Here is a 72089-nt window from a genome sequence, read left to right on the forward strand (position 1 = left end):
CCCTCAACAGTCACAGACTTTATCCTTAACGGTGGCCAGCCATTTCATAAATTCATCCTGTTAGTCATTAGAAAGACAAGGCCAGAGAGTGTAGATAGCTTAAGACAAATTTATTATTGCTGGAAAACAGCTCAAAGCACATGACCTGCTGTTGGCAGGTTAAGAGTACCAGCTTCGAATATGAAGGTCAGCATTGTGATAATGATGTATCGATATTTAATTGAATGTGAAAGAAAATAACAGGTGTGCAGAATATTGATTTTAAGAGCTAATTTTATCAAATTTTACTTGTTGAGTCACCAAGAACATCTTTAAAAATTTTCTGGAAAATCTTTACTTATGGGATTTAAAAATGTTATTTCATTACAATATAGTAATTCACTACAAGGAAAAGTTTTTTTTATATATAAATAGGAGTACTTCCTAGCTTATGAGTCTTTAAGTAAAGGTTTCTGCTTTGGTTTTTGATTTTTATAAGATCATGGTAAAGTGAACAACATTGTCTGGGAAAAGTGGAGGTGCTGGGAGAGAGAGTTTTTGCAAGGTATAGTAAGAGATGAGATTCAGAAGATGGGGTAAATCAGAGAAAGGCTCTGAATGATGTTGTATGAAACTTGCATTTTTATCCTACAAACAATGGGGAACTTACTTCCATGTTTTCTATATGCTGCTTTCCTTCAAAGTGCTTGGCATAAAATGTTAGGTACCTACCATGTGCCAAGCTTTGTATGAGCTGCGACATAAAACTGAACCAGACACAACTTCTGATACCAAGAATCTCAAATTTTGATAAAGAAGACAGATAATTAAAACTCCTGGGTAGCTCCAAAGAAGAGGTAAAAAAAAAAAATTATTACCTATTTGTGTTATTGGTATATTCCTTCTATGAAGGATGTGGCTATTGTATTACTAATATTTACAGCGTGAATTACTATGGAAAGAGGCAGTTGTCAGGGACTGTTAACACAATTCGGGAAGGTGGGTTCTAGAATGTTAGGTGAGAGAGCTCCACATAGCTTTCCTAACTGGATGGTGGGTATTTTTTGTTGTTCATGAGGAGCACCTTACTGGTTGGGGGGTTAAAAATTTCCCCTAGGTTTTGGAAACACCAGCAAGTGAAGAGTTAATGCCTCAGATTTATCTCTAAGTCGGTTTATTTTACATTTATGGTATTTCTTCTGCTTGCATTACTTAAGCTTTCTTTATTCTTTAGTGAATTCTTGTTTGAATATTCTATGGCTTGGCTGTCCTACAGGTATTTAAGCAACATAATTTGTTCATAGTTGCCAAACTTTCCCCAAAGTCATTAAGACTGCTCTTAATGATAATCTCTAAGGGTGGTAATCAGCAAAAATGCTCTTAGGGGAAGAGGAATCTTAAGGTCAGTTCAGGACTGTGTGGTCTATTTAACCTCTCCAGTGGGTTATTTTCTGTCCAATGTTACTCTGTGGGGGAAATTGCCAGCTGTCCACCAAAACTGTTTACTCACAGTAATAGAGTCCCACTTAGGAAGTGACTGCCCAGCAATTTTTGCAGCTAGCTGTGGCATGTGACAATTCTTGACAATTGCCTGTGAACCAGAGCTCTGTGGGTCACTTCAAGACCACGGGCTTTAAGAAGGGATCAGATATCTGTACCTTCTCCAATGCCCTTCTGCTCGCTTGATGTAGGTAGCGGTCCTTTGGGGATCAAAAAGTCCCAGAATGGAAGGAAACAGGAACCATGAATCACTCATAGAGAAGAGTGGTCTTCTGATCTGAAATTCCTATCCTGGGCTGTTTCATGAGCAAAAAAATAGACTCCTATGGTTTTTGTGCTGGTACATTTTGGAGTCTATTTGTTACAACAGATAAGCTATCTTTTTAGAGATTCTGGGATCATGACAATGATACTGATCATGAGCATGATGGAAAGCAGCAATGCTTTAAAGACATTGCATAGCACATTACAAAATGCTTGTAGAGTAAAGGATACTTTTTCAGGTGATACTCCAGTTGGAATTTTGCATTTTCCCATGAAGATATCAATGAAGCTTCTCTACTACTACTTAAGATCACAAAACTCATAAAGCAGAATAAAGACACAAATCACTTCCAGGTGATTGCAAGCTGTAACAGACATTTTGCAGGGGGAACAAACCTTAAGTTTTAGCTCTTATAGAACTGTGGATTCTGAAGGAGAGTTAATAGAGAATCAAGTGTTCTCAGCAATTGTTACAAAACCCCTAACACATCATCCTGAAGCAGACAAGATAGGACAGGGAGTAGTGTGAAAATGGCAGATATACAAGTGTTAAAACTAGTATTAATAATAATAATTAATAATAATAATAATAGAAAAGAGGTAGACCAGAAAAGAGGTATTTCTATTTATCACATTTGGTTAAGGATGTAATCAACTTCCCTAATGGAAGGAAAATGATATAAGGGCCATGAGGTATATTTTATCATTTGTTCTATATGTCAATTAATGTCATATTAATAAGAGGCCTATGCTCATAATTAAAGCTAAGGTATGCAGAGAGGGTTTATTGATTAATTACCGATCATGAAACTAGGATGGAGGTTAGAAGCATAAGGCTTTGGAGATAGACAGGACTGGGTACAAATTTTAGCCTTGTTGCATATTAGCTTTATGACTCAATCTAGATTGTCTAATTTCTAGGGCCTCAATTTACTTATTTGTAAAAATGGGGGAAATTACCTCATACAGTGATTTCAAGGACAAAATAAAATATCTGTACATCAGTACAGATCTGATACAGATGGGTCATTAATAGTATCTCCTATTAATTAAGACTAAATATTCTGGAGTTTTTCCTTTATAAATTAGAAAATAGATTTCTTTAGAATTTAGAGCTTATTTCCTCTCATTTGCTTAGGTTTTCATTTTGAAAGTAAGCTTGGTGTAGTCTGAAAAGCAAAGCAAATTTGGCATGAGAAAGCATAATGTTTTGATTTTTAAAATTGTTCATTTACAAACTTTAAAACTTCTATCCTTTGGACTGGTATTATAAATACCTTGAAAAGATGTTTAAGACTCTATCAGCTTTACAGTATGTTTCACCCATTAAAAATCACCTACATTTTGCTAATCAATTCCCTATGATCTCAGCTCAAAAAAGAAAAAAAAGGTAAACTCCCTTCTTTGCTTTTAAAATGAATTAATGAAATTATGAAAATACCTTATCAATGAACTTAACTTTACCATCCAGCTATTTTGTCTGTGAATGCCCAAAAATCACTTTGATCAATTTTATAACCAAACTTAGTCTATGTTTAAAAAACAACAAAATATGCATATTGATCAATGAGTCATGAAACAATCTGCCCCTTATTTCAGTAGCTGCCCACTCTTGGAATAGCACCTTCATTTATGCACACCATACAGTTCTTAACATCTTATCAATAGTCAATTTCCATAGTTAACAGAATCTTGATATGGTCAAGGTCAACCTTTTGGAAAATTCAAATACAAAATCATTTGAAATGTCTTTTCATCATTTTGTTATTTTAGAGAAACAACTCATTATTCTTTTCCTCCTTCTCTAAAACTACTGCATTATTTGAAAATATAGTTTTAATTTTAATGCAAAACTTTATAGCACCAATGTAAACAGTCTAATTTCTTTTCTACTTCTGTAGCTTGTTAGCCACTCTCAGGAAATTATCAAAAAAGATTTACATTTTTATATATTATTTCATAACCATTTCCTTTAGAGCATACTTCAAGAGTAGGATAGCATGAATCCATGAATCCAATCATTCTCTTGAAGGCAGCAGTGAAAAAGTTAATTCACAGCCGCATTTATGAGTTTTATTTATACGTGACCTGTGATAAAAGATTTATCTGTCAATTACTAAACTATTTTTAAGTGTCAAGAATGCATAGTAGTATAAAATCAATTAATGCAGATATAAGAGTAGTTTTTTTTAAAGTAAAGTTTGAAATTAAAAATATGGCAGTACGTTAAAAATCTGAGTTAATACTTGAAACTCCCAGATGGAACAGAAAAGAAGGGGATTGGAAGGGGGGGGGGGGGAGAAATGAAGAGAAGAGAGAGGGAGGGGAGAAGTGAGGGAGAGAAGGATTGAGATTGATTTTGAGATCGGTCAAGCATCACATTTTTTTTTTTTAAACATTCTGGCATAAAAATATTTAAAAGATCCGGACAAAAACACTGATCCGTTTTTCCTTACTTTAAAGACATAAGTGATATGATTTTTTTTTTTTTTTTGAAGTCTCACTGGGTACACCAGGAAAATTATTCAAAAGCCATGCGGTAGGGTGCGAACTAAGAGCATTCTTCAAACAAACGCGACCTTTTCTGTTTCTTGTACTCCTTTTCTCAACCCAGCCAGAAAACCCAGACAAGTTTATTTACACACACACCCGCACACGCACACACACACACACGCAGAGAGAGAGAGAGAGAGAGAGTGGCGGAAACGCCCTCTCTCCATCCCTTCCAAACAATTATCTCTGAGAGCAAAAGAAAATAATCAACGGCCCTCTGTGCTGGGCGGCTGAGCAGGAGAGCCGGGCGCCGGGAGGGAGGGCGAACCGCAGGCGAGCAGGGAAACGTGGCTCCTCCGCCGAGGAGAGGATTTGTGAAGGGGAGCGCTGGCCCGCGTGCGCCTCTTGTTCCCCGTGTAATTTGCAGCCAATCATCAGTAGGTGTCCACGTCCCTGCGTCCTCCTCACCTCGGCGCCAATCACCCCCCCGCCCCCGCCCCCGCCCCCAGCCTCCACACCTCCTCCCTCGCCTTTCTCTCGCGCTCCCCTCCCCCAGCAACCACACACACGCACACACACACACAAACAGAGAGGGAAGGGGGGGGAGGGTGAGAGAGAGAGAGGAGAGGGGAGAGAGAGAGAGAGAGAGAGAGACTCCCCGGCTCCCTCCCTCCCTCGCACACAGCGACTGGAGACGGACGGAGAGCAACGCGCTGGGAGAGGAGAGACCACCGAGAACAGCCCCGCGCTCTCACACATACACTCACACTCGGCTCTTTCCTCTCCCCCCACCTCCTCCTCCTTCCACCCCCACCACTAACACCATCTCCTCCTCCTTCTCTCTGCAACAAGAAAAAAAAAGCCATTTACAGGTATTTTTTTTTTGATCCGCATATTTATTTATCCCCCCCCCCAACAGTTTGTTTACAAGTATTAAAGTTGTAATTGGGAGCTGCCAAGACACATCTGGATTTGTGTTTCTTTGTGTTAGGGGGTGATGTGCAACTAATTAAAGGCAGACTAGCAGCGTCTGCAAATTCTAAGGCTCCCCAAATAAAAAGAGACTGGTAAGTGATTGTTCTTTCTCTTTCTCTGGCTTTTTTTCTCTTAAATGTTTGCTGTCCGTTGGGATTGTAAAAGTAGATTATTAATGCTGGACTCCAGCAATAAAAGGCGTCGCTGTATTAATTTATTAATTAATCTGCACCCGCCCCTCCTCCTGAATGTTAAATATGACCTTTGATCTCTATGTCTCTGGTAGACCAGACATACAATATTAGGCATGTACAGTCACATTGTTTAAAGGCAAAACAGGATCATGAAGTATGGTTGTCTAATTTAGCTTTGGAATAGGACTATAGTTATTTGTGTGTGTTTTATTTTGTTTTTTAAAGAAAATCCAAACAATAGCTGTGGCTTAGGTACCTTTTTCATGCTCCAGAGATGCATTGATTAAACAATAATGACCTGGATACTGGGCACAATCATTTTCTACAGTTTCTGGTGGCATTAAACCTTGAGGGAGGAAGGGGGAGGTGATGGCAATAAGAAAAGCAAGGAAAGCCTCTGTTTGCAAACAGCACTCTAATACTCTGGAAAGGGGACATTAAATTATTTCTTTATTTGGAACAAGGTCAGAAGACTAAAATACTGATTTTTTTTTTCTCTCCACTCAATGTGATAGCTAATGCATGGTTGGCATAACTAGTTTTTACTGAGTAGCAGTTATTACGGTCTTGCAGTTACAATGTGATTCACAGAAACTGAAGCTATATGCATATTCTTGCTGTGTCTTCCCCTACCCCCTTCCAAGCATCAAGAATATTTAGCCAGGAGCATTTTGGGGGCACCCTTTGTATTGCCATCAGACCTCTGAAGGGAGCAGTTTTCCCTAATGCGAAACCACAGAGGTGGTTCCTGAGTGATTAGGGACTTGCTGTGATTGAAAGATGCCTGCTAGCTTCTAATCCAGCCTGGGGTGAGGTTCCTTATCTTGATTTACTTTGCCTAATAGGGATTTGTTTACATAAACCCCTCTTTTTAGGGCACCTCATCAGCAGGTCTTGAAGTTTTTGCACTTGGAGTTTGGGCATAAATGGTTCATTAATCTAATTATAAGCATAATTACTATAATTGATATCCATTTCGAACTGAATATTTGAGACTGAGACTACTGGGCCCCCATTTGGAATTCCCTGAACTCCACATTCCAGACCAACATGTGGGCTTCAAAAGATGTCACAGAAAGATATTCTGCCCCCCCCCAAAAAATCTGGAAACAAAGAAACTGTTTTTTTAGGTTAATATACACTTTATGTCTTTGCGTTACTTCTTAAAAGGCTGAGATGTACCTCTTCCTCTGTGATAAACAACTAAAATACCTCTTCCTAAAGCATAATAATGGCCTGTAAGCAAAGGTATGAATGCAAATACCCAGTTAACATTAAACTTTCCTCTTAAAAAGAGCAAAAGAAAGAAAATCTTTTTTATGGTTATTTCTTCAAGTAAACAACACCTTAAAGGATCTCCCTTCTTCCCCAACCCACCACCTTTTTACTCAATGTAAAAACCAGTGACTATGAGAGATCCTTAAAAAAAAAAAAAAAAAAAAAAAAAGTCCCATGCTTTCCTCTTGTCTTGGGAAGAGACAGGAGTCTCCATTAGGAATTATTGGGAATATTCTTAAAGAGGCTGCAGGCACTTGGTTTAAAACGGGTGACATTGTTTGTATTATTTTTAAAAATTTGTATCTGGTCGATCTTTCTTTTCTTTCTTTATTTCTTTTAAACAAGTAGAACACCACCCTCTTACCCCCACCAAGCCCCACCACCAAATGGCTTGTACAATTGAGACCTGTCCTTGGTCCATTGAATTAAGACCCTAACAGAGCCAGCTGTGCTGGGATTCAAACTAATGACCGCAGACACAGAAGGACACTGTGGCAGCTGGTAGTTCTTTTTTCCCTGCCTCTTTAGTTCAGATTGTATGTGGGCAGTCTCTTAGCTCTCAGTTGTATTGTGTTTGCTTACAGTTTATACTCGGATGTATTGTAGACTTTCTCAGTACTTCATTTGCTAATTTCCTGTTCATTTTCCTCATAGGGCCATTGCTGTTTTCTACTTTACAGCATTTGCATGCCCAGGCAGCACTTGTTCACACATTTCATAATGTTTAAATGCCCTCTGCTTATAGGTAGTATCGCCCTCCCACCCCTGATTTGCATGTCTTTAGCACTCCAATTGCCCTTTTCCCTCGGCATTTGTCACCCCCGTCTTTCCTCTTTCCCTGGGTATCCTGGCTATTAATACATTTTCTCTGGAGGGTTATGAGAATAGGGAGGAGGAGCTGTGGTGTGCTGTGGGGAGGGGGGAGTGGGTTGGGAGCGTGTGTGTGTGTGGGGGGGGGAGGTGGAATGGCGGGGTGGGGGGGTCACGTCTTGATGATTGTCATGCAAACGACCTGACGAAGAATGTGGGAGTTCTCTGTGTCTGCGGTGGGGTAGTGAGGGAGGCTGTTTATTTATTTTAATCTTTTTCCTCGTGCAGCTCGTTGGAATGACTTTCTTTATTTTAGTTGTAACAGTTGGAGGATAATGCTAAGGAAGACGCTGCCTGGGAATTCACCGTCTGTGGAAATGCGCCCCAGAGAGGAATAAAGCAGTCCTCACCTTGCTTTCCCCATCCGGACCTACTTTCCCCTCCCGCCTCGGCCCCCACCCCGACACCACCATCACCCCCTTCCCTCCCCCCCACCTTCCCCCCTTTCCCACCCAGGTGTCGGACCAGGCGGTCCCCACTTCCACCCTGCACCCCTTCTTCCCCCCCTGCACCATGAACACCAATGTCTGCGTGGAGCCCGGGCCGAGCCCGGAGGCCCCGGGCTTGCCCAAGGAAAGCCACCTGCCCGAGGGGGCCCTGAACAGCCTTGTGGATTACAACTCGGAGATGGAGCGCTACCGCTCCTTTGCCACCTCCTTCTACAAGACCAACGGGGGCGCCTTCCCGCAGGCGGCCAAGATCGCGCGCATCACCACCCCCATCTTCCCCAGCAGCGCCGCCGCCGCCGCGGCCGCCGCGCGCATCGGCATGTCCCCCTGGAACTGCGACAACGCGGCCACCGCCGCCGCCGCCACCGCCATGCTCTGGGGCAGCGGCGGGGGCGGGGGCGGCGGCGGGGGCGGCAGCGGCGGCGGGGGCGGCGGGGGCGGTGGCGGGGGCGGCGGGGGCGGCAGGAAATCCTCCTCCGCCGCCGCCTCCTCCTCCGCCTCCTCTTCGGCAATCCTCCCCGCCGGCGGTGGCGGCGGCGGCGGCGGCGGCGGCGGTGGCGGCGGCGGCGGCGGCGGCGGCGGCGGCAGCAGGACCAGCATGCACCACCGAAACGACTCCCAGAGGCTGGGGAAAGCTGGCTGCCCGCCAGAGCCGTCGTTGCAAATGGCAAATACTAATTTCCTCTCCACCTTATCCCCTGAACACTGCAGACCTTTGGCGGGGGAATGCATGAACAAGCTCAAATGCGGCGCTGCTGAAGCAGAGATAATGAATCTCCCCGAGCGCGTGGGGACTTTTTCCGCTATCCCGGCTTTAGGGGGCATCTCATTACCTCCAGGGGTCATCGTCATGACAGCCCTTCACTCCCCCGCAGCAGCCTCAGCAGCCGTCACAGACAGTGCGTTTCAAATTGCCAATCTGGCAGACTGCCCGCAGAATCATTCCTCCTCCTCCTCGTCCTCCTCAGGGGGAGCTAGCGGAGCCAACCCGGCCAAGAAGAAGAGGAAAAGGTGTGGGGTCTGCGTGCCCTGCAAGAGGCTCATCAACTGTGGCGTCTGCAGCAGTTGCAGGAACCGCAAAACGGGACACCAGATCTGCAAATTTAGAAAATGTGAAGAGCTAAAGAAAAAACCTGGCACTTCGCTAGAGGTCAGAGGAGATGATTTCTTGTTTCCCAGTCTCCCCCCCTCCCTCCTCACTCCCCTCTCTTCTCCCCTTCAGGGCTTCTTGTCTGGCTTGAAGATGCAGTACCCCTTTCCTGAAGCTTCATTCAGGCTGTAAGATACAGTTGCAGGTGGTTGTGAGGGCACGGCCTCTTCACCACCTTTCCCAGCTGCACTTCGCGTGGAACTGGCCTCCAAATGAGGGGGGGGGGTGCGCCCCGCCTTTTTTTTTTTTTTTTTTTTTAAATCTGCGGTGGTAAACTAATGTAATTGGTTTAAAAAAATCAAAAGTTTCACATTCAGTATGCTCAAAAATGCCCCTTGGCGGTTTAATATGCCCCCTCCCTGTTAGTATTAGTTTTAAAAGCATCTCTGCCCAAAGGATTGGACATACCACATTTTATATACTTTTATTGGCTAAGAGAGACTTATTAGGGGCCCAGTTATAACAGTGAGGACACCATTTGTGGCACACAAGCCTATGTTTGCATTAAGACACACACACAGAAGAATCTTGGAAGCTGAAATAACATGGATTCAAAAGGGTGTTCTATCCCCTTCCAGAATCGTTTTTCTTCACCATGATAAAAATGTTTCTGTTTCCCATTTTCTGCATAGCTGGTATTTTTTGAGAAAGCAGAAATAACATAGAAAGCTGAACACCACCTGCAATTTTTAAGGGGGTGTGTCTTAAAATCAAGGGACAGAATGAGTTTATTTCAGACAGGTGAGGATAATTCTATTTAAGAATTGTTTTACATAGTCTCACAAACAAATGATTACTAAAATTTGGTTACCAAAGAATGTTTCCTCTGGGCTCTGCATTTGACAAAGTAACCATTTTGTGGTCACAAAACTGTTCCATAAATGAAGCACAGTTTTGATTGATATGCTAGGTAGTCAACAATAGTTTTTGGGTTTTTTTTTTTTCCCATATGTCCTTAAATTAGACAATGTACCGACTGTCACTAAAGTAATTGTTAAATTAGGCTTTTAATTATGTTAAATACTAAGAGTGATGTGTTTGGTGGGAATTTCATATGGTAACATGATCAAAACGAAAAGGGAAAAAATGTACAATCATAGGTAAACGAAATGATTTTAGTGGCATGTTTAGCAAGATGTATGAACAAATAATCATATTTAGCCCCTTGATATCACTTACAGAGTAGGTGGCAGGATGTTCATATATACTTGAGAATTCAGGTGGTAGATTGAGCATTTGGGAATATTCCATGGTCTGGATTACAGAGTGAGATTGGCTCTCACAGGTTATCATCAGAGGGGCACTTGCACATTCTTTTTAAAAATTGTGAGCACTGCTTAAAGGAGTTTTTTCCATGAAGGACTGATCTTTAAAAGGATTTTTTAAAAAGGAAACTTAAAGAATTTTGTTGGAGGCTAGAACACAAATAAGGTATAGTTTTTTTCAAGTTTTATTAATATGCAAGGCAAATATCATTTTGAGATTCAAAAAACCCAGTATTATATTGATATCGTTATTGATTGTGATCAGTTCCATCAAAATGTTACATGTATTCCTCATTATAAGAAAACCCATCTCTTTGTCGAAAGTTTGACTTTACTCCAGGGTGGTTTATTACATTTCCTTTGGCAACACTGCTTAAACAAAGATAATAACAATTATAAAAATGCAGGTCCCTATATTTTGCTGGTGGCAAATATTCGTTTTTAATTTTTGAATTCCGTTTTCTGGACTAGTTTGTTATATCTTACCTCTAGGTCTCTAAGGCCCATGGAAGTTAAAATTCCGTTCATACTAAATTTCCTGTTAATGCCCAGTTGATAAGGACTAGATGTTTTTTATTTTTCCACTTGAATTGTATAGTATCTAGAATTACAGATTTCATGTTGCTAGTAGGCCACATCTTCAGCTATACCCATGGCACTGCCTTGTCCTGGTTTAGAGTATGCAGTGGGTAAGACCACTGGATAATTCTGATTTATTTAGTAAATAACTGCTTTGCAGGAGCTTAGTGTGGGTACTAATAGATTTTCTGCACAAGTTTCTATGCTGATGTATCAGTCTAGACAAACTTCATGAATTCCTTTTTTTAATTTTCCTCCTTTGGATAGTTTTCCCACAAACTGATTGTGATGCTTAAATTCTTTAGACATTTTGATCCCGTAGTATTACGTTTTCTTCCTCCTCCTCCTCCCTTCTCCTCTACTTCTCCTTCTTCTCTTTCTTCTTTAATCCAAGTACACAACAGTTCTGTTGATCTTCAGAAAATGGGGTGTGGGTGAGAAAGGAAACACATCCCTGTCTTTGTAGAGCTCTGTGAAGATGTTTTCCTAACTACATACCCTTTCCTACCAGAGAATGGGGTCATGGTTCAAGGTTAAGATCCTTAGCAGAGTGTTATTGGTAGAAAGAAAAAGTTTGGTGGGGAGGGGTTGTTTTGTTTCATTTTTTTAATTGGCTAAAATTCTCTCTAGGTTATTTTAAAAAGGCAATGGCAGACATAAGCATATGTGTAACCACGCAGTTATGGCTGTAGGGAAGCAGCTGGATGCATGTCAGAGTGATGGGGTTTACATGACTGAACCAAAGCTGGAACAGTGTTTGCTGGTTGGTGAGAAGTCCCCTGCTGACCTGCTTCCCTCTCTAATTTGGTTCCTGTAAGTTATCATCATCTGTGGAGATGTTTTAGAGATTGGTTAGACTCCCTAGTTGAGGACAGTGATTTGGGGATTCATTATGGATATCACCTGTGGACCTCAGGTTGAAGTTCAGTAACTTGTATTTGTTGGCTTTAAATTATGGACACCAATTAATAGTTGCACCATAATCATTAGTTAAATTATGATTTATCATTTCAAACCTCATGCGTCCTTCTTTCCTTTGACTTATTCTCATCCCAAAGGCTGGAGGCTTAATCAGATTTTCAGGGTGAGTAAACTGAAATTAAGACAGACACATGGAAGTGTTGGAAGTCTTGCCCACGTTTCTTTGAAGTCTCCCCTCTGGTATTCCTTTTAAAACAGGCTTACTTATTTTTGCATTTTCCTGCTTAGTCTCATGTTAAGAACATCTTACTGCCTTGGAAATATGTTTGTAAAATCACGTCCTTGATAATATTCCATAAGATAATAATACACATATAACAAATTCAGTTTTTCTGTGATACTGTGCACTGTATATTTGCATAGAACACTCTTCATTTAGTCAATTATTACATTAAAAAACTATCAGTAATTATTCAAAGCAGTTATTACAAATACCGTATGCCCCTTCTGCAACAAAACTTATCTTAAAAACTTGCATCCTAAATGATCAATACCAAGTTGTGAGATTTTAATAAACACGTGATTATGCATTATGATAATAAGTTACATAATAGCAATTTGTCCCTGCAAAAGTAACCAATCCTTCAGTTTTCATATTTGCAGCGGTTACATTTCTGATATGAAGATCTAACTTTTTAAAATATCTCCACTCCATATGGCTCAAGGGATAGGATTGTCCCATGGGCAACCCCAGCCTCTTAGTGCCTGAACATTGTTCAGGTGACATGATTGATCTCTGTGGGACAGCATTAGAGACCACACAGATCTGGTTTCTCTCCCATTAGTTGATTTATGGAATTACATTAGTAAGCAACACCTCAGGAGATTTCCCTGCCCCCACCCTTGGCTCTCAGCTGTAAGTTACACGCTGCCACCACAAGTTAGAGGAGGAACTTGAAATCATTACAGTAAAGAGACTATAGTGAAGAGAAAATGGAACTTCAAGAAAAAGGGACAATTTCAATCTTTTCTTTTAAAATCTTTCTCTCATTAAAACATATATCTACTGAATATTCAGGCCAACAAGTTAGGCTGAGCTACTAAGGCGTTTGGTGGAAAACACCCAAATATTGTCCCAAACTTGGTAACTTGATTTTTTAAAATTTTATTTTATTAAGATTTTAATTTATTATTTGACAGAGAGACACAGCGAGAGAGGGAACACAAGCAGAGGGAGTGGGAGAGGGAGAAGCAGGCTTCCCCCTGAGCAGGAAGTTTGATGCAGGGCTCCATCCCAGTACCCTGGGATCATGACCTGAGCTAAAGACAGATGCTTAATGACTGAGCCGTCCAGGCACCCTGATAACTTGATTTTTTAAAGGAGTATTTTAGGGGAAAAGGACACATTTCTTTATATATGCCATTAAGTTCCACCACACAAAAGGCAGTCATAAAATTCTGGACACAACATTGTCTACAAGGAAGATGGTACCTGCTTCCTAAAGAAATTTATTTATAGACCATCTGTAAAATTTGTGTGTCCTTCAAACTCAGAATATGTATAGTTAAATAATGAAAACAGCCAATAATTGAACATGTTGTAAGTTTTTGAAGTTTGGTGACTTTAAAAATGGTGACTAAAAAATGTAGAGGTAAACACACGTTTCCTATCTTAAATTGAAACATTCAATTCTTAAATTGAAACATTCATCAGTTTGTCATTTTATATCACAATTTAAAAATGAGTTCTCAATTTTTAGTTTCAAAACCCAAAAACGTACTAGTATAAAAATGTGAATTTTTGTTTTATTATCAAAATGCAAGTATGTAACTATCAAAGGGAAAGAGGAAAGTTGTCAATCAATTCAAACAAATGATAGTATATTAACACTAGAGTGTACTACAGAACTCAGGTATGAAAAAAGATCCTGAGTTTCATAAATGATAAGAAAAAGTTTCAGAAAAGTTTAGCTTTAACTAAAGACAAGTAGATTTGTAGTCAAGTCATCGAACTGTAATACAAGTTCAGTGAGATTTTCCTTTTATCACTACATTTAATACAAGGTAGTCAAAGTTTTTTTTTTTTAAAAGAACCATGCCTTTTTAATAATTCCTAAATGAAAATAATACCCCACCCATGCAAATATCATATAAATTCTAAGCAATCTTTTGCATGGCAATTAGGAATTGTAAAATAAAGGTATTTAAAATCTATATGTAAGGATGTGTGAAATTCAACTGTCATCAAACAAAATACAAATAAATAAGCAATCAGAAAGCCAATCAGAACAAGTCAACAATAACAACTTTTAGACTAATCAGATAAAAATATTATATCTATTAAATAAGAATGAAAAGGGTATCTAGTGATTAGGAACACAAGAGTTACTTGATTTTTAGACTTTTTGCTGAACTGATGACTGAAGTATTGCTACCTACTTTAGTAAATCCCTCATTTCCCTGGGTGAACAGTTAGGAGTTTTGACTTACAGGTTGGCAGATACAAAACAAATTAATAAACTAGTCTATAAGACTAAAATTGGAAAGGAGTAGTGAAAGAAGGGTGGGCATTTTATCCACATTGGCTCTAGTTTGCCAGGTTGGAGACTGAAGATCTGTGGGGAGGGTGATCCTGACAACTTGTGGAATATTCTTTCTGGATACATGAGTAAAACATGAAATTATTTGAGTCTGTAGAAATGTGTTTTTAAAAACTCTTTCGAAGTAGCTGGTGCTCAGAACTGTTTGAACTCAGCTAGTTACATTATCTGAATACATAGTTAATTTTTACCAGAAAGCAACTCACCTTTAATTTTGCTTTGAAAAAGTGTAACAATATGTCCCCCACTATCCAATAAGTTGCACAAGAGTGGATATGCTTCTGTTTTTTTTACATAGATTTTTCCTCACATTATACAAAATGTTAATCTAATGTATTCATTGCATAAAAATATCTAATCAAATTAATAGGTTAAATTCAACATTTGTTGAAGGAAAGGCCCATGTAAATATGTAAGTTGGATAAAGGACTACATCTTTCTTAGTTTTCTTTTATTTTAAAGTTAATTTTTAAAAAAACAAAAAAGAACCCAAAATAATGGTAAATTTTTTTTTGTTTTTATGTATGATTTCAGTCACCAACTAAAATGTAGTGTAGGATCCGTAGAACACTCTAGAAAATGCCATTTTTTACAAAAATTTGTTTTCAAGGATTTTTTATTATAGTAATTAGTGTAAAATTTGACGATTCTGCATAGGCATTAATTTTGTTCCTTGTGCTGCAGTGTTTCTGCTCATTCTTAACATAGTTTTTCATCTGGCATTATGCTATTATCCTTAAGAGTTTCAGAATACTTGGGGGAGGGGCACAGGGATGGTTTATTCTTCAGTCATATCTTGTTCCATCACATACAAACACCTGTCCTGATAGTGAATTATTCTGAACGGTAATAGGAAAGCCTTCCTCCATTCAGCATTGTATGTTTTCTGTTGTTTATTGAGTTATGTTGCACCATACTTCAGATGCGACAGCCATTTAATAATGTTGAAGACTTAGCTCTGCAGGGGCTAAAAGGATCCCAGCAGGCTTGTTAACTTCTACTCTAAAACATTATGAGAAATATTTTTTTTTTCCTCTGTGAAACTTCGGGGCTTTCTCTTAATTTATTTTAACAGCATAAGAATCCAAAACTAGGTATGAGAGTGAGCCTATTAAATTTGTCCTGTTTTTCTTTTTCTTAATATTTAAAGCATTGATTTCACATTACATTTCTTACTCAAAAGCAAACAGCAAAGCAAAAATTACTTTTTCAAAAAAGTATACTAAAGATGTAGTTCTTTGGCTGAAATAAACCAGATAGAAATTATATTAGGAAAGTATACTACTAGTTTCTTGGCCTTTTATTTCTTTTATAATTAAAAATTATATTTGAACCCTATAACCACATTTTGTTGATGGGTTATGAGAAGAGCTAGTAGTATCAGGTAACTACAGTTGAAATTAGCTACATCAGTATAACTTCTCTGAACTTTGTTTCCCCAAGTATAGAATCAGGACAATAGTATCCATTAGCTTACAACTTTCTGATACTGTATTTCAGTTAGTATACTTTGTATAATGAAAAATGCTATGCAATTTCTCATTCCTATGTTAAAGTCCTCCATGAAAAGTAGAAAATAAGACAATTATGTTTACAGATAATCCCATCCACCACAGGTTTCTTATAGTTTTCAGAAATTAAAGCTCAGGCAGACTACATTGTGGTTTGTGTTTTCTGAATTTTTGCTTTAATCATCAAGTTCACCAAATATCTGGCTTGAGTTCACTTGGAAAAAGATAAACCTGATAAACAAGTTTTCCTTGTTCTTGTACTTGCACTGTCAAATACCAGGAAAAGTGCACAAATTGCCTGGTCAAGTCAGTCAGTGTGGTGAGCCTTAAATAAATTAGTGCTCTTCCTCCTTCCTCACCAAAGGCACATCATTGCCATTAATTTCTGTAACACCTGAAACAAAGACACAGAGAGAGAGAGAGAGAGAGAGAGAGAGAGAGATTGACTTCAACACAGCACTTTTCTTTGGCTACTATTTTCTTTATTTGGATAGACAAGAGGAGTTAGTCTAAAGGGGAATTAGTTTAAGAAAATCATTGTAAGAAAGAAATGGTTAAATGCATATAAATTCTAGTTGGAAAACATTTAATAAATATTGGAAAATGTTAAGAGTTACTTTTATTTTGGAAGATAAGTGTATAGGAGATAAAATAGGTAGATACACATTTTGGGATAAAAAGTAAAGTGACTATGCAGTGCTTTCTTTTTTTAATAAGGAGAGGGTATTTATGAAATGAAGAAGGTTGGTGAGCAATAATAGAAAAGGCTAATGGCTTTTTGGGAGAAAACAGTGATAAGTCCTAAAAAATGTGGAATACTAATCCAGAAAGCACTAAAAATCCAGGAGAAAGGAATATTCAAGTCAGGACGCAATGCAGTATCTAGAAAGAACTTTGTCAAGACAGGATATGGATGTCTGCTTTCCTTCAGCAGTTATTGAAGTTTTGCAGAGAGTGGAAACTATAAAAAGAGGGAAGATAATATTTTTATGACTTCACTCAATATATTTGGTTTGGGAGTCAGAGCTAAAGCTCAAGTTCAGTGGAGTGGCAGCTGAATCAGAGACAGGGAAAACAGATTGTGTTATAGCTGATGTTATTATTTTTACTTATGTCTTTGAAACATTTGGTAGAATAATTCCAAAGTGTAACTAAAAGAGAATGCTTCCAAAATGGGTGGAAAATGGGATCCCACTTGGATCTCCTCTGCATCTAAATTCATAGTTTAGAGGACATTCTTGAAAATGTGAATTAAGTGGCAAACTGGAGAAAACTCTATTGAAAGTGTTGTTTCTTGCCCAAAGACTTGGTAGGGGCCGGGGGGGGGGGGGGGGGGGGCGGAGTCCTGGATGATTGATTAGAATCAAAAGGATAGAGATCTAGGAGGACCAGAGGGGAAGGGGGTATATGTTTGTAGATCACCAAGACTCATGGCCATTTCTGTGTATTTCAGCAAATCTGGTAAATTCCAGAGAAGATATATTTTCTCCAAAACCTTTCAGAGTGAAAGAGATAAAATACATATTAAAGGAAAGTCAGACTATTTAAATTTAATTGTGAGGAAATGATGATTACGGGTGCTGGTGAATCAGTGACAGGAATGTAACTGTGCTGGGGAAAGACTTGTCTATGGAAAGTGTTCTTGTGTGTAGCTTAAATGAGACCAGTGATGGTTTTAATGGAGTTAAGAATAAGGAAAGAGCTAAAATTCTCAGTTGTATGTAGATAGATGATAAGTGAGAAGGTGTGGAATCCTCTAGTAAACATTAAATACTTTGTGTGCTCTAATTTTCATCCATGAAAAACAAAATTGAGAACACTGGCCTTTCTGTCCCAAAGGAAATACAGATTGGATCTTTCAATATAAGGCTGCTCTATAGAGTTAAATTCATTGTGGAGTAGTTTTGGATTTTCCTCATGTGGTTCTCTTCACATGAGTATGTTATTTGTGTGGTGGGGAGCTGTGTTTTTCAAACTGCAGGTGACAGAACATTAGTGGTCCATGTGTTGGTTCACCACGAGGATTTTCAGAAACTAGGATAGAAGAGAGTGGAACATAAAATATATGAGTGCAGCACATATACTAAGAGTACATATTGTTAAACTTCTGTTTCAGTTTGTATGTATACATAAATGTATGTGTATGCATGTACTAGGCTGCTATGTAAAATGTATTTCTGAGTGTTGGTTGCAGTAAAAAAGTTTGAAAAACACTAGTTTAGTGACAGCAACAACACTATTGAATGAGACTGTAGTGAGGAAAGAAATTGCATTTGTAAATGGAACAATGTTAACAAGATAAAGAGTAAAATTTAAATGTATTTCTATAAATAGTGTGTCTTTACTTCTCATAGGCAGGCCTCTACCTATGCTGTATATTCATGAATACATGGTATGTTACTAAACATATAGTCAGCCCTTGATAGATTCAATTCAATTTGACAAATCTTTAGGTAGGAACTGCTATTTTTTATGATTTGTGGTAAGTGCTGTGGTTATATACATACAATTATGTTTACACACACACACACACACACACACATTTAAGGAACTTACACTTTCCTTTATTTCTGCCTTTTGCAATACCCATCTAAATGCCTAAATCTACATCTTAGTCCTTCCTCCAAGATACTTAGTTCCCTACTTACATTCTTAACTTTCAGTCCCAAGAAACGGACAAATGTAAAATGACATAATTGAATTAAAATGATATAATTTCTCAGGAAACAGTCTCATATCTACCTAAAGCCTTAGGATTCCTTGATGCGTCCTTGGTTTAGTTCTTCCCCAGACCTAAATAAGAAATACAGGTTGCCATTGAGGATCTCTACCTGGTTACCCCATGTGATTATGTGGTATTATATTACATTTGCTATTAGTAGAATTTTTCAAGATATAAAGAAAAAAAAAAAGAATACTTGCCTTGAACCTTTGAACATACTGAGAATCTACAGTATGACTTGTTATTTCAAGTATATTTTGCAGACCAGTGGAAATCCTTGTTTGCCTGCATAAGAAAGAAGGGCGGGAGGGAGGGGAGGAGGAAGGGCAGGCAGAATGTAGTGTCACAAACCCCAGAGAAAGGAGAAAGGTGCATACTGGTAGAAAAGTATTGTCATGCCCAAGGTCATCTTCTTGAGTTTGGTTTAAATAAGAAATTAATAGAAACAAAGTCTCAAAAATGTTGGCAAGATGCCATGAGTCTGGTTGGGCTTAGGCCCACTAGAACCCTTCAACACTGTTTCTTTTCATTTACCACAGCGGAATAAGGAGTTTCACTGAAACTAGTTTCCACCCCCAACCCCTTCTCATTTCTCTTAATGAGTAATTCACTCAGGTCTTCTGTTAGAAACATAGAAAAGCCAAAGTGAGAAAACTCATTCTCCAAATTAGCCGTGGTGTTTAGGGAGATAGAGGTCATCTTATCAACAATGAATTCTTCCAAATATATCTGTAATTTTTAAGTGTTATGTAGAAAATTTCCTGGAAAATACAGAATGCACATGTGAAAAAAACTCCAGAAAAAATGGAAGAAAGATGATTAATCACTACATCTTATAAATTCTATGCTTGAAAAAAGTTGGGCTTATCAATTGACTCTGCTAGTTAACTTTGGGAAGGTGGCTATGTTTGCACAAAGATGGGGTACAAGATGCTTATAAAACAGAAGGAGTATGTAGAAATTCTCTGAGGAGAAATTTGAATCTAAAGATTTGAGAACTTGCTTTAGCACAAGATATGCTGATATCATGGTAGTGTAGAATGCTTAAGAGTATATATCCCTTAATGAGGGAAATTAGCCAAAATGTATTTCTAAAGAGCTAGGTAACATGTAATAACTTGATAAAGTTAAATTATAATAATTGTTGATTGTATACCTTTTAATTTAATTATTTAAAAGGGAAAAAAATGAGAAAGACCAAAAAATCAGAGTGATTGAGAATTTGAGTATTTGGTGGATGGCAGTTATAATTTAATTACAATTGTTTAAAAAACACTTTTTTAAGGAAATACTACAAAAGCTACATGTTATTCTCAGAAGTACAGTTTTAACCAAATGCATTATTTTGATGATAACATCTTAATGACTGAAATATTTGGAATTTACTCTAAATTCCTCTAATTAATTCATGGACATAAAACATGCTTTGGTTTCTGGGCTAGGTCATTGAAGTGGTTGGAATTTTGTTATAGAGGATTCTAAACCAAATGAAGTCCAGTGACTACATCCAAGATGCTAAGGACTTAGCCTAAGGGGGAAAAAAATTATTAAAGTTATTTTCACTTTTTATATAATATAAAATTCTCAAATTCTCCTATCTATAATAATTCAAAGAGAAACACTATAATTTGAATTTCTTGTAAAAGTTTGGTGTAACTATTGTATTTAATTTTACTACACGTTAGAGACTGTCCAAATCATAGCTTTGATCATTTTAAAATTTCACCTCTTAATTTTTTTGTGACCTCCCATTTTCTCACATTTTACAAGAATATTTCTTCTTCTCTTCAGTTAAAAAAAAAAAAAGACAGTTCACTGTCTGCTTTAACCAGAATTTTCAAAATTGTCCAACAACTTTATCACAAAAAGAATGCTGATAGTTTTTCAATAGCTGATTAGCAGTGATCTCACCTAAAGGCATTGTTGCATTAAACAGGATTAGTGGAGTGACTTTGAGGGGAGGTAGAATTATCCTACTTTTGTCTCTGCCAGGTATATAAGTGATAGGTATGTAGGTAGATAGATTAAGATTCATTTATCACATAACCACATATATTTGTGTACATATTCATAAGTTAAATATAAACATATAGAATATATAAATAGAATTGACTGTACTAATCATTCTTGACAGTATTGATGTTATTAATCTAAATTTTGCTTTTTAATCTCAATTTTACTTTTAATTTCCTTTCACACTCCCTCTAAGAACATTTAGCATAGGGTTAAAAATACTGCATAAAATAATTTTTTCAAAAACACCTTTTTAATTGGTGAATCATTGACCAATTTTCCTCTTTTTGCTTACCCTGATATCATTCTATTATAGTTTACTTTTATATTTCCAAGAACATTTTAATTACTAAACAATTCATTTATCAGACAATAAATTTACTTATTTGTTAGAATGCTGTGATTTGAAGTGTTTTTACCAAAATCAGTTAAAATATAATCCTACTTTACTTAGCATTAATCACAAGACTTGCCTAAATTAAGTAGTTGCATTAGATACTGGAGCCAAAGGTGGGCACCTTTTCCGGTCACTTTTGGATGCATGTAAATCACGGTGGTAAACTATTACTTTCCTTCCTACCAACCCATTCCTACCCTTTAGACACACACATTCTCCTTTAGACAGTTGTTTTCCTACCTGGCTCTACCAGTACACTGATTAGCATCTGTACAATGTAATATATAAATTCATCTTTCCATCTGCAAAAGTTGGCTAGGTTTATCTTCTCAAGTCATGCTATCATCACCTAAAATCATGCCATCACAATGGTGATGGTGAGGGTGGTGGTGTTCATGCTGGGGGGGTAGGGGGGAAGAGGAGGAGCTGTCAGAATTTGCATAGTGGGAAGAGTAGCGGGAGCAACGGCCTACAGAGAGTGGATGCTAATGAAAAAGCCATTGCCAGTTCTCCACCCTTAATTAGAGAAATCCTGGCCCCATATATGTCAATTTGAAAACCAAAAAAGTAGAGTTCTCCTTATAATCATATTTAATGCCTGCCAAAAATTGGGTCATAAAAGTTATGTAATTACCTATTTGGTGCTTTCTCTCTTTTAGAGAGGGATCTAATATTCCAGTTAGTGATAATTTTGGTAGATACTTTTAGTTTACATCTGGATAATGGCCAAAATAAAATGTAAGTATACTACTACTTATACAGTCATATGATAAATTAATTTGAATTATGAGAAGAATTAATCTGATACATATTTCATATGTGACATATGTGCAATATATATCACATATGTGACATCTATCATACATATGATATATATTTCATAGTATAAATGACATATATTTTTAAAAGGACAGAAAAAGAAAGGTGAATCTAAAAAGTAGAAAGTGTTTATATTAATTTATATTATATTAACTGAGGTATTATTAAAATATAAAGTTGTTTTTTATTATAATAACAGTTATTGGACTGTAAGATTATCATATATCATAAATTAATTGTTCTCTCAATTTACTAGCCTATTCTATACTTGTGCTTGCTATTAATTCTAGTAAAGTTAGTGGATTACTGGTCTATGATTTTTAAAATATTAATTATAAATACAATATAGAAAATATTTCTGCTAAAGACATTTCGGGGTGTCTCTAACATTTCCTAAGTATCATTTTAGATCATAATTATTATTATCATAATTATAACAATATTATAATTATAATTATTAAATTTCCAAAGACTTGTATTAATGTGCATGTGTGTGTATTCACATTCACAATATTGTATACATAATATAATTTTCCACTTCTCCAAGTAGGTTTTGAAATTTTGTCAGTAAAAAAATTTGAGACTTCATATAACTTGATGTTTTAGCATTCTTTGTGAATCAAATCAGGAAAAAAAGTAATTTTTTTCATCATCAGGAATCTTTTGTTGTTGTTGTTTATGCAAAATACTACAAAGTTTTAATGTTTCATATGAAGCTAAAACAAAATATAATCAAATATTTAAAGGCAAACAATGGTACCTACTCTTACCTTTTGTAATATGTACTCTCTATTGTGAAATTTCAGTGCTTTGTTGAGGTTTTCAAGTTCTAGTGTGAAGAGGTCAATCAAATGCTGTGAGGAGCTCCAATTTCGAGGTCTTAGATGGTTGGAGCCTAAGAAACTTACAGGCAACTCCTCAGAGGAAAACACTGTTTCAGAAGAGTGGCAAACTACAGTTTGATATTGCTTTGGTTCTGATTGGAAAAAGCATACTTCACATCATTACAGGAGAATCAGAAAATGATTGGATGGCTTCTATTTCTTTAATAACAAATGGGAAAACAGGAAATTATTTTTTATTAGCTTAAGAGTAGTGGTGGCCAAAAGTACGGACTGCAGCTTGGAAATCATTGTATTCGAAGCATCCTATTTCACGGTAGAATTCTGAAGGCCTAGGGGAATCACCACGATTTTTGGATTAGAAAGTATAGAAGATATATTGAACTTTAGTTACAGAATTTTCTAATGTCATAATAATTACCTCCATTTACATAGCTTTATGCATTCTGAAGAAGATTTCGGCATTGAGTTGTCTTTAATTTGCCCTTTGAAAGTTCATGTTGGGTTTTATTAAAATGAGTTTTCTTTAGTGCCATGCTTTACATATTGTAGCTAAATATGAATAGCCAATCCCACCCACTTTCATATAGAAAGAAGAGTAGATATCCCTTTTACAGCTTCCAGGAGGTGAATTTTTATTCGACTCACCAAGTTCACACAAGAGTGTGTAGATGCTTGCACAGCCTGAAGATAGCCCCTGCTCTGCAGACACCAAAGAAGAAAAATTCTCAAATTCTTTGGGTGGCAGCTTTGCGGATTTTTATTTATTTTAGGGTGTTTAAATATTTCTTCATTGCTAATTTAACAAAAATTAAACTTAAATATACCTCTGCTGGAGACATATTGATAACTTCTGTTTTCATTTTTTTTAAAAGTCTGTGTTAACTGTACTTAGGCTTAGTCATTTAGGAAGGAAACAGAAGTCCTGTCTTTAAGCTCATTAGTTTAAGGTCTTCCGTATGTGGCTCTGGCTTTCTCTCGTGGTAGGAATGCTCTGGAACACGAGGCTTTACAGCACTACGGGAAGGAGAACGGAGGGCTGCGGGTTTCTGCACAGGCCTCCTGGGAGTAGCAGGCTGTTGTGTGTCAGCGTTCACACCTGCATGAGCAGTGAAGGCTGCCTTAAACAATGCTGATCAACTCCATTCTATTCTTTACCTCCCCGCCCCCTTCTCTTCCTGGGGAATCTGGCTTTCCTGTCACTCAGGATAACGATTTCCTGCAAGCATCACCAAGATCCAGAAAGTCACTGTAATCTCATCAAGAGTGTGATTTCCCAGCTGGGACTGTTGAATTTATATAACCCGAAGATATCTGGTCAGGGTGCTTAATCCTCCTGGCTGGTGTGCTGAGCTCCATTTGAAATAAAATTCCTGTAACAAAGATGACCTCATTAGTTGACAGAATTAGAGAAGATAGGTCCCCAGATTAGTGCAGACTTTATAAAAAACCTGTAATTTAACCAATATTTTATGTATGAAAGCAAACAATGTTGCTTTCCCCATCGTGACCAAAAAGAACTCAGTCCAGGTATAAAGTAAATTTCCAGGGAATTTTCATGAGCCCAGTGAAAACTGGGCAGGAGCTTGAGCATACATCTTCTGCTCTGTGTAGCCTATGGGACACTAAAGTTTTTGTGTTACTTTTTCAACCCTGAAATAAAATTTAGAGAATCCTCACTTCAAGCTTGTGGTGAATGCCTTGATAACTTGTTCTAATTACTGCACTAGTAGATTTCCTGTTTTCTCACACATTTTAAGTGATTTCCCAGCAAATCATTTTTAGGCTTCATGACCTCAAAAATCTTAATATAAGGGAGAAATATTTTTTTTAAAAGATGCTTCTCTGCTTATCTTCATCCTTCCCCCGCAGCAGTGGACTATATCTTTATATATGGAGATACATACTGGCCTCAATGTATGCATAATAAGATGCAAACATCACAGTGCTTTATTTTGTGACAGGTTGTATTAGTAAAGGAAGCCAGCTCTCTGCTTTTCTCATATTTGCATTATCTAATTAATTTTTGGTGCTAATAAGCACCGAAAACTGATTATCTTTCTCCTCACAACCATGACCTTTGATCTCAGGTGGCATTTTATGAAGCTTGCTTTCTCTAAATATTGCAAATAAAATTTAGTAATGAAAAGGGGCACAGGAAGAGCAAAGAGTTGGAAAAGAATTTTCAAAATGTATCCAAGACATAAGGAGTTCACCTCATTTAAAAAATGTACTCCATACATTTTTCTGTTTATCTTCATAAACATATATGTTTATCAAGATACAAGATTATCTAAGTATATATACTTACAGTCTTGTTTCCAGTTGGCATCTGAAAGTAAATTGGCATCTCTATGTCATATTCTATACATGTAAATGTGAATATATATGAATATATATGCACATGTTTATTTTTCATATGTGAATCTGTAATTGCATGGATATGTTTGGATCTAACTTATCTTGTTAAAAATGACTACATTTATATAAGTATGCATACTTATATAAAATTTATTCTTAGTTGGCATCAGGCAGCAAGCTTAGCATCTGGTATGAACGTCTAAGTTTTCATTTACTGCTTGTGTGTGTGTGTGTGTGTGTGTGTGTGTAAAGCATGAATATTAGAATGAATATGTTTCTTATTGCTTCATATACTTCCTTTAATAATGACTAAATAAATGTAATGAACACATACAGTTACATTTATCATTCAAAAGTTAGTTTTCAAAAGTGGTAAAGGGGTTTTTTTCATCAACCAAATCAAATGATGAGGATTCAGATACTCATAGTGAGCTGGAGAGAAGAAAACATTATACCATGAGGAGTAAAGAGTAAAATATTAATGAGTACTACTTATATGGGAATAATGGGCTTTCTTGCTTGCATTTTTAGAAAATACTTCACAAGTTAAATACTTTTGCATATACATTATACAAACTTGCGTTGCAATCATTAGTTTTGGGTGCCTGGCTGCCTCAGTTGGGAGAGCAGGAGATTCTGATCTTGGGGTCATGATTTTGAGACTCACATTGGGAGGAGAGTTTACTTTCAAAAAAATCATTAGTTTGTTCTTATACTTTCTTTGGAAATCTATTGTGTTGACTGTGAGGACAAATTTTTAAAAATTCTTTCTAGTGCAAATAGTGAGAAGTGGCTTTGCTTTCTAAACAGTTTTTTTTTTTTTTTCCATTTAAATTTCAGTGGACATCTTAACCAACTAATACACTTTTATTTTTAGATGACATTGTTACAGTAGCACTGTGTCAACCAGATAAGTCAAATGTGAGAGAGTAAATAAAAGCTAGCCTCAATTATTAAAGAGTACTTAGAGTTGAATTTTTCGTGTATTTTCTGAAATATGAAATTCAAGTGCTATTAACACAGTCTTAAGATGTGTTTTTGCTACTAACACAGTCTTAAGATGTGTTTTTAAGAGGTGTGCGTGTGTGTGCGTGCATGTGTGTGTGTGCATGTTCTGTACTTACCCAATAATATGGTAGCATTCAGTATACCAACTTATATGCTTACTTATTCTTGACAGCCATCTTGTATTCTGTGCAGGATTGTTGGACTGGTTTAAGGAATAAAATCAGCCCTCTTTCATTTGCTCCTACAGGAAAATTTAACTTATTGTTATGTACCTTCAATATGTTCTTATGTGCTTCTGTTTTTTAAAGAATACGAGTATAGTATAATGAATTACTGTAATATTAATATAGAGAGGAAAATTCAATACTTTACTGTTTTTCTGACAAAAAAACAAAACAAAACAAAACAAAACACACCACCATAACTTTAAGTATTTTGTTAAAATGATTGTTCATACTTTGGTGCTAACTTAGTACTCCTTTGGAAAACTACTCTTTTTATGGTGCAAGGATAGTTATGCTCCACTGAGTGTCATTGGTTAGTATAAGTTTGTTTCATACATATAACATTAATTTGTTGAAAATGCAGAATTTGTTGAAAATAGTGGCATATGTTGTCAGTATAGTTTTCATTAGATTATTTGTAGGAATGTTTAGCATTAGCAGTTGTTAAATGATAGAATTAATATCAATGTAATATTTCTTGATGTCTGTGGTAAACAGAATTCCCCGGAATAAAAAAAGTTACTTCACTGAATTCTCTAAATATCAACCTTACGTAGCATGCGTATGTATGCAGCAGATATAGACTTTCTGGCCGGACGTCCTACTATTGGCTAATAGTTTGAACCTCCCCCTTTATTCCGATGGTTATCTATGTTCTAGGCTGTGTTTCCTGTATTTTTTAGACTAATGTGTCTTTAATATTATATTCAGTAAATTAGCGTTAAAGTCAACATCCCAATTTTTGTAATGTTCCAAGACTGAACATTTTTTTTTATTAAATGTTGAAATATACAAGTCATTATGTTGTGTATTGCTGACTAAAAATATTGCTGAAGTGTAAAGGAGAAAAATCTAATTTTATATTGGCATAGAAAGAAAGCTTAACTTGTTTTCTTGCTCTTTTTTTATAGAGAACACCTGTTCCCAGCGCTGAAGCATTCCGATGGTTCTTTTAAAGCAGTAGTATATCTTATTTTCAAGGCATTTGGAAGTGAAGGGCAAACTAATGTCTTGTTTTAAGAAACTGCTTAGTCCACCACTGAAGAAAATATCCAGATATTATTTTCATTTTATGTATAGGGGTTTCTTCCAAAAAAAAAAAAAAGGAAAAGAAAAGAAAAAAGACATATAAAAATAATCTGGGAGCTTGGGGAATTGGCCAGTCTATTTACTTTCAATACACTGATTTTTGATGTAATTTAGCTATACTAGTGAAGTTGTTGTCTATTTTGAAAGTGGCTGTAAAAAACAAGTTTGGGTAAACCTCTGCTGTAAAATCATGTATCTTTGCAAAGTACATATCTATACTTCATTTTCAAATATATGTGTTTCAGTACTGTAAACTGTACAGATAGCAGCTTGTATTTTGTGTGTTTAGACACAAGGAGACAATCATGTCTGAGCATCTATGGAGATTAACAGTTTGTACACAACAGTATGGTTCTGCAAGTTAAATCTGGAGCAATAAATTTTAGCTTTAAATATTTTTTGCCAGTTGTTTCTAGAAGCAGCAACAGCAGTGGCATGTTTTGCCATGCATCTTTCCGTAGAGACTTGATGCCAAGTTTTACAAGACTAAAAGATTATGATGCATCCAGCAATTACCTTCAGTTGTGTTGTTATAAGAGGGGAAGATGTTATGAAAGTTTCAATTAATCTTTTGAGCACTATATTAGAGTAGTGGTTATGCACTTGCATTGCTTACAAACGAGCTGTACAGAAGGGTATACCTCCCAAATACTTAGTGTAGTTGACTTGTCTTGGGTTGCACTGTAAGGCGGAGTACTCAGAGTAGTTGGAACATGCAGAATCAGTTGTATAAATTTAAAAAGAAAAAAAAAAACAGTGTTTTCTAGGATACAGAGAAAAGTATCATATCTTAGGCAGAGAAATTCAGGATGGGCTTTTTTTTCCTCAACCCAACATGGGGTGTATGTATTTTTTTTTTGTTGTTGTTCATATTTTGTTCTTTTATTATTTTGTTTTGGTAGGAAAAAGAAACACTTAATAAAATGTACCCAAATGTTTTAATTCCATGTATGATATGAAATGGGTAGTTTGTTCTAAAATTTGAATACATAAAGACTTCTTGCACTGAGGCATGACTACATATATTTTTTAAGTTAAAAAAAATTGAACACATTTATAAAAGTGAGTCTTTTAAATTTCTTTTTATCTTCCTTTCCCATAGCCTCCCAGACGGACCAGTGGCCTTCCCCGAGGCCCTCAGTGGAATGTTCCATTACTCCCATTCCCATTTTTGTCACTTGATGCTTTCATTCCTGAGCAGTCAGGTCCACACTCTGTGGAATTTCATAGTGCAAACAGCCCCAAACACAAAGGAGCTAATGCTTCATAGGATCCGTGCTGCCCTTTCACATAGGATTTGGTGTTCTTATGGCCGTCAAGGTTCCTAAGGCTGTCCCCATAGGACAGATATTATTTGTGATGCCATGATATCTAGGAAGTTTATTTCATTTTCTTTTTCTTGCCAGATTATAAAGACAATTTTCATCTTGAGGAATAAAGTAGAATTTAGTAAAAATACATGGAGCGTCGAAGTGGCCATGTTACTGTAACTTTTGTTCTTTATCCACCAGCCAGCTATTTTAGCCTGGACAGCCACTACTAGTCTGCTGAAAAATGTTAGCAAGATGGATCATGCAAAGAAAAATAACTTGAGAAGAGAAAGGGTGAAAAAGGGCTGTAAAGTTTTAGAAAGACTAGCAGATTAATAATTTTGAAAGGCTAGTTGTAGTTGTGAATGGGAAATAATATGACAGGAGATTTTAAGAAAACCAGAAGAAAGTACTTCATCATCAGAGTCTGGGAGGGAGGGTGGAGAAGTTCCCTGCAAACACCAGTGTGAAAAGCAAGTGACTGAACCTGGCTAGAGGAGCATCGCAAGGCCTCCAGTTTCAGTCAAACGGGCTTTTTAAGGAAAATTTATTTCATGTTTTACACCTGTCCCTGTTTCAAGAAGATCATTAAATCATCGTAAGCTAAAATGTGCTGTATGTTAATTCTGACATAGCTTTCTGCTTGATGTATATTCCTTTGAGGGTTTCTAGTTAGAATTTCTGTTTCTGCTGTGGGACCAATGAGAACTATATGAGTTCTTTCTCATCCACTTTTATTTGATTTTACTCATATTTTTAAGCCAGTGTGCTAATTAATTACAAGTAAGTGAAAACTTACTTTTACACTTGAATGGTAAGTTTGCCTTGCTTTTTGGAAAATGGTGATTGTTATGACAGAATTGAAGCAAATGTCTGTTCAGGCTGCATTAGGCATAGAGTAACATGTAAAGATCTCATGACAATGTACTGAGAGTCTAAAATACATGCTAAGTATTGCATGTCTTGATGTGTTTTTATTTGTTTTCTTAAAAAACTAATGAATCTGTATATTGTAAAGTGTGTTGTTTTACATGTCAAATCAGTTTTTTAATGAAAGAAAATCTGTTGATTGAAATGGAAAAGTGCAGCTTTTCTTTAATTCTCTTACATGTTTTTATTCTTGATATTGTTCTTTTATACCACCCCTTTTTTATGTTTTTGGTAAAACTCTGTTTATATAATGTAGGGTACTTAAAAAGTTCTCGTTGGTGATGTTGAAAAAAGATGTTACTCTTCTGTTCTCCTTTTGGTTCTCTTCTCCTAAGTCCATATACTGAGAACTTGTAAAGCATATCATTATAACCCCGAGGGAGTGATTTAAAGGTTTACAATTTCCACAATTCTAAAATACCAATGAATGTAACTTTTCAAAATTGTTCACTGTACATTTCATATTCGGACCAAGAAAATTCAGAAGATAGCAATCAGAATATAGATTGTGGCGGACTGTACAATTTAAGAATTACGTATCAAAGAAGTCCAATTAAAAGCTTTGTAAGAGAGGTTCAAACATGCACAGGACTCTTACCTTCTCTAGGTGTAGGCAAGGAGATGCCACATTCTGTCAGCAGTTAGAGAGAGCTGGAAAGTATGCAGGGTGTTGGTATGAAGAGCAATGAACCATTTTACTTGTCAGCTGTCACTCAGCACCCAAACATTATAAGAACCTCATAATGCAAACCTCCCTCTTTCCAGGCCTTCAGACCAAAGTGGCTTTCTGATGGATTTTGCCCACCTGTATACAAGCAGAGACATTTTTGCAAGTGAGAAACATATCCATCCTTAGGAGAGAACACAGTGACACAGTGAAAGTCTTTCTCCAGTGTAAGAGTATATAAAAACATCTCTGGTTGCTTAATCCCCAACACCCAACTTCCGGCTTCTAAACATATTTATAGGGAGCAAGAGATGGCGGGCTTCCCATGAATTAGTGTGAAGCAATCACTGACAGAAAAGAATATTCCCTTCCTTTCATTTAGAACGCCTGGCACGTAAGTTGTACAATTAATGCTAAAGCATATAAAGTCTTTAAGCTGATAGTATCTGTAATCAAATAATGAAAAAAAGGCAAGCAGTTAAATGAGCACACTATTCAGGGTCAAATGTGTTCAGCAAAAAACTGTGGTGGGTCTTTGATCATGGTTAGATTCACAGTGATATCAAACAGTTGGTTCTCATGTAACAGCTAAATGTTTCAGATTTTGTTTTTATTAAATTTGGCAGTTTCACACTGAGATCTGTATTCCTAGTGAATAAAAGACAGCTACCATGTGAGGAGGGATTCCATTTTCAAAATGGCAAGGAAGTCAGATATTTCAGGAACATGGGACACAAAATGTACTCCTTTCACAGCGTTCTCCTATTCTGAACTGTGCAGTCATCTATTAAATTTTCTAATAGATATTTGTGTAAGGTGTATGTATGCTTGTGCAATTATTTAAAAAAACAGTTTTGGAAAACAGTGTATTTATTAAAGAAAATTACTTATGGGGCATGTACAAAACTGTAAAAAAAAAAAAAAAAAACCTTAAAAAAACCACATTCAATTTGCCCAGTAAAGTTGTTTTTGTGAAATTTCTGTGTTGTTGAATAAAGGACTTTAGTATTCAAAATATCTCTATTTTTCCATGAAGAAATTTTTATTTGTGGGAATTGCAGTAATGAACATATGATCCTGAAAATCTAATTTTGTTTATGATAAAAAAGTTTATAATTCTACACTTGCCCTTATGTCAGCAGAATGAATACTGTATATAAATCTTTCACAAAATATGCCAGTTTTGTTCATTTTGTTTTTCCTCATAGATTTTGTCTTTCTCATATATTTAAAGAAAAGGAAAAAAGAAGAACATGGTTCTTTTCACATTTCTAAAGGATATATTCTTTGTTGAAAGTTTTAAAAAGTCATCTAAATAGAGGAAGAAATGAATGTATCCAAACTTTTCTCCATTCTTCTCCATCCTAAGTGTGCCAGGAGAAAGCATCCCCCTGTGCCAATGAATGAAACGTCCGGTGGTAATGCTTGAAAGACTGGAAGTGCCTGAAGAAATGCGCAACACTGGAATTCTGTCTTCAGCCCCTCCCAGCACTACTCTGAGATTAAATTTTTATTGTGTTACTCTTTTTATTATGGAATACTGGGTTCCAACCATGCTGCTTATTATTTGGTGGTGAATGTGCTTAACACTTACTTACTTCACTGCTTCTCAGAGCAAGGCTCTTCTTTTTTTTTGATGCTTCATAATCTACAAAAAATGTAGAACACAATTTTGTATATTGGAAATCTTAAACATGATCGCAAACCTGGAACTCTTTCAAACAACTGAAAGAGTCCATGTCCACAGAAAAACATACCACATCAGAAGATTTTTATACATTTTAGAAATTTCAGGCTGTGTTCTCTTAGTAGAATATCACAAATGTGTCTTGGCCATGACAACAGAATTAGATTATATAGTCTGAGAAAGAAGAATTAGGTAACTTGAATTATGGGAGTTCCTGGATCCTCAGCAATTTTTTCAGGTGAGTTGCTGTGTTTCTTTATTATATTGTGGTATAAGCAACAATAGGGTAAAAATATAGAATTGGATTTTCATAGAAAATAGCTTCCTGTCTCTACTTGAAATCTTTAAGGATACCAGTACTTGGAGTTTCTTCTGTAACAATAAGAGAATAATTTGAAGTAGTTTGAACCAAGGAGGGAGAGGGGAGGAATTCTATACCTTATTTAGACTTTGAGCCTGATAATTTCATATAGTTTCTGCAAAAATCATGTATTTTTTCAACTTGCTTATTGGTAAAAGTTTTTATTTGCACGTTTTATACAGAAGTTCTTCTCCATTTTATTTCTACTCTTGTCTTTATTTTGTCTCTTTTTAGTGGTGAAAAAATGTTGTTTGAAGTAAACACAATGAACACAAATTTAAATTTATTTGCATACACTATATAAGTAGAATAGTTACCTAAGAAATTTATTCTTATTTGGAAATTTTATTTCTAATCCTCTAATATCTTGGCTTAAGATCTGTCTTGTATCCATCGCAATTCATTTTTTGGGCCAATTTTTGAGGCAATATTACTTATTTTTAAGGTTTATATATATTTAAATGTCAACCAAACTATCTTTTTAGTCTAAGTCAATGCTTTCTTTATGATGCATTACTTATGACAAAAATCATTCCAGTTAACAGGTGTTATAATTTCACAAATTAGAAGCAGTGTTCAGACCTCTTTCCAAGAAGAGTACTTTTTAAAAACTACTCTTAATCCTGTATAAATCCTGTATTTAAAACATTTTTAATTCAGGACAGAATTACATGAACTCTTCAGGAGTTAGATGGTAGGAGAATCTGATTGTTTGGTTTGAATTATGATCTTCTGCTTATGACTTTTCTAAAAAGTGATCTTCTATCTAAAATTCCATGGCTTCAGAAAAACACTTACTTACTTCACTGATTAGATTATATAGTCTGTGGAAGGGAGGGTAGAAAAGCATACATTTAAATGATACAGTTTTACTTTTGATACCATCATAAAACACATGTAGCTGAAAATTCAAACCCATTGTATCCTTCAAGAACTTTTCTCATGTTTGTATGAATTGCCTTAAGATTTTACTTATAACCTCTATTGATAAACATTTATAATTTATAATTTTATTTATTAATATTGAATTAACATGTGTGTATGAATGGAACTAGACCAGTCTGCATGTGTGTGTGTGTATGTATGTGTTTAGTCAGCAGAGTTTAAGTCATGTCCCATAATAAGTAAGAATCAGTGTGGGTTATTAAACATTTTTTATGGCTAATATTTGGTCACTGTTGTGCCATTGCAATTGAATTTGTTGACTGAGCATCTTATAATACTTAACCTGTTGTCAGGGAATCAGAGAATTTGGGGAGCCTACATGGACTCTTTTGGACTTTTTAGGTGTTCTTCCTTCAGTTCACTACATCCTACTTTCAGCCATTTAAGGGACTGTATTGAAAATTATGTATACAATTTGCTCCCCAAATACATTATTTATCTTTATAGAATTTTAATATTATAGTTATATTTATATACTATTCAGTTACTTATATGTATGTATATTTGAGTGCACATCCAACCGCTAATAGATGACTTAACCCATAGCTTATATATTTTGACCACATGGAAATGCCTTTATCCACCCCCAAATTCATGATGTCTACAGAGCAGCAGTAAGAAGAACATTGTGAATATTTTTTTTGTGTTGGCAAACCAGCAATTGATTTAATTCCTCATTTATTCAACAAGTATTATTGTGTATCATCAATGTGCCAGCTACTGGGAATATCAAGATGAATAAAACATGATTCCTGACACATTTACCATCACCATGGAACTGATCAAATGGTTGAAATAAATACACAAATAAATAAAAACAGTGGAAAATGTGAATGGAGCAACATCATGTGGAGGAATGGCAAGAAGAGATAGAGTGAGGCTCTTGAATTTCACATTCTTCCCTGTTGAAAAAAGAGGGCAAAGCTGGAGCACTCCTGGGATGTAAAACCTGAGGGTACAATGGTGAGCCAAAGAGATTGGAATTGCAGGAAAAATAGGACGAAATTCAAAAGACCTGAGAGATACTACCACCCTAGTCCAAGTTGCTGTCATTTCTCATGGGGATGGCAGGAATGCTTTGAAGATATTGTGGGTTTAGTTCCAGACCACCGTAAAGTAAATATTGCAATAAAGCAAGCCAAATGAATTTGGTTTCTCAGTGCATTTAAAAGATGTTTAGACTATGCCGTGGTCTATTAAGTGTGGGATAGCATTATGTCAAAAACAAAACAAAGCAAAACAAAACAATGTTCATTCCTTAATTAAAAATACTCTATTGCTGAAATACGCTAACCATCATCTGAGCTTTCAATGAGTTATAATCTTTTTGCTGGTGGAGAGTCTTGCCTTGATACTGATGGCTGCTGATTGATCAGGGTGGTGGTTGCCAAAGGATGGGTGGCTGTGGCAATTTCTTAAAATAAGATGATGACATTTGCTGAATTGATTGATTCTTCCTTTCATGAACGGTTTCTCTGTAGCAAACAACAGTGTTTAAAACATTTTACCTATAGCAGACTTCTTTCAAAATTGGAGACAGTTCTCTGAAATCCTGCTGCTGCTTTATCAGCAAGCTTTGCATACTATTCTAAATCCTTTGTTGTCATTTTAATAATCTTCAGAATCTTCTATTCTCAGGAATAGAGTCCATCTCAAGAGAACACTTTTTTTGTTCATACTTAAGAAGCAATTCATCCATTTTTATCGTGAGATTGCAGAAATTTACCATCTTCAGGCTCTCCTTCTAACCCTAGTTCTCTCGCTGTTGCCACCACATCTGCAGTTACTTCCTCTGCTCGAGTCTTGAACCCCTCAAAGTCATCAAACTGAGGCTAGAATAAACTTCTTCCAAACTCCTGTTTATGTTACTATTTAACCTCTTCCCATAAATTACAACTGTTCTTAATGGCATCTAGAATGCTGGATCCTTTCCAGAAGGCTTTCAGGTTGCTTTGCCCCATTCCATCAGAGAAATCACTACCTATCTATGCCCTTACAAACTGTATTTCTTCAATAAAAAGACTGGAAAGTTGAAATTACTCCTTGGTCCCTGGGGTTTAGGATGCATATTGTGTTAAAAGGCATGCAAACAACATGAATTTCATCATACAACTCCATCAGAACTTTTGGGTAACAAGGTACATTGGCACTGAGCAGCAATATTTTTAAAGGAAACTGTTTTTCCTCAGTAAGTGTGGGCTTAAAATAATGTTGTAAACAGATGTGCTTTCTCCAGGCTTTATTGTTCCATTTATAGAGCACAGATGGAGTAGATTTAGCATAATTTTTAAGGGCCCAAGGATTTGGGGGATGGTAAATGAGCATGGACGTCAACCTGTAGTAACCAGTCACATTAGACCCTAATAGGGAAGTTAATCTGTCCTTTGAAGTCAGGCATTGACTTCTCCTCTCTAGCTATGAAAGTCCTAGATGGCATCTTCTTCCAACAGAAGAAGATAGAAAATCTGTTGTTTAGTGTAGCCACTTCATTAATGATCTTCGCTAGATCTTCTGAATAACTTGCTGCAGCTTCTACATTAGCCCTTGTTGCTTTACTTAGCACTTTGATGTTATAGAGATGGCTTCTTTCTTTAAATCCCATGAACCAACCTGTGCTAGTTTCCAGGGTTTGTTCTGCAGCTTCCTCATGTCTTTCAGTCTTCATAGAATTGAAGAGAGTGAGAGCCTTGCTCTGGATTAGGCTTTGACTTAACGGAACATTGTAGCTGGTTTGATCTTCTGTCTACACCATCCAGACTTTCTCCACAACAATAATAAGGCTGTTTCACTTTCTTGGCATTCATGTGTTCAGTGGAATAGCACTTTTAATTTTCTTCAAGAATACTTCCTTTGGCTTTATTAACTGATTTGGTTGTTTGGTGCAAGAGGCCTAGCTTTCAGCCTGTCTCTGTTTTAGACAGACCGTCCTCACTAAAATTAATCATGTTTAGTTTTTGATTGAAAGTGAGAGACATGTGAATCTTCCTTTCAGTTGAACACTTAGAGGCCATTGTAGGGTTGACGACTGGCCTAATTTGGATACTGTTGTGTCTCAAGAAATAGGGGAAACCAAGGAGAGGGAGAGAGATGGGGGAATGGGTGGTAAATGGAGTGGTCAGAACACACTCAACATTCATCTATTAAGTTCACTGTCATATGTGGCTGTGGCTCATGGCGCCTAAAGCAATTGCACTAGTAACAACAAAGATCACTGACCACCAGAGCAAATATAATAATAATAGAAGAGTCTGAAATATTCTGGGAATTACCAGAATATGACACAGAAACATGGAGCGAGCAAATCACACACAGAGTTCATGTGATTCCATACTATTGTCACTGATTTCTCATTGCTCTTAGAATAAAAACCTGGATGTCATCTGTGAGGATCTTGTGATCTGGCTCTGCAATCTCTTGTTATCCTTTTTTCTCTTTACACTCCAGCTGCTTTGACTTTTTTTTAAAAACTTTATACTTGCAAGATGGGTTTTTTCTTCCCACCTCAGGACATTTTGTTCACATTGTTTTTAATATTTAGATTTTTTTTTCTTCTTTATTCTTCATTATTCAGATCTTAGCTAAAGCTTCACTTTTATAAAGGAAGTTCTTTCTAATTTTTGTGACTATGTCAAATTCACCTATTATAGGTGCTTAAGGTACCCTATACCTCTTCCTAGGAATTAATGAGTTAATTCAATAGATATATATTACATATTTACCATGTGCTCTTCACTCATTCAGATTAGAATATGTGCATACACAAATTAGACAAAAATCCATGTTTTCATAGAATTTATTTACATTCTAGTGCAAAGAAAGAGGTCAAAACAAAGAAGTGAACAAATATCAATGTCACATGGCAAAATGCACTATGGGTAGAATTAAGGAGTGGGAATGAGATTAGGAATGCAGTAGTGTGAGAGGATGAAGAAGAGTTGGAATTTTAAATGGATGATCAGAGAAAGCTGAACTGAGAAGGCAACATTCGAGGTAAAACCTGAAGGAGGCAAGTAAGTAAGTACATCATAGGGACCTCCTAGAAACAGTTTACCCAACAAAGGGAATGGGAAGTACAAAGATCTTGTGACAGGAATGGGACTAGAGCTTTCAAGGGCTACCATGAAATCCATTATGTCTTGAATGTAGTAGGTAAGAGAGAGAATAGTAGGAACTACGGTTAGAGAAGTAAGAGTGACAAGATTGTACGGAGTCAGGTTAAGGATTTTGACTATTACTCAGAAAGAGAAAGGAAATCTTTGGAGCACTGGATTGGAGGGGACATGATCCAACTTATATTATAAAAGGACTGCTTTGGCTACTGTGTTGACAGTAGACCATAGATCAAGGATGGAGGAAGGAAAACCAGTTTGGGGGGCAGGCATTGCTATAACCCAAGTGAAAGAAGATGGTAGCACTGGAGTGTTAGCAGTAGAGGTTGTCAAAAGCAGTTGAATTCAGCCTATAGTTTGAAATATAGGAAATAGGATTTATAAACATGTAGGATATGTAAGAGAAAAATTAATAATAATGCCAGGTTTTTTTATGTGAATAACTGGAAAAATGAAGTTGCAATTTACTGAGATGGAGAAGACTGAATTTTGGTTTTGGACATATTAAGCTTAAGCTGTTTCTCAGACATTCAAATAAAGATGTCAAACATATGACTGGTATGGGTTTGGAGTTCAAGGTAGAGTTATAGGATGGGCTTATGGATTGGTATATAAAAATAATGATTCTAGGGGCAACTGGGTGGCTCCATTGGCTAAGCATCTGACCCTTGATTTAGACTCAGGTCATGATCTCAGTGTCCTGGGATTGAGACCTCCTTCAGACTCTACACTCAGCAAGAAGCCTGCTGATTCTCTCCCTCTTCCTCTGCCCCTTCCTATGTGTGCATGCTCTCTCAAATAAATAAATTTTTATAAGAAAATAATGAAACTGAATGAGATTATCAAAGGTGTGACTACAGATAGATAAGGGACAGGAAGGATGAGGGCTGAGATCTTGGTCTCATTTATCACAGTTGTACTTCCACATTTACTATAATCATTATTGGATTGGTGTCAATATCCCACAATGACCAAGGTAGAGAAGAAATGGAATCCCAAGGAAAAATTCTGCAGGTGTGTCCTTCCATTTCTCCCTCTTCCCAGTGACCCATAATTTTTTAACCTTTAGTTAGCCCAATCTTTAGCCTTCATCCCCCTCAATTTATCCCAACAATTTTATTGTACTTGGTCTAACATAATTAATCTTTCTGTTCTTAAAATTTTGTTAACAATTCCATTAAAGGAGAAATTAGTGTCCCCTTCTTAACATCTCAGGGACCAAAACCTTTGAGCAGAAAGTTGATAGATGTTAAAACAACAAACCGAGAATTGAGATTGTTTGGTTGACTCATAGTCATGAGACAGAAATAAGATTTTTAAATTTGCCCAAAATTTCTTTGCAAGGGAAGAAGTTGGCTCATTAGTAAAAAAAAAAAAAAAAAAAAAAAAAAAAAAAAAAATATATATATATATATATATATATATATATATATTAGAATGGATATTTCAAATACTTACTGTTTTTGTTATTTATCATTGATTCTTCACAGAGTTAGTCATGCATATTTTCTTTAATAGCCTAAATGAATTGTAGGGAGAGTGGTTAAGAGAGAAGTGCATCTTTATATTTTTTTATGCAAGAGAAAGCATTTTGTACCAGAATATCCTTAGACTAGAGTTTTAGTTTCAAACCTGCCATTTGACAGAAATTTCAACATATCAGAAGTTTCCCATTGAATACTTTCCATCAGAGTTCTGAGGACTAAACAATGAGTAGCTCCAAATCTAAAAGAACTGAATGGTAATGATTTCAGTCCATTAGAGTCCTGAGGAACCTCAATATATGCAGAACCAGAAAAGAAATGAGCAATGACTACAACAAAAACTGAAGTTCTTGATTTCACAGTTTGGCTCTTATGCAATGTAATGAATTAAAAAAAATTTTTTTTTGAGTTGAAAATAATCCAGCAATACGACCACAATCTATACTTTCTTGAGGAGCTTGGATAACATCGTCACAGAGGATGTAGGATTTCTGAGATTTACCAACCGATTCCATCACTAAGAAAAACATCACATAAGGATTCACAGCACTCTATCTGTTGTATCAAGTATGGGCTAATTTACAGGCTGAGTTATTAAATGTATTCCCACACCATAACAAAACTGTGGACCTGAGAAGATGCAATGCTTCCCAGTTTGTAAAGTCTGTCAGAGACTGAGTTCTTAAATGGCCAATTTGAAGGAAGCTGGCACACAATTTAAAGATGTAATTTGAGTCATGGCTGATGATATACTTTTACTTGTTTAGCCTTTTATGCAGCTTGTTTGCATTACTTGAACAGATTTGCTGTTTCTATTCTAACTGCATTGTGTATGGCATGAGGAATGCTGATTAATTCTTGTCGGTAATCATCACACATGCTGCCAATGTTGTACACTTATATCCTCTATTACATAATCTATGTATGCATTCCTTATGTTATTAGTGGAAGTGGCATGTAATAAGTAAATAAACCTGCTCCTGATTTAGATTTAAAATGACTGTTGATCCTTTTCTGTCTTTAAGAGTTAGAAACTGCATCAAATGGAGGAATCTAGTATAGGCTTCATCTACTTCAACTAACTTTAATTAGAATTCCTTAATTGTCCCTACAGCTGCCACCAATAGTAAACTCTAGAATATCAATTGTAATTGAAAGATAAATTTGCATTTTATATAATGGCATGAAGTTACTGTGTCTAACTTGGTGAACTTTAAGGCAGGGAAGCTCTTTGGTGCCATTGGAGTGTCCCTGAATAGCCTTTTATTATCATTTTGATACTTGTATAGTAGGTGATTGTCTTATCGACTTACTTATAAAAAGAAAAGTAAGTAAAAAATGACTTCTATACTACTTATTGGTTTATTCAGAGACTAGTGAGTAGATAGGCTTTTAAATAATGGCTTATAGTTTAAGAAGACATTTCACTACTAGTCTGGAGGCATTAAGAGGAAGTAAACTCTGTTACTTCTTGCCCTACACTCACAGTCAACTTATAACTTAAGCAGATCTGTATAGGAAGAGAAGAGACAAATACACAGCAGATAACATAACAAAACTAATGTATGCATGTCTTCATAACCTTATGCCTAAATTTCTTAATCTCTTCTTGAGTTGCTAAGTTAGAACCACCAAATCAGTTGATTAAATTCAATGTAATTAGCCTTTCTGTTTTCTAGAAGGGTAAATGAAGTTCCATCTTCTGATAATGGTATTATTCATAATAATCTACTCCTTAAAGAAAGTAGAAAAGGTAACTACTCACAGTGGCTTAAATAATAAAGAAGGAATATATTATCTTACGGTCCTGAAAAGACTAGAGCAAGATCACACTAGTTTATCTTATCCTCTCTGCCTTTTTATTACTTTTGGTCAGCTTTCTTCTGAAGCCTCATCTGTTTTTGTGGTCTCTTCTACCTCTAAATGTTTATTTTTCATTGCTAGGAATTCTTTCATAGGGAAAACTTTTCTTTCCAGACAAGTCCAGGAAAAATCCCAAAATTAATTCTTGGCAGATCTAGGTGGCCTAAGTTAGATTATGAGTCCCACACTGAACAAGTCACTGTTAAACAGAGAAGTTTTGGTGAATTTTAAGCATATGCAACAGCAAGTTTTGCTTAACCATAGGCTATAACATCTGAATTGAATGGAGATAAGCTTTTTCCAAGTATATTTACTCAGAATAGGAGAATACTAGTTCTCCAGGGAAGATCAGAGTAAGACTATCATAAAAAGGTAAATTGATGTCTGACAAGGAAATAAAAAATGAATGAAAGAAGAGTAGCAAGGAAGGACTGAAGAAGGGGAAAGATAAGGAAGTGAAGGTAAGAGATAGAGAAGAAAGGAGAGGGAAAAGAAAAGGAAATGATGACTAGTGTCTGCTAAATGATGTTTTACCAAAGGGTTAATGGACAAGGAAGCAGCAGGAGGGAAGAGGCAGAGAAACCGAGATGTTCACTGGAATCCTAATAGGATAATTAATTTCTGTATAATTGTGTGATAACTCTATTTGGTTAACTTGAAAGATCCGTTTTTATTAATTAGTCATGTATATGCATAAACACACACATACAACACATAGGCACACACGACACCATTATGTCTGTGGGTCTACGTGAGTTACCCCATTACTTTACAGAAATGTGTACAAATATTGATTAGCTATAGGCTTATGTATGAGATTATTTGTTTCAGAGAAGCCAGACAAGATCACAAAATCTCAAAATACAGATCATTTTTAGCCACCAACTTTAACATGCGTTTCACAGATTCCTTAATTATTGCTGCCTCATCACTGAAACTACATCTCACTAGATTTGACCCAATGAGTATGATTAAAACCAAAGGTGTACTAGTTTCAGCACACTAAATGTTTTTCATCTTGGACTCAATTACTTTATGCTCATGAGAAAAGCCATATTTGCTGTTCCTAGGAACAGCAGAGTCACATTTCCCATTTTGAGCTGTTATTTTATCAAATAATAAAACCATGTGTCATAAAACACTTAAATGATTGTAACAACCCTGGTATGAAAATGAAGATGGCACATCCAAAGAAACTGTACCATGGGTGGTAGTGACAGGTTAATGTGTTTGTCTTTGTTGAAAAGGAAAGTGTAAATCCTGCATATAGGACTTTGGTTCCCACTTAGGAATACAGAGAACTAGGAAATGTATCACTCTAAATGTTACTGAGAGGAGAGGAGGATCCGTGTCAGAGGGAAAGTAGAGTCAAACCCACAAGATGAGGGAGTAAATGCAGGGCAGGTAAACAGAATAACCGTCCACTACATGGAGAAATGGAAACTTCCATTGCCTGCTCTTAAATCTCCTAGCTAGAGAAGGAAAAAGTACACAGTAAGTGGGGCCTATTATCTTATGAGAGAAACAGGCAGTATTCCTAAGTGTTCGAATTCATAGTCTTTGTTGCCAACGTGTGAGAAATCCTCCTCTCTTCTCTGTCCCTGCCATTCAGGTGGACCTACTTCACACTGGTAGCTTTGGGGGTGAGGGAGGAAGTACATGAGCCTGTCTGATTAATAAACATATGGACCAGTGATTCAAGGAGAGGTACATGATACATGTCTAGTTAAGCCAGGATTCTCTCTCAGCCTCTCTTTCTCTCTTTCAGAAACCACTGCAGAAAGTGAAACTTTTTTTTTTCTGCTAAGGTTGTCAAAATGGGATATGGTATGATGGGAACTGCTGGTGACCATGTCGCTTATTCCCAAGAGTGGGAATCTTCCTGAAAGTGAAGCTAAACAGATTCAAGCCTATATTGGAGACAGAGAAAAAGACATCTAACAAGATCTCCTAAACACACAAATTCAGCTATGCCTGTTACTGGGTTTTTACTTATAATCATTATAATATAATATTATATTATATAATATAATATTATATAATATAATATGTAATTATATTATATAATCATATACTCATTATTCATTAACAGGGAAACATGAAACATTCAACATGGAAAAAAAACTTCAAGTAATTAAATATATGTTTGCTTTATGTAGCCTATATTTCTTATATAAGTGTTTTTCTTCTTGCTCTTCAATTTGAAATAGAAGAAAAGAATTGTAAAATTTTAGATAATTTGGCCTTCTATGTTGATATAAACATGTAGGAATTAAAATATAGATGTGTAAATATCAAAAACCTAAAATAGGTAAAGTGAAAGAATATAATGAGAGAATAATTTATAAAACCCTGAGTATGAAAGAATATAATGAATAATTTATAAAATCCTGAATTAGGGCTTTCTTTATATTTCACTAGTAATAGATAATTTTTTAGACCCAAAACTTGATATTTATTTTGAAAAAAAATCTTTATTGAAAAGTTTGATCCAGGAATGCTGCTGTAAAATCTAAGTGTGATATCTAAATATGCTTGTAGGAAATTTAATTATGCTTTCTTTTATTTGACAATGAATGCTTTCAATCCAATTGGAACATCTTATTTAAAAGAAATGGTTAGGCTTAATAATGAGTCTATATCCATATTTATGAATTTTCAAATTATTTATTATTCTTGAGTCATTAGTAGAATACATACTCAGATATAAACACTGATTTTTTTTTAAGTGGTGGTATTCATCCTTAAAACAAGACATTTATATTTACAACATTGATAGCATTGGTAAGTTCACATATTTCAAAATCTAACTGATTAGTTGGCAGAAAGGATTCTTATGTCATTTGACAGGGGATAGTTCTAATATAACTACTACTATTTTTATCGTTCTGTAATATTTACCGAATGTTTATGTTCAGTCACTATTTGCATGTCTCTTCCTTAAGGTGAGAAAGTCAACTTCTCTGAGTGGATCCTCTGCTCAGTTTATTCGTAAAAAGATAACGCCTTAGAGTTAATGCCATCAATAGCTCCCAAATGTATGTAATTACATAAAATATTACATTTATCAAAAGCTTCCAACTGAAAAAAAGCATACAATTAAAGTAGGCTCCAAACAGGGGCGCCTGGGTGGCTCAGTGCGTCAGGTCATGATCCCAGGGTCCTGGGATTGAGCCCACATTGGGCTCTCTGCTCAGCGGGGAGCCTGCTTCTCCCTCTCTCTGCCTACTTGTGATCTCTCTCTCTCTCTCTCTCTGTCAAATAAATAAATAAATAAATAACCTTTAAAAAAATAAAGTAGGGTCCAAACAAACATACATTTTAATAAGCCTCACCTATATTAGATGCTGTCTCAGCATGACATTTATTTTAGTTCTCTTTGCTTTTTTTAAAGGAATGGCTGATATCCTTATAAATTATTTTCTATTTTCTAAGCAAGAAAGTATTTTAAAAAATGGAAAATACTGAGAACAAAATAAAACTAAGCAATTTTGAGCAACTTTTACAGAAGGCTACTCTGTTGAGGTCTCCCTCCTCTCCCACCTAAGTCCTGGAAGCAGTCTTTCATCTGGAGACAGAGTTCTTTTTAATGATAATGTATTGATTTTTTTTTTTTTATCAGATGTCAACATGTGTGTGATGATTCATTTCTAAATAAAATGCATTCATTTGTAAATATAGTAACCTTTCATATTTAATCAGGTAACACTTTCTTAAATGGACCTGTCCCATCTCTCTCTCTCTCTCTCTCTCTCTCTTTTTTTTTTTTTTGATCAATCTATTCAGATGAATTTAATGGCAGTTTAATCAAGGGTTCACCAAATCATCCCATCTCTTATTTTACCAGAGATCTGCTAAGGGTGAATGACAGAGCCTTTTAACCCAGGCTTTGGGTTTCTAGCATGGCTCCAAGGCAAAATGAAAAGGGGACCTATTGACCTCCTATTATTATCTTTCTTAGCCAAGCATTTTAATATAATTACCTCACCCACCCACACAAAGCATGGAGGCATTGCAACCTCACATTAAAAAAAAAAAAAAAGAAAGAAAGAAAGATTTTCAAATGTTTGATTCTTAATCTTTTTTTTTTCTTTTCTCACCTTAACTCCTGAATTATTATACTCATAGCGACCTTGGTTTATGTTAAATGCTCACTATAAATCTTCATCAGTTTTCTCACTATGACACTTCACCCGGGAATTAAGACATGATTTCTCAGCCAGGCTTTTTAGGTGCATGATCTGATCCAGACCTTAGTTTTCAATCTTGTTTTTTATTTTTGTTCATATGAAACCTATGGCTGTGTTTCCTTGTTGTGTTAGTCTGTAGGTTTATCCAGAAGCAGACAATACAACAGGATTAGAGGTGCAAGAAATTTATTATGGGGAAGGTGGGAGGACCTTTAGGACACAAAGGGTATGTGACACTTGTGTGAGACAGTGCAGCACTGAAGACTGGGTGGAATGAGTGTTGGATGGCTGCACAGTTCCAAGAACTACTTAGGCTGATCCACTCAAACAGTGAATTTGCCCGTTCCCTGAGGGCTTTTGTCAGATGCCAAATCTGGAGACAGGTAAGTCTGGAGAAAGCATCCCTTTCCCTAAGTCAATGAATTTTTCTTTATCCAGTCTTACATTCCGGCCCTCTTGATTAAACACTTTCTAAACACAACCCCAGGACTACTTTCCAGGCTCTTGAGGGTACGTGCTAGCTAATTCTTACAAATACATTCGAATACAGTCTTTTTCCTCCCTTATCGGGCAACATTCATATGGGTAATTCTGGGATTTAACTTCAGTCATGGTCCTAGAAGCCGGGAGAGGTGTTGACGGTAGGTTCTAGGAGACACCTGCTATCTTGCCGAATAGTGGCCTCTGCATCATCTTCTAACCATGGTGGGGGAGGGGGGAGCTGTAGGCCATCTCTGCAAGCTCTAAGGATTGATACAAAGCCAATCCTCAAGAACATCCAACTGCTTGTTCTCATCCCATAATTCAAGATCCCTGTTTTTCTCAGCCAGGACCCTGAATTTGGTATTACAGACCTGCATTTTCTGTGCATCCTAAGGTCTCTGGAACTCTGTAACACTATCAAATCTTTGATCTGCTCTTTATCTGTTCTGTTCTTCCATTCCGGGAGTCAAGAACTTTTTGTGGAGAGACCAAGAGTCTCTCTGGATTCATGCGAATTAACTACTTGTTCATTGTCCTTGGTGCCTCACCATTTGCAGGGTGTCAATGTCAATACAATTTTGCAGTAACCAGCCAACTCTACCATCTTTGAACCATTATACCTGAAAGACAAATCATCACCCAGTGAAATCTTTAGTAGTTGGGCCTAGTACCGGGGACTTTCTCTTACCTGCCTCCCATTCAGACTGAGTGGTTAAGATGAGCCATATCTAAATCCCCATCTTATCACTTGTTTTATCAGACCCTCTCAGTACGGTAGATCTGTACTTGCAAATAGTTGGCATCTGCAGAGAAGCAGATGTCAACAGAGGGAAAGAAGTACAAGAGATTTACTGGAGGAAGGAGCAGCAATCAGTAAGGTTAAGCGTCAGTTCAGGATATAGGTTTAACAGTGTGGTAGAAGAAAGTAAGAATCTCAGACTGCAGCACAGTTCTAATAAAGATTTGGTTAGGCCAGTGGTAGTCCTTGAACCAAAGTCCACATTGGAGGAGTCTTACATGTTACCTTGCCATGGTCAATCATTGGAAAAGAGCGACCAGCAGGTGTAACATTAGAGTGAATACAAAGGTAGACCTAGAGGAATGAAGTTGGGGCCATCAGTCAATCACATATCCTATAGCAGGAAATGTAAACAGTGCATTTTTCATGGGCATCACAGTTGCCATTTACTGAATAAATGGATGGCATGATTGGGAACATGGATTTGGGAATCAGATTGTATGAGTTCAGATACTGCTGGGCCACCTACTAACTATGGTAACTTGGCCAAGTTAATATATATAATTGCCCACTTGTTTATCTTTAAATTGGTAATAATGGTTTCACTCATAGAGCCACTGGAGGAATTAAAAGAGATCATTCACATGAAAGCTGCCATTATTATGATGATTATGTTCACAGTTCAGTCATCCCCCAAAATGCAACTTTCTTTTTCTGTAACTGAACTTGTTTTCACATCCATCCCTAATCCTAGCTGGTGTTAGAAACTAAATCTTAGGTAATTCTGTGTCTTTACATAGCATGATGATTATAAGCACCATTTAGAATCAGACTACTGGGATTCAAATACCAGACTACTGGGATTCAAATACCAACTCTGCCATTTCTAATTGAATGAATTTGGATAAATTACTTCAACTCTCTATGACCTAGTTGTGCCATCTGTAAAATGGTGATACTATAATGGTAAATCCCTCTTAAGCTGGTTATGACTCAAAATTTGGTAAGAATAATGCTTGGCCATATTAAGTGCTTGATTAAGGCTGGCTCTTATTGTTCCTATCCTTGGGTTTGATCATATCCAATCCTGTTTTTGGTATCTCAATTCTACATGTTTAATTATACCTTCCAAAGTTGGGGGGGGGGGCGGTGGGCACAGAGTACAGAACCTTTTCCAGGAACCTAATAGAATCTAGGGCCTAGCTTCTGTTTGGATTATCTTCCATTTTTGCACTCTGTGGAATCTTTTGTGTTGTCTGAGTGGGAAGGCCTGGTTCTTTATTCCTTATTTATGGCATAAACTTTATGCCTTAAAAGGTTCAGAGTTTAGTTTCTTTCACTGCAAAAAACCTTGTCTTTTGAGATTAAAATGTTTTTTTGTTGTTGCTGTTTTGTTTTGTTTTTGGTTTTAGATTTTTTTTAAATGAAAATGTTTTTCTTTGTATATTATGATATCCTCTCTCTCCCCTAATATGAGAAAAGGAATAGAGAAGGGGTCAAAGAATCAAAGGAAATACAATTCCAAGAGGCAAATCTTAGTTAACATCTCAAAATGTTATTTTTCTACAATGTTTCTGTTCAGGCTTTTCTTGATATTAATTGGAATTCTGTATATTCAAGTTGTAATTTAGATGCCTTCTCTTCTTGGAAGCACTCCTTATCACTTTAGTCCAAAGTGCTTTCTTCTAACTTTATTGAAGCCATTATTACAACATTCATTCTAAATGGTCTGATCCATACTCTATCTTTTCCCACTAGACCACGTGCTTCTTGTGAGCTGGCTATAAACCTTATTCTTTTTTGATACATATATTTTCTTCAGACTCTAACACAGAGTTTGACCCATAGAAGCACTTAAAAATGTTGAAATCACTGGAAGCTGATTATAACAAATGTTTATAATTCTGTCTAAATCTCTACTTACATTTTTTTAGTCTTCAACAAGCCTTATCTGTTGTTATGATCATTGATATTGATGTAGCTAAATACAGCATAGTAATCTTTATTTTGGTTAAAAAAATATTAAGTGCTCCATGTGCCATCCATTTCACCTGATTCAGGAGAAGCAAAATGGAATAAGGCTTGCCATCAAAGATAGAGATTCTTAAAACAAGCAATTTTAGATGATATGTATAACCAGCGCTGAGCCTGACACAAGGTAGCTGTGAGAAATGTTAGAGAAGCAATGAATAAAGAATTTTGATTAAGTTATGTATAGTTTACTTGCGAGCATGGAGCAGATGCCTTTTGTTTGTCCCAAGGACGTCTTAAAGGAGGCTGTGACCAAGCTGAGTCTTGGAGGATAAGCAGCAGTCAAACAAGGAAAGGAAACAGAGGGACAGGCTTGGCAGCATAAGTAAGTACATGGTGGTATAAAGCAACAGAATTATGTACTTTAGGTTTAAAAAAAATCAGAGTTGGGGTGCCTGGGTGGCTCAGTGGGTTAAGCCGCTGCCTTCGGCTCAGGTCATGATCTCAGGGTCCTGGGATCGAGTCCTGCATCGGGCTCTCTGCTCAGCAGGGAGCCTGCTTCCCCCTCTCTGCCTGCTTCTCCGTCTACTTGTGATTTCTCTCTGTCAAATAAATAAATAAAATCTTAAAAAAAATCAGAGTTGTTTATATTTTAGCCATGATAGATTTTCTGTGGAACACAGGATTGTGGTTTAGAGAATGGACTCGATATAGACAGTCTGGTATAAATCTTGTTCTATCACTTAGTAACTGGCTATGTGATCTTAGTCAAGGATTTCATCCTTTCTGTGCCTAGACACTCCACCTGTAAGCTTGAAAATCTCTTATTGTTGTTATGAACTTCAGAAGAAGCCATTTAGGGGCATCTGAGTGCCTCAGTCAGTTAAGCTTCTGACTCTTGGTTTAAGCTCAGGTCATGATCTCACAGGTCATGGGATCCAGCCCTACACTGGGCTCTGAGCTCAAAGTCAGGTCTGCTTGAAAGATTCTCTCCCTCTATACCTCCTCCTACTTGTTTGCTCTTTCTCTCTCAAATAAATAAGTAAATAATAAATCCTTAAAAAAAAAAAAAGAAAGAAGGCATACAGGTAAAGCATTCAAAAGTATCTAATAGAGGGAGGAAAAAAGTATTAACGGAGTAAGTACTCAAAAATTTTAGGTTAATGAAAACTAAATATCATTTTCTTTTTTTTACAACTTTTCATAGGAACTAGTTCGCATTGGACATCATTGAGATCTCTGTTTCCATCCAGAGACTCATAGCAGGAGACAAGAAGAAGAAGAGTTCACTCTCCTAGGAAACTCAGCAGAGTCACTTTGGGGATCTTTAAAAATCACCTATCCATTTGGCTCTCCTTCCATCCCCCAGTTTCAGAAGTACTGCCACTACTTTAGTGAATCACTGTAAGTGGGGGTAAATGTAGTGTGATATTTTATTCAGAGATGTTGGGAACAGAAAAACAACCTCAAATTTAACTTGACGAATGTTCTAGATACTGAAAGGGTACAGTTTAGTTCTAGACTGAGATAATGGACATATCTGACCTCACGTCTCTCATGTTTTACCAATTTTTATTGCAAAGGCTCGGAGAATACCAACATGGCACCTTTGTTCTGGGTAATCTATAGTGTCCATGACTTCTAGTAGGGACTCCATCATCAATCCATTCTTTTGTGTTTTTCCCAGTGAAAATAAGGTGTTATTTTTTAATTGTTCTTCTACAATGAATCAAGAGAGAATAGAAATGAACAGGGAAGAAAATCCAATGTTTCAACTCAAAAATCACAATTTCTAAGTTATGGCAAGTAATTTTCACAGTGATAAAACTCTCAAGAATGGACTTTGACTTCCCTGCAATTTTCATTCACTTGAAGAAATGGTTGAGAAGTATGGTATGCAAATAGGGAGTGTGTTACAATGTTTTTTCTTGGCTCAAACTCATTAATTCACTATTTAAAACCAGTTCATGTTTTAGCTAGAGAGAGTGGTTATATTTATTAAGACTTTTGTTTTGCTGAAAGTGATTAACCATTAGGATTTTATGTATTTGACTCTTGACTTACACCATAATTTTGATCAAAATGAGTCTCACCTATTTATTCAGATAATTTCAACATATAACACTCACTATGTGTTAATAACACTCACTATATGTTAAATACAAATAGTTGTTTTGTTTGTAAAGTGGAATAACTCTTGAGACTAAGATTTAGGTGATACCAGTATGGTATGTTTCTCTCTGTTATTTGTTAAAACCATATAAATCAAGAAGAATATGCTTTAAAAATTTGGGACACTTTATGGCATTATAGTGATTAATATACAGTTAATCCATAAAATAATATTTTACACGAATCTATCACTATAACGATAAAGCTATGCTATGATCCAACAATCCAGTATAGGTGTAGCATTTTGATGTGCTACAAATTGCTACTTTCAAAATCTATTTTAGAGCAATTCCCCTAAGCCATAAATAATTATATATAATAATGATGGCATCTGAAACTTTTGTGATATTTTACAGTCTTCAAAATGTAATAATTTTTATAAGTTTCCTTTCAACCTCATGCAAATGGAGTAAAAAGTCAGCTCCATTAGAAGTAATAATGGTTTAGGATTTGAACATACAATATGTTCCAGGCTCTGTGTTAACGTCCATTAACTATGTATAACATAAAATGCCTTAACTCTTCTAATCTCCATAGGAAACCTGTAAAGGAGGATCTAGCAATATCCTCATTGTACAGAAGAGGAAACTAAGACTGAAATCAAATTAACATAACTTCATTGATAGAGCAAGAATTGACCTAAAGATCTGCCTGAGGTGGACTTTCTCCTTGCTAACATCTATGAAGTCATGCATTTCTTTCATACACAATACCTGGATAGGATATCTAATCATATGATTAGAACCTTGATTAGGATTCTAATCTAACCTAATCTAAATCTTACTGTTAGATTTATTTGAAACTAGTTCCATATAGGCAGAATGTAAAGATGACAGCTTAGCAAAGAATTAATCTGTACATGTACAGTCAATGAAAAATATCTCTAATTGTTGAAAATGCACCACCAGTTTATATTTGGACTGCCTGGGTCCAGAGCTTCTCCTCTGATCTTATTTGCTTGTCTTCCTCGAAAGCCTACATTGTCCTTGCAGATCCTGCTGGCTGAGCAGGCTGTCATTTCTTGGACAATCTTTCCAAGCTGGCAGACATGCTATTCCAAGGCTCTCACAGTTGTTATGAGTTTTGTGGGAGATTTACAGATTCCTTCCACAGATACCTCATTTTCCTGCTGATACTACTGCCTGCTTTCCCTGCAGTAAATCCTTATTATCTCACTTTATTTCCCCATTTTCTCCTTTTTTTCTAGTCACATGGCTACTGCTTCTCTCCACCTATCACCCAAGCTCACTTCTCTTTATCCCTGTGCTGTTGGCATTCTCATTTAGACATCACTCTTGTTATGTCGGCTTGTTTATTTGTGGTTTTATGAAAGCCTTCCTAATTTCTTGCATCCATCCTCCATAAACATCCCCATTTTGTCAGAAAGGACCACCTTCTGGGTAACACCACCAGGAATACATTTCTCCTCCAGGAAATATGACAAAACCTTTCTCTCCAATGCTTCCTGCTCTTTCCCTTTAAAGCATTTCTCTGCTGAAGCAGCTAAGTGGCCGCACAACCTAATCCTGTATAAAGCTGGCAGAAATGCTATTTCAGAGCATTCGCGTTTAACTCTTCATTGTCCATTGTGTGAGAGTCGTACAGAGGCACATGAGTTTTCAGTTAGGTTACATTTTTTAAGAAATTAGGATTTGTCGACCTCTTTAAACCCTGCACTATATTTTTCTTTGTTGTTCTAGTGTGTTCTGAGCCCCCGCAAAAGCTAACTATATCGACAGCATCAACAGGCTGCAATTGTCCTCTCACTTCTGGGTTGGGTTCAGAATATGGGAGACACTAGCAGGAAGGAAGGACGCTGAAGAGGAAGGATTTATTACCTTACCTCTCCCTATGCGGTTTGCTTCTGAATGACAGTATCCCTCCTTGCAGCCAAGGCCACAGCTCTTGGGGCAGGAGACCCTCTCCACACAACTACCAACTGTGAGTTCTGTGATTGCTACCCTGCCCCCATCCTCCAGTCTGGCTTTCTTCTATGTTAGCGTCCCAGTCCTGACTTATCCATTACTGGTCCCCTAAGTTCCTGGCATACCCCTTGAAATAAGTCTCAGTACCAGGCATTCCTCAAGTTACAAAATTGGAGTGTAGCATCTGTGCTCCGAGCTGACTGACTTTGACTTTGAGTACACCGTAAGGAATTAGGTACAGTTGTTGCCTTTAAGAAACTTGAACTGTAGAAATGGAGCCAACCCTGTAGACACATGAATTGGGAATTATACGACCAGTGAAGGAAGCTGATGTAAGATACAGAAGAGAAAGTAGTTGGTACCATCTGGAAAGAGGGTATCAGAAGGGGGTTTTTGGAGCAATGCTTGAGTGGTAGCTGGAAAGATGAGGTAGTTATCAATGGGTTGATGAAAGGGCTGGACTGTGGCCAGGGCAGAAAGGTCATTCTCAGATGAAGGAGCAGAGTTAGTGAATCAGGAAAGCCTAGGACATTATCCTGTGTGCCCAACTATAAACTCCTGATTACCAGAGCTTACAGGGGAGAAGGAGCATGAAAGTCTAGAAGAGTCTGGTGATCTTAGAAGGACTTATACACCACACTAAGATATTTGGATCTCATTCTGTATGTCATGGGGACCCACAGAAATTTGTATCCTACAAAGTGGAAAAATGAATTTTGACTTTAGACAGAGTGCTTTGGTGACAGTGAAACTCATTTGAAAGAGAATGCATCTGGAGACTTGGAGAGAAATAGAAGCAAGAGACTAATTCAAGCACTAACAACATAGAAATGTTAAAGAGGTAGAATGGATAAAACTGGCCCATGTATTAGAAATGGAGGTGAGAGAAAAAGAGAGCCTGTATGCCTAGGTGGTGCAGTCAGTTAGGCGACCGACTCTTGGTTTCAGCTTAGGTCATGATCTCAGAGTTGTGACCTCAATGTCCTTAGATAGAGCCATCACAGGACTCAGTGCCAAATCTGCTTAAGATTCTTTCTCTCTTTGCCCCTCCCCCACCCTCTCTAAAATAAATAAATAAGTAAATCTTTAAAAGGAGAGAGAGAGGAAGGGAGTCTTCGGATGATCACCAGGCTTCTGGCGTGGTGGTTGGTAGCACCATTTCATAAAGATTTGCAATGCAAGGGAAAGACATGCTTTGGGATAAATTCATAAGGAAAGATAGTTTGCTGTGAGGTTGAGCTTTTCTTGGGACACTACTCACAAGGAGAAACTGGAGTGTGCAGAAGAGAGCTCTGAGCCAGTGATACAGACTTAGGCATCAACACAACAGATGTACCTGTTGCCACAGAAATGGTAGAGAATACTCAGGAAGGGTGTTTAGCTTCATAAAAGGAGAAGGACAATGACAGAACTAGTAACATTTATGTAATGATTTTAAAAATAAAGTAGTCTTCAGGGTATGCTAAGCATATATGTAGTCAATTTCTCTTATAAATTATTAAATGTGTACCATATAGCGAGGTTGTAGACATCTTATTTTCCTAATTTCACAAATGAAGAAACTCCGCCTTAGAGAGTTAAGCTAAGGTCACAACACTACAAACAAATGTACAATTGGGACTAGAATCCAAATCTTTTCTCTCTTTTCCAGCATACCCTGCCACCTTCTTAGTGTTTTATTTTAGTAGTATTTATTTATTTATTTAGTTAGTTTTTAGTTTTTTATTTTTTATAAACATATATTTTTATTCCCAGGGGTACAGGTCTGTGAATCACCAGGTTTACACACTTCACAGCACTCACCAAAGCACATACCCTCCCCAATGTCCATAATCCCACCCCCCTTCTCCCAACTCCCCTCCCCCCAGCAACCCTCAATTTGTTTTGTGAGATTAAGAGTCACTTATGTTTTGTCTCCCTCCCAATCCCATCTTGTTTCATTTATTCTTCTCCTACGAAAGGAATCCATCAAAATCCTTGAGGAGAACTCAGGCAGCAACCTCTTCGACCTCAGCCGTAGCAACATCTTCCTAGGAACAATGCCAAAGGCAAGGGAAGCAAGGGCAAAAATGAACTATTGGGATTTCATCAAGATCAAAAGCTTTTGCACAGCAAAGGAAACAGTTAACAAAATCAAAAGACAACTCACAGAATGGGAGAAGATATTTGCAAATGACATATCAGATAAAGGACTAGTGTCCAGAATCTATAAAGAACTTAGCAAACTCAACACCCAAAGAACAAATAATCCAATCAAGAAATGGGCAGAGGACATGAACAGACATTTCTGCAAAGAAGACATCCAGATGGCCAACAGACACATGAAAAAGTGCTCCATATCACTCGGCATCAGGGAAATACAAATCAAAACCACAATGAGATATCACCTCACACCAGTCAGAATGGCTAAAATGAACAAGTCAGGAAATGACAGATGCTGGCGAGGATGCGGAGAAAGGGGAACCCTCCTACACTGTTGGTGGGAATGCAAGCTGGTGCAGCCACTCCGGAAAACAGCATGGAGGTTCCTCAAAATGTTGAAAATAGAACTTCCCTATGACCCAGCAATTGCACTATTGGGTATTTACCCTAAAGATACAAACGTAGTATTTTAGTAGTATTTATAAACAGAAGGCAAGAAATAAAGAATAGAAGAAAATACAGATAAACGACTCTGAGGAGTCATTAAAAAAATGGCTCTAGTGATGGAAGTGTCTGTCTATACTTTAAAACTGTGCCCCTGTTCAAATCATTTTATTTTGAGGAATGCAACCTTTTTTATTTTACATGTTTGAAGCTGTGTTTCAAATTTCATCTGTTTAACCTGTTTATGCTTTTATTTTCCTTAACTAAATTTACTTTATATTTTCTCTACTCACCCTAACTGCCACAGAAGCTTTTCCTCCCTATCCTTTGAATGTCTCCAACACGTACCACATTGTGGCTGCCCTCAAAGCACCAGGGCTCTAAAGACAGACCTATCCTGCCACAGCTTCACAGCTAAGCATTACACAGAGGTATAGATCTTGAAGCTAATTTGGAAACCAAAGAGGGCATTAGTACCAGGTTCCTGCTTCATATTTTTGCATAGTTTCCTGAATCATAATCTAAGGCTATGAATTGGAAAGGCTTTGTGAAGGAAAAATGCAGAGATAAGAGTCCTTAGATTAATATTAATGCTATGCATTATGCAACATGACCCATACACTTGAATATTCGTATTAGATAGATGATACCATGATATAATAATTTATGGCTGGCTTTCACAGAAACCATTGGATAGATTCACAATTTACTAGAGGGAAATTGTCGATCAGGAAAGCCCTTATACTAATGCCATATCCTAATGCCAATTTCTGAGTATTTTGCAGAAGACTTAAGGTAAGCTTTAAGAAAACAGATTGAGTAAAAGTAGACTCATCATGTGGGCCTGCTCCTCTCTGCAGATGAGAAGAAAAATGAATCATCCATCATCAAATTAGCTGTACATTTAGTGGGGGGAGGATAAGGAAGCTCTTTTCTGACTGGTTCTATTTTCTTAGTATAGGGAACCAAGTCATAATCTGAAATTCAAGGAGTGAGGACGTGTTGATTAGAAAAGAAAAGAGGGGAAAATACAGATGAGTAGTTTCAGAGAACAGGTATGTAAATCGAGTGGGGAAATGTACTAGGCTTTTCAGGAGGAGGAAGACTCACTTGAACTCTGTGGTCACTGATCAAAAGTAAAACCTGTCAAGATGGCGGTGAGTTTTCCACCCTCCATGTGCAGAGGCAGGGAATCTAATGTAAACAGAGAGTCAGACTGGGCAGGAAACAACTGTGAAGAGATGGATGGAGCAAGGGAGTTTATGTAATGTAGTGGTTCTAAGGATATAACATGGAATCTAAGCTTGTTGAGGGGAAAGGGAATATGAGTGGATTATGGGTAGTAAAAATTTAGTAGATCAGATTGGCGATGGACTCAAAGAACTGTTGGAGTGGGGCTACCCGAGGGAATGAGGTGGATTAGCAAGATAATTGGCTTAAAATTTTAAATCACTGAATGAAAAATTGAAAAAGAAGGTAAAAGAACAGCAAACACTCTGCAAACACTCTAGATGTTAAAAGTTTGTCTGAGAATATTGAGGCAAAAAAGGTGTGAGAGCAGACAGAAGGGACATTTTCCTCTTTTGCTACACATCTGGTAACCTAGCTTAAAGTACATATTTGAACAGTATTCTCTTGATTATCTGCTAAACAAAGTGAGTTTGTTTCATGCATATAAATGCATGAACATCTCTAGTTAGATTCTAATTGATTTATACGCAGTAAACCTATCACATAAAGTGAGACTGAGGCATGCAAAGTGTCTGTTTAAAATACTCTCATTTTCAAAGGGTACTAGCCAAGAAATTATTTTAGCTATATGACCCCATATATCATAATTTCTTGGCAAGATGCTCTATATTTTATTTTGTATTTTCTCCCAGAAAAAGAGAATTCTGAGAATGCCAGTCGTATGAGCTTCCTGGAAAGGTGTTTACTAAGTCAAAATTTTAAAAAAGCAAAGTCTGATAAATTTTGCAAAAGTGATTTCAAGACAGTGTGTACTAATTCAACTCCTAATAGTTAATATCTCTGCTTAATACACCTTTATCACAATATTGGGATTTATTATTTTATTTTTCACTAATTTTATGATAAAATAGTATCTCATAGATACTTTTATTGGCACATGTCTGGTTATTAGTATGATTAAAATCTTTCCCTAATTTTAGCTTCTTATACTTAGTTGTTTAGGAATCAGTTCATATATTCTGTCTATTTTTCTACTGAACATTTAGTCAATCTCTTGTTTTTAGATACAATATTAAGTCTTTAATTTGGGGGCAAATACTTGTCCAATTGTTTGTTTTTAATCTGATTATTTAAGGTTTTTGAAATATACATTTTAATTTATATATGGTTATTCAAATATAAGAATTTTGCACTCTATGCATTATTATTCCCACTCTGCATATGAGAAAATAGCGATTCAGACAGGTTGAATAATCTGCCTTAGGTCCCACAAAGCAAAGTTTTGCTGTAGGACTGTCTGGCCCCAGAACTCATTCATTTTCCTGTGTTACACTGTAACTGGACACACAAAGTCTGATGATGAGAGGATTTTTAATAGGAAACATGTAATAAGGAGCTAAAGTAAAAGCAGAGTGAAAAACCATATTTGGGAAGGATAAGTACAGTTACAGCAAGGACTGAAGAAAATGGATCTATAGAACAAAGGACAGTGATGAGTTGACAATTACTCCAAGATTTCCTGCGTGGCTGGCTGCTGATATAGTGGCATTACCCAGTGTGACAAAGAAACCAGGCACAGAGCTCTGTCACTGCAAGATGATAAGCTGAATTGTCTTCTCCACATTTCATTTCGGTTAGTGACAGTACATACAGTTTGAAATGCCTTGTACAGAAAACTCTCACCAAGTTGGGTGGAGAGGCCAAGTTCACAGTTAGACAAGCAGATTTGGACAGGTTTTCTGTACACAGATGGAACCAAATGACAAGCCCAATGTTTGGTGTATGGCAGGAAGAGCAGAGCACCTATTAATTTCTAGAGAAAGCGCCACAGAAGCAGTTTAAGGAGGAAGGGAGGGTTCGGAAAGGAGGTAGGGGGGTTTCTGCTGGAACACAATATACAGGTCTCTGAAAACCCTTGGGTTTTATAACATTTACAAAAGACTAGCAGGGTGTACAGGAAGATAGGTTTGGGATAGACCACTTAAAACTTTCATAGGTTCATGAAAATAAGAAACTTTGCAAGTCCATAATCAGTGCGCTAACAAAAACCAGTAACAATCTTTAAAAAAATACTAACACAGCTTGAAAGATGTGTTAAGTACCTTGTACATGAAATACAACTGGCTTAAACACAGGAAATTTACCCCTAAAAAACAGATAGAGTAAGGCTTATGAAGGGATTTTCACAAAATGTTGAGGTTGCTGAGTTATAGAGAGAATAGAAAATGCGCACCCATCAGGAAGAACATGCAATACTATTTCCAAAACAGAACATGTGACCAGACTGAGCTAAAAGCAAGAGACTGGGGTAAATGGCCATCATGCCCTGTGTGATACTCCTGTGCACTCCTGCTGTGCTCAGCTGTGCGAGAACTTGGAGGAACAAAATATCAACACACTAGGGAAAAAACTGTGCATGAACCAATGCAACTTCCATGTCATACTGACATTGTTCTCTCATTTACAAATCGTAACGGAGGCAATTTGCCCACAGAATATGGGCAAACTGTACTTCAGAATTCAAGACCATGGGAGGTCTACTTTATAACCCAAATTAGCCCTCCCACATTTGACACTCTTATTTGCTGCATAATTTTCCTACTTGGCATTCCTCACAATTTCTATCTTCTGCCCAGTATCCATTAAGCTCTATGAGAGTAGGGGCTTTAATTATTTTGTTCACCACTATATCCACTTTGTCTAGTATAAAGTTCACCACTATATCTACTTTGTCTAGTATAAAGCCTAGCATATAAGGTATCAATGTGTTTTTGTGAATTGAATGAAAACGAACAGGATAATCATTTATTGACTCAAAGATAAATGCTTACTATGTAAGACCCTATGTAAGTTGCTACATACACAACGTGAACAAGACCCAGACCTGCGTTTTGAGAAGGTACCTTGCAAGATCTAGCAGGAGAGAGAGAGAGACAGGCAGTTATAATACTGTATGTTTGGTAAAATGCTTAAGTAAGGTAGGTATAAGATGTAATGAATTCACACTTTAGTACAGATTGGCCTCTGGGGAAAGCAGCTTTCAGAAGACGTGAAGTTAATCTGAAATCTGACCGGTGATCAGGAGTAGAGAAATGTAAGGAGCAGGGAGGGCAGAAGTTTCCAGATGCCCAATAGCATGTGCCAAACCTGGAACTGAGTGAGCACCTGAAGTGCTCCCCAGAGAAGTAGGTGGGTGGTATCAGCTGATAGAATTACGTGGAAGCTGAGGGGATACTAATTGCCATTAAAGATAAACCACGATTTCTTATTCGCTTTCTGAGTTCCTGTCGGACAGTTTCCACCATAATAATTCAGGGGTCTATGCATCCTTTGTCTTATATGTCTACCTTTTTCTAAGTTCTCATTCAGCAGACAGAGGGAAAAAGACACCGTGGGAAAGACACACTCATGTCGTAACCGCTCACATGCCACTGGTCAGACTTTGGCCGTATGGGTACCACTTATACAAGATGTTGGGGCATGTAGTCTAGCTCTGCAAACAGTTGATAACTAAGTGAGTGTTCATGAACATAAAGCACCCTTTGCCATCCATGAGGGTAGTACCATCAAAAATGACAAGGTTGGAGAGTCAAAATAGGACATGATAAAAAACATTTCATTCCATATTTGCAAATCACCCTAAACAAAATGTAATGCTAGAGAAAATTTTTGAGTTGAAATATGGCAATAACATATTTGGACTTTGAGTAGACATCTTAGTACGCAACTGTTAAGGTGGATTGGTTAGAGGTGAGGCAGCTTAAAGCTGAACAATTCAGATTCTAATATAGACAATGGCAAATGTGGGTAATGGCAGTGAGCTTGATTCCAGGACTGATAAAGAGGCTTCATAATAGGAATTTACCATGTGTGAGGGACCATGAGGAAGAGAGGGGAGTCACTAGTTCCAAGCTTGAGCCAACTGAATGGGTAAAGATGACAGTATTTGTTGAGACAAGGAGCAAAGATAGGTTGAAAAGTGGAGATATAGAAGATGAACACAAGATTGAAACTCTAATGGCTAAAGTACATTGAATCCCTCAACTTCTGGTCCCTGTGTTGTTCTTATTACAGAGCCCAATTGATGCATATTCATTACTTGTCCAAATGGAGTGATTCATTCACTTAGATCTGATTGACCATAAAATTTAAGTGGAGTAGGAAAATAAAATTAAGTGTACTAGAGAGTATCTAGGGAAGTTAACATACATGGTTCAGGAATTTGGTTAAAGCCTGCTACTTCCATTTTATAGTTGTATCATAGCCAATATTCTAATAATATGGTTCATAACCTTCGAAAGTAAGCTTAGACACATATTCTATCTCTCTGTAGGCCTGTGTGGTATTCTTCCTTATAATATGTTTCCAGTTTTTTTTTCTCTCTATAAAAATACTTACAGATATAGAAAGATAGATGATATAGATATAAATATATAGATGATATCTCTCTCTCTCCCTATATTTTATGAATATATAATACCTATATAAGTAGAAACATATTTAGATGATATAGATCTCTCTCTATATATGCATATGAATATGTACACAGATATACATATACATATACACACACACACACATATATATATATATATATATATATATATATATATATATATACACACATACAAATATATACATAAAACACTGGAAACACTTATTTCCTGATATTATATTTCTGAATATTTACGAATCTGTCAGAAAGTTTTTTCCTGATACTGAGTTTAACTAATGAATCAAAGAGACTGTATCAAATACAAAGATTAATTACAGATAAAAATACATCTCAAAGGGTTTGAATCATCCAACTGAAATCATCCTGAGGACTGAGCAATTATCTTGTAAATTCATGTAGATAAATAGCCAGTTTGGATTATATTGACTTGTTATTACTTATCTCACTTTATTTGGTAAAAAGCTAGTCCAAAGTAGCTAGTTAATTCAAATTATTTTTCCTGGAATTATTCTGGTTGATAGTATATCATAATTCCTAGATAAAGAATATGCCTCAAGAATAAGATAAAGATAATTCCCAGAGAATTGGTCCATTTTCTGTTTAATTTTGACTGTTGACAATACATTTATATGAGGACCTATGGAGTCGTTAATAGAGGTAAGAGAAAAAAGAAACCTTCAGAAATCTTGGTTTATGTACTCAGTTGCATGGCTTTACCCTTGGCAACCTGGTTCCCAGGTCTTGTATTGGTTTACCGGCCTGCTCCCCAGCTCCCACAGCCCTTTGTGAAGTTAATGAGGTAGTATGTATAAAGCTTTTTGAACTGAAATGGGAAAGGGATTATCTAGCTACAAGCAGATATGATAGAGAAAACAGCCATGATGAATGAGAGTTTGCTGGAAGGATCCTGGCTGGATTCATCTTGATACTTTAGCTGCTATCAAACTCATTATTTCTATGAAGGAAAGAATGTAGGAGAAACAGTCTGTTCCATACTTTGTAAGTCAACCCCTCTCCTCCAGGTTTGTTTTGTTTTGTTTTGAGACAGTCTGGAAAGATGATTAAAAAGAAGGATTGGAATTTTTTTTTTTTTTTTTCAAAGAGAGCTCTGCCATTTCCAGTGCATGTAAGAACAGAGTTCTTCAGTCCTAGTGCAGCTGCTATTGCCTTGTGGCTCCTGCAAAAATGGGGAAGTCCTAGCTGCAAAACTAAAGGATAGTGTTTTGTTTGGTGACAATGTGATTGGGTTTGTACCATTCATACCCAATCCTATGTGAGTAAAAAGCAGGAAAACTTCATATCACTCTCCCCTACCCCACTGTTCATATTAATAATTAATTATAGCTTCATTTGATGAATGCTTACCTATACAAGCCTGATTTTTATAAGGTTGATCACACTGTCAGTTTTAAGACTGGGCAACATGTGTGTTACTTTCCCAGGAAAAGAATGCTATAACTGTTTTTCAGTGCTGTGTTTTAGCCACATGGAAAGAAATCTCAAACTGTAGGAAAACTCCTAGGTAAAGGGGGAGGAGCAGCAGTGGGAAAGTTTATGGCCATTTCAATTGGGCTTATATTTGACTGTGATTCTCAGGAGGTTTGTGTCGGGAATTTAAACTGAGCATGCTCTATAGAAGCCACACGTTCAGTAATGGGAACATTTTTACCATAATTTTTAGCCTCTCCTGTGTACTCTCGTTGGTGTGGTGACATTGTAGAAATGAATCAGAATACCTTGGAATTTCTAATAAATTTTAAACAAATATTTATTTACCAGTGTATGTGGAGCCCTGCATAGGCTGGGGAGATAGATTTTGTCCTTGTCTTCACAGAAATTATACTCCATTTGGTGGGCAAAATGTTAAACTAACAGTAAGTGTTAAAGAAAAATACTAATTGCCATATCTGAAGACCAATTGAGTGTCAATAGGTAGCAAATAATTATCTCCTGTCCCATTTTGATGGTGAATAATGGTGGCTTGGCGCTACTGTGTTGAGGAGGATTATGAGAGTAATCCCAAATTCAGGATAATAAAAGTGTCTTGATTAGTTTCTGATGTCTGTCCATGGCAAGGGAGAGAGACACAGAGGCCCATCCATGTATCGTAATTACAAGTTATAAATTTTAAAGTGTCTGGAACTTCAGACCAAAAAATTCATTTTATTAATTTAGATACGGGTAGTAAACTATGTAATAGTTGTTTGTGAGTAAAATATACATCATAATTGCCTTTGTGGCTTCATGGCTTTGTCATCCTGTGTGCGTGCCTGTGTTTTAAAGTTGACTTGAATTTGAATTTTGGTTAAAAGTGCTCTCAAATCCAATTCAAATTATTTAGAACACACGCACAAGTTAGATGACAAGTTCCAGTGAAAGTCACCATAGTCTATTTAGGTGTAGATATTTGGGGATGTTCTGATAAATAAGGGAGAGAACATTTTGCTAAAGAATGACTTACTTAAAGGGGAAAAGGAAAAAAAATGGTAATAATATGCAGGGACCAATAACTTGGAGGAAAGGATTCAAGTAAATAAATCTTGACAGATAGGATTAGAATATGACTTCATTTCAGACATTAGAAGTTCTTGAATTCTAGGCCAGCTGGGCATTTATTGCTTTATCTTGTGGGTTGTGAAAAAATATGGAAATTATTTGAGCAGAGGAGCGATGTGGGCAAAGCCAGACTCTTATCTTATCGAGTCCCATAAAGAGAGAGAAAGTATCTGAAATGATGTGGGTAAATATAAATTATTGACTCCCTACTATGGGACTTTTTATTTCAAAGTTTTTACTGCATGCAATCATTAAGTTTTAATAATCTAAATATCACCTGGGTATAAATATATTCCTGTAATGATGAACTATATTAAAATTCAGACTTGCTATAGTAAAACAGCGTTAGTGCTATGGACTTTTTAATAACTTATAATTTGGGAATATCTATCAAATGTACAGTTTTGATTAAAACAGATTTTTAAATGTTCTTTGAAATGCTAGACTTGTGTAGAGATGCTTCTGGAAATCTCGTGAGGCTGATCTGGCGGTTTTTGGATCCTGACTGCAAGTGTCATCTAGAATCCCTCCTATGAAAAGTTTTCATTTATCAAAACAGCTTCAGTTATTCTCACACTTTAGTAACTTGCAACCTGTGTTACAATGTATACGAGTTTGTAATTTACGTGCCTGCTTTGGACACTTCATGTATATTCGTGCTTCTTATGAAATTTTCATTTGAAAAAAAAAAAGGTTTTGCTACCAAAAACATGTGAAAATCACTGAAGTTAAACAGGATTCTAGGTTGAGTTGCCAGTCCTATCTCTGTCACGCTTGCACATTTCATACATGTCTACCTTCATTCGACAAATGTTATTTGCAAGGCTACTGTGCCAATTATTCGCCTAGTGCTTCTCAGTTTCATTTCCACCCTTCCTTGTTCTCCTTTGTACCCCAGCAGGCTAAAAGCCTACAAACTACTCTTCTAGACTCCCTTGTCAGCTGCTTCTAGTTAGGTTCTGCCAATGGGAGACATTAGTAGGAGTTTGGAAGACAAAAGAAAAAAGGAAGCTTGCCCTCTCCATTCCCAGCCACGGGAGCTACCTCCCACAGTGGCGCACAGCAGGGGAGAGGAGCGCCTGCTCACACAATGGCTTCTTACAGCAGAAGCAGCAGCACCTCCAGTGGGATGAGCACAAGTGTATGCTCCCGAGTGTCTTGCTGTGGGTAAGATGCGGTTCCCCCAGGGTCAGAGCAGTGGTGAGCACAGGCTCCTGGCTTCAGCCTGGGAGCAAAGGCAGCTCCCTGGTCTATGGGTAATCCTCTTCTCTGTAGTCTTTCACCACCCCCCAACTTTCTTCTTTTAGCTCTTACGGCTCTTCTAACTCCCTTTAATGAGTTCCTGACATTAAATTCCTTTCTCCAGGAAATACCTACTTTTTCCTGACTGGACATTGACTGATTGACTAATTATATGTTCGAGCAGGACTTAACTGGGGCCATTGGCGAGTCATACAGGCTGAAAGCCAGACTTCATAGGATGAGAGGAAGCATTGATCTTCAAATGTAATATTTTATTTTGTTATTTTTTTAGGATCTTATTTTTAAGTAATATCTACACTCAACATGGGGCTCAAACTTATAACCCCAGGCAGGTGCCTCCTCCCAACCCCCATTCTCCATCTCCCCATAAAAGTTCAAATATTGTTTGCAAGTCATTGTCCTCTGTTAGAGTATAAACTCTTTGTGGGCAATAAACCCTTCCTAGTCCTTTCATTTGTAGAAATTGTCACGATGGCAGAGACTGAAAAGTACCCAGAGACAACTTTCTATTAACATAGAATGTATTATTTGTCCCAGGGGAACAGGTCTGTGAATCATCAGTCTTACACACTTCACAGCACTCACCATAGCACATACCCTCCCCAATGTCCATAACCCAACAACTGTCTCCTCCCCAACACCTCCAGTAACCCTCAGTTTGTTTCCTGAGATTAAGAGTCTCTTAGGGTTTGCAAAGACAGCTTTCTAATTGGATCCATGGGTATGGTAAAAGAAGCTGGGCTCAATGTCCTCAAGGAGTTTATATTTTCATAGGAAGAAGCAACCGATTTACCTTTTACTTCTCTTTCTTCTACTCTTCCTTCTTCCTTGTGCTTGTGATCTATTTAGTCTCATACTGTATTCTTATGGGCCAAAATACTGAGAAAAATGATATTTCTAACTTACTGTAAAGAAGAGCATAGAACTTGTGGAACAAAACCCCTTTTTTTCTAGATTTGCGCAAAATGTGAAGATATAAAACTTCCCTTTTTTTAAGATTTTATTTATTTATTTAAGAGAGAGACCATGAGAGACAAAGTGTGAGAAGTGGGGGAGAGAAAGAGGGAGAAGCAGGCTGCCCGCTGCGCAGAGAGCTGGATACAGGGCTCCATCCCAGGACCCTGTTATCATGACCCCAGCCAAAGGCAGCCACTTAACTGACTGAGCCACCCAGGTGCCCTAAAACTTCCCTTTTATGATGTGAACTCAAACTCCTTTTATATATTGGTTTGACCGAATGTTTTGAATTATCTCTAATCCCAGGAGGAGCAGGGATGGTTGAAAGCATATTATTCTTAGTTGGCTGGGTGGTGAAATTTACATCAGTGATGTTGACTGTGAAATAAAGATTTGGCTATTTTAACTACTATGTTAGACAATCTATTAAAGGAAAAATTCTTCATTTTTTTGTCTAGGTGGACAGATCCATGAAAGATTTCAAAAGTTATTCCACATTGCATTCTAGCTGTTGTAGAAATAATTGATATTTATTGAGGATAAGGATGTTATACAGTATAACAGGTATTCCATGTTAGGTATAATTGTGGTGATGTACCAAAAAAAAAAAAAAAAAAAGATGATGCAAATTCATCAACAGGGTATTTTTTCCAACTACAAGGTAAGAATGTGAGCCAGAAAATATTATCATTTGTTCTTCTTGTCATAAACATTCTTATGCCTCTGCTCATTTTTATCACACATTTAGTTATTGCTTGTAGTTATTCTGTGGTCTTTTATCACATATTGGTTATTGGATACTGGCTATTTTACTATGTGCTTTGCTTGGCTTAGGTTTAGAAGCCAATAATATATTGATAGGAAGTTGCCTTCAAAAATGATTGTTTTTTACCCTGACTTTACCTCTAGTGAAATTTCTTAGGAACCGTTACTCTTATTCAGCCGGCTTAGAAACAGACAGTTCAACACTACTGCCTTGGTGGTTGTTTTTTCCCTCCTCACCTACCTTTTAAAAAAAATTGTTAGAAATCCTCATTCATAAAACACCATCATAATTCCCCTTACTCTTGCTGAATGCTTATAGCCACTGCTTCACCACATTACACCTCCCTGGGAGAAGCGGAAAACACATAGATTGTTTGTTTTCACAATCTCTAATTGAAGGGTTGAGAGGGAGGGATTTGGAGGGGGAGGGACTTAAAACAGATTAAACTGCTGGGGATTTCTCCTGTTAGATCACAACTGTTTGTGTTATATACCCAGCTGAAATCTGAGCCGGTTGCCTTGTTTTCTCCATCCTGGATGATGGAGGAAAAAAAAAAAAAAAAAAAAAGTGGCTCTACATGGTACTATATTTTATAAACGTTTGCCTTTTATTTAAAAGTTCTAGTGATATTTTAAATAAAGTTCCTACATGAAATTCCATTTCCTCAACAAAAAAAAGTCAAAGAGTGGCTTGGTTTCTTATGCTTTGGACTTTTTTTCTCTTAATAATTCTGAAGTGCAGTTACAGGTCACATAAAAATATACCCGTTGGTTGGCATCTCTAAAACAAAATAAACATGCAGGAGAAACTACCTCAAAGAGAGTTTTCTTACATGCTGTCTAGGAAACTTGTGCTGAGGGGTATATTCACAGCTTAATAAGCTCAATTTCTACTATGTTTTCAGATCAATAAATACGTAGAAATAGTATTTTTTAGGGAGAGTGGGTCACGTGCCCGCCATCCCAACAGACACACTTTCCCCCCCCCCAAACAATTGTGTCAATATTACTATAAATAAAGCATAACCAGATTGGGATATTTTTTTAAAGGCAGCTTCCTAATGACCTAAGGGTTACCAGCCTTCTGCTTCCTTTTTGATGTTTCTAGTGCGGAGCCACACATCCCTGATCGTAGGCTATGGCCTCACTCACAATCCAGGAAGGCCCAACATGCAGTCAGGGCGGTTGTGGAGGGTTGTCAGGTGGATTGTGCTGTGTTAAGTGAACTGTGCAGGGAAAGAAGAAAAGAAAAGGGGGAAAAAAAATGAGTTATATGCCAGTTCTTCAACCTTTGGTAGGCTGACAACCTTGCAAGCCAACAAAGCTAAAGGTGGCCAAAAAAACTATGCACTCGGGGAGGCCTGTCTGGGTGCCACACACCTCACAGGGATTTGAACCCAGCCTTGCTGAACAAAGTGTGGGAGGAATATCTGTGTGGGTTACAGACCACTTCCCACTTCCCACTTCATGGCAAGAACGATAATACTCCTACTAATAATGATGAAGCACCTTAGCTCCTTGTTTCTGGGTGTTGCACCTCAGTGCATTGAGCTGGAACAGCTTCCTCCGAGCACTAGCCTGAAAACAAAGAGGGAAACAACCAGAATCAAGAGACTGGCGCTGTGTGCCCTGTGCACAGCTCAGACCTAAGCCTCTCTACGCTGTGCTCAGGCTTTTGGATCTGAAGAAGGAAGGATAGTCATCAACAAGGGTGGGGAACATGGAACTTTAATGAACCACTTTCTGGCCCACTTTCATCTCCAAATACTTATACAGATATAAATATAAATAATGGCGTGATGTCATCGCATGAGGGTGATAACATTAATTTGTGCAGTTATTCGAAAGGAAAAAAAAAATCACCCATACAATAATTTTAGTGTGAATAAATTGTATGGAAAAGGACTATATACAATTGTATTCTTACCTAACATGGTAAAAATGACTTGGCTTTCAATATATTATGACTTCTGTGTTTTCTCTTTTATGTATAGTAAAACAATAAACACAGTTGGGTTCTAGAACTCTGAACTTGCTCAAGTTCATTTCTAACCTGCTGCTCTTCCCCAAATAACCCATCATTAGCCTTTAAATATAATACCTTCCTCCCAACTCTAAATAGAAGTTAAAAATAACATTTCGCTCCCAAAAGCTTTAAATTCCATCTTGTTTCTCATCAGCCTTCTGGAGTGACTGTACAAGGTTACACAGACCTGACTGATTTATGAATATAATTTTTGTTTTAATTGAAACAGCAACATTTAGGTTCCACCTTAACAGTGCACCTTAAAAGATTATCTCGGTTATTTCACAGGCACCGAGCCGGCACTAATAGTCCAAGGCAGATATTGAAAAGCAGCACAGGGCCAGGCAGATCTATTAGAAATTCCCATCCACGCGCCTCATACATATTGATTTCTGACACCAAGCAGCAGTGAAAGCCCCCGTGGGAATAATATATTTAGCAGGGTTCGCTGCGAGGAGGTCACAGAGTGCATACAGATTAGCTTCAGAGGACCAAGGCACTAGTGTTGGAGCCAAATGCTAGATTTTATATCATTTTAATCTGAACTTTTATAATCCTTTTAGTTCTTCTTTCTCTGGATGGCAGAGAGAAGGCTCCTTCACATGTATCATGCATCTTTTTCTTTATTCCTCCTATAAATGTGCAAATGCCGTTGTAATGGGGAGGAATGTTCCTTTAGCATAAGCAGCAGAGCCCCAACCAGATTTGCTTTTATAAACGGTGGTCAATTCAGATGAAGACATCTTTATTTAAAGATTTCTTTCCATGGGGGAGGGAAGATCACAAATCTGTGTCTCCAGTTTTAAGATATAAGCATAAAACCTGGTCTTATTAAAAGAACCATCCCTCCCCTCCCCCATCTCTGACACTAGGGCTTAATTGAGCAGAAGTTGCATTTATACTGTTACGTCTAGGAAAACAAAAATCTAAACATTTTTTTAATTACCTTTCTGATGGGTAGGGAATGCCTGCTCATTATGCAAAGAACTGTTGTGACTGTATCCGATAAAGGTGTCAGAGGAGAGTCAAACGGGCATTTTGGAGACTGGAGAGATGCCAGCAGTGGGAAAGGAAAGGTTAGAGGGGACACACTTTGACAGAAGGGTGAAATACATCAGACAACAAAGGGAAATAGGAGGTTTCACTCAACAGACACAAAGGCGTATTGTCTTCCCCTAGACTGCATTTAAATTGTAGGTGTTCTATAAAAAGTTCCCATGATTACTAATAATCAGGAAAAAAAAATAACTACATCTGTGAAGTGCCTTTTGAATCCGACTTATTTTTTCTGGCATCCCACACAAGTATAAAAGACTGAAAAAAAAAAAAGAAAAAGAAAAAGTATGGCGATGAGCAGTCAAGACCTATCCTTGAAAAGATAACAATAATTACCAGGAAAAGGTGAATTTGAGTTTTGTTTTTATTAATAAAGAATGGTTTTACCAATAAGGAGTAATTAAAGTGTCCAGTTAAGACCTGGAATTTTGCCTATCAGATTCTCTAACTATGTCAAACATTCAGATTCATTTTGCAGGACTGTCTCTAATGATATATGCTAATTTTTATTTTATTTTCTGATATGTCCAAGCTGAGCACAAGCCGTAAAAGAGAGACATTAAGTTTGGAAAGGGAGAGAAAAAAGAGAAATAAAATTCCAAACACAGTTTTAAAAACTTGGGAAGTTGTATGAAGATCTGCTTTGGGCAAGGGTTCACTGTCAAAAATATTTCGCTATCTTGCTGTCTTAATACCAGACTTAGCTGAAAACATTTTACTTCCCACTTTGGCTTCTTTGTGGAATTACAAGTATATTGAAAGAATAAACAATGTTTCCTCTTAGTTATTAGAGAAATTATAAGCTTAAGAAGTACCCCGGTGCTGAAAAATCAAGAACCTCTCACTCAAATCACTGTGGTTTGAAGAGATTGTCCTAAAACACTCAGATTAAAGGAAACAGGTGTAGAAATTCCAGAGGGAACCGGATCAGCTAGCTAGTTGACAAAACTAAAGGAATGGCACTCTGTAGAAACTGCAAGTTCCTTCCTTCAGAAAACGAGACAGACAAAGAGAGAGAGAGAGAGAAAGAGAGAGAGAGAGAGAATGTATTCACTTCACGAAGTTGGTTTAATTTTAAACTCCTATAACACAAAACAGCACATTTGGTATAATTAAGTTATTTTTGCAGGTGCTGATGACAGAGTACATGATCACCAACTTAAAAAGTCCTAGGTAGATTTTGACCAAAGACTAAATCATGTCTTTGGTCAGGTCAGGTATCACTCTTTCTTGGTGGGAGTGGCCACTCCCTTATTCGGGAACTCTGCAGCCTCAACCAACTTCTAGAATAAATGATGGTCAGTCTGGGCATGCTCTTGGGTTGAGGGGAGAAATCCCCTGGTTAGAAAAAGAGAAGCAGGCAATCTTGAACCTAGGAGCCTGAGAGAAGCCTGACACAAAGCAAGGACACACCTGGGACTGGGTGCAAATCCACCAAGAAAGCCAGAGACCTGCGTGGGAGTGAGCGCCTTTATCACAGCACTGGGTAAAGTCCAACCCCACACAGGGATGCAGGAGACCTGGCCCATGGTATCACGCACTACTCCCAGTTGTCAGCAGTTTTCTAAAGTTCCTTTTATGTGGGTGTGAGTTCATAAATATAAGGTGACTTGAAGGAATGATATTAGATAGAAATTATACATAGGACACAGAGACCAAAACATGATTGGCAAAAAAAAAGAAAAAAAAAAAAGAAAAAAAAAAAGGCAAAAACGAAACAAAAATAACCAGTCATTTGTCCGGCAGCTTTAAAGTGTCCCTCCATTCTGCCTTCCCTCTGTTCTGGACTGCCCCTGCATCTGCGTGAGGTAGGCAGTAGGAGACTGATGAAGCTGTTCATTTTTGCCTGGAGGGGGAGGGGTACATTTTCCCTCAGAAACAAGCTAACATTAGTCCAGGGCCAGGAAAGTACAAGTATCGATGGTTGATCTCCTGAATTTGACTGGAGTTCCACTGCCCAGGTGTCACTTAACAATTTACATTCCATTTTTCACCCTGAGTCCACACTATATCTCTCTCTGTCATATAATCCCATCTGGCACCCAGCCCTGCTAGCTATCTGTCCTGATGAAAGTTTAAAAATTGAACATTTCTTCCGCTTGCAGCTCTGAGCTTGTATTAGTAGATGAATTGCTTATGGGAGAGGTTACCTGTTAAATTCCCAGGAATGACCACAACAAAAGAATCACCTAAAAAAAAAAAACAAAAAACGAGAAACACTTATGCATCCTCTCTCCACCAGTTTCCTAAAGCTTCCTCCTATTTTAAAGTAATAACTATGTTGCATTTACAGACTTTGGTGAAACTCTGCCTGCAGGGGAGGGGCTGATGCCACTAGCAGGGTTTGTGAGCTCCTTGGGTTTCCTACCAGCATCTAACCCCTGGTCAGACCAGAGGCTTCATTCTGCTGGCCATCATTTGTAGCATCTGCAGGGTGACTTAGAAACTCTCCTTGGGCTTAGCAGTAGCAGAATGCAGGTGTTTGGAAAGCACGTTCCCATGGGGAGAAAATTCAGAGTTATTTTATTCACTTAATATTCTATGTAATCTTGGAAATCCTCAAGGAGCAGGCACCCTAATTTTTAATTATGTATATGAAAATTCCACCTAAGTCAAAAGAGGCTGGGTGGTAGAATTTTTTGGATGATTTTTTGAAAATGTTATCCCAGATCCTTACATAGTTAAGAGTATTAAAATGAAATAGAAATTAAGTGATGTGGTTATTCCTAAAATTAAGTTGGGCTTCCAGCTTGCCTGGCTGGGTTAAATATTTTCTTTATCTCCGTGAAGAGCTTAAAAATAATGGGCAATGTGTGTAAGGAAATAAAATGTGAAGGTATTATAAACCGAGAGCATAAACTATGCGTGTGTGGTCTACAATTCCAAATTCTGAC

General features: G+C 36.9%; 1 protein-coding gene across 3 annotated transcripts; it reads left to right on the forward strand.

Annotated features, from left to right (window-relative positions):
* The first annotated feature begins 4733 nt into the window (after positions 1-4733).
* Positions 4734-31427, forward strand: CXXC4 (CXXC finger protein 4). Of its 3 annotated transcripts, none has more exons than XM_082728186.1 (4): positions 4734-5108; positions 5228-5303; positions 7810-9152; positions 27326-31427. In XM_082728186.1, the coding sequence occupies exons 3-4, from the start codon at positions 8067-8069 to the stop codon at positions 27368-27370; spliced, it is 1131 nt and encodes a 376-aa protein (XP_082584312.1). In that variant the 5' UTR covers positions 4734-5108; positions 5228-5303; positions 7810-8066; the 3' UTR covers positions 27371-31427. The 3 variants fall into 3 exon arrangements, with proteins under 3 accessions (XP_082584312.1, XP_082584313.1, XP_082584314.1); XM_082728187.1 differs by having other exon boundaries at positions 4784-5108; positions 7782-9152; XM_082728188.1 differs by lacking the exon at positions 5228-5303 and having other exon boundaries at positions 4784-5108.
* Positions 31428-72089: the final 40662 nt, after the last annotated feature.

The sequence above is a fragment of the Mustela nivalis genome, assembly GCF_964662115.1.
Source record: "Mustela nivalis genome assembly, chromosome: 4".
NCBI lineage: Eukaryota > Metazoa > Chordata > Mammalia > Carnivora > Mustelidae > Mustela > Mustela nivalis.

Excerpts from the sequence above, each read along its gene's own strand:
- CXXC4 (XM_082728186.1), top strand. The coding sequence starts at position 8,067 with ATGAACACCAATGTCTGCGTGGAGCCCGGGCCGAGCCCGGAGGCCCCG. Across the intron at positions 9,153-27,325 it reads AACCTGGCACTTCGCTAGAG|AGAACACCTGTTCCCAGCGC; the intron begins GTCAGAGGAGAT and ends CTTTTTTTATAG.